At 50.7% G+C, this 70,134-nt stretch overlaps 2 protein-coding genes across 2 annotated transcripts; one reads left to right on the forward strand and one right to left on the reverse strand.

Moving 5' to 3' along the window:
- Nucleotides 1-6,266: 6,266 nt before the first annotated feature.
- On the forward strand, nucleotides 6,267-24,096 carry ORAI1 (ORAI calcium release-activated calcium modulator 1). Its single transcript, XM_030821944.1, has 2 exons — nucleotides 6,267-6,848; nucleotides 23,095-24,096. Exons 1-2 carry the CDS (start codon nucleotides 6,549-6,551, stop codon nucleotides 23,695-23,697), a joined length of 903 nt encoding a protein of 300 aa, XP_030677804.1. The 5' UTR covers nucleotides 6,267-6,548; the 3' UTR covers nucleotides 23,698-24,096.
- Nucleotides 24,097-34,118: 10,022 nt separating this feature from the next.
- MORN3 (MORN repeat containing 3) lies at nucleotides 34,119-55,710 on the reverse strand. The gene is made up of 7 exons (XM_030821945.1): nucleotides 55,651-55,710; nucleotides 52,989-53,162; nucleotides 42,576-42,733; nucleotides 37,329-37,488; nucleotides 35,769-35,953; nucleotides 35,422-35,502; nucleotides 34,119-34,376 (listed from the first exon to the last, which is right to left on the reverse strand). Exons 2-6 carry the CDS (start codon nucleotides 53,131-53,133, stop codon nucleotides 35,428-35,430), a joined length of 723 nt encoding a protein of 240 aa, XP_030677805.1. The 5' UTR covers nucleotides 53,134-53,162; nucleotides 55,651-55,710; the 3' UTR covers nucleotides 34,119-34,376; nucleotides 35,422-35,427.
- Nucleotides 55,711-70,134: the final 14,424 nt, after the last annotated feature.

Raw genomic sequence — 70,134 nt, forward strand, 5'->3', positions numbered from 1 at the left:
CGCCCAGCCTTATTTATTTATTAATTTATTTGGAGACAGAGTCTCACTCTGACCCCCAGGCTGGAGTGCACTGGCAAGATCTCGGCTCACTCAACCTTCGCCTCCCAGGTTCAAGTGATTCTCCTGCCTCAGCCTCCCTAGTAGCTGGGATTTCAGGCACGCATCACCATGCCCAGCTAGTTTTTTTTTGTTTTTCTTTTTTTTGAGACGGAGTCTCGCTGTGTCACCCAGGCACCCAGGCTGGAGTGCAGTGGCGCGATCTCGGCTCACTGCAAGCTCCGCCTCCCGGAGTCACGCCATTCTCCTGCCTCAGCCTCTCGGAGTAGCTGGGACTACAGGCGCCCGCCACTACGCCCAGCTAATTTTTTTTTTATTTTTAGTAGAGACGGGGTTTCACCGTGGTCTCGATCTCCCGACCTCGTGATCCACCCGCCTCGGCCTCCCAAAGTGCTGGGATTACAAGCGTGAGCCACCGCGCCCGGCATAGCTAGTGGTTTTTTTTTGTTTTTTTTTTTGTTTTTGTTTTTTTTTGAGACAGAGTCTGGCTCCGTCGCTCAGGCTGGAGTGCATTGGCACCATCTCGGCTCACTGCAAGCTCTGCCTCCCAGGTTCATGCCCGCCACCACGCCTGGCTAATTTTTTTGTATTTTTAGTAGAGACAGTTTCAGTGTGTATCTCCTGGACTTGGGATCCGCTCATTTCAGCCTCTTAAAGTGCTGGAATTACAGGCATGAGCCACTGCGCCCAGCCTTTTTTTTTTTTTTTTAAGTAGAGATGCGCTACTGCACTCCAGCCTGGGTGACTATTGAGACCCTGTCTCAATAAATAAATAATAAATAAATAAGGCCGGGTGCAGTGGCTCACATCTGAAATCCCAGCACTCTGGGAGGCTGAGGCAGGCAGATCATCTGAGTTCAGGAGTTCGAGACTAGCCTGGCCAACATGGTGAAACCCTGTCTCTACTAAAAATATAAAAAATTAGCTGGGTGTGCTGGCGGGCACCTGCAATCCTAGTTACTCAGGAGGCCGAGGCAGAAGAATCGCATGAACCTAGGAGGTGGAGGTTGCAGTGAGCTGAGATTGAGACGCTGCACTCTAGCCTGGGGGACACAGCAAGACTCCGTCTTTTTTTGTTGGTTTTTTGTTTTTCTTTTTGAGATGGAGTCTTGCTCTGTCGCCCAGGCTGGAATGCAGTGGCACGATCTCGGCTCACTGCAAGCTCTGCCTCCCGGGTTCACGCCATTCTCCTGCCTCAGCCTCCCGAGTGGCTGGGACTACAGGCGCCTGCCACCCCGCCCAGCTAATTTTTTTTGTATTTTTTTAGTAGAGACAGGGTTTCACCGTGTTAGCCACGGTGATATCCTGACCTTGTGATCCGCCCGCCTCGGCCTCCCAAAGTGCTGGGATTACAGGCTTGAGCCACCGCGCCCGGCCCAGAGACTCCGTCTTAAAAATAATAAAAATAAGCCGGGCGCGGTGGCTCACGCTTGTAATCCCAGCACTTTGGGAGGCCGAGGCGGGCAGATCACGAGGTCAGGAGATCGAGACCACGGTGAAACCCCGTCTCTACTAAAAATACAAAAAAAAAATAAGCCGGGTGTGGTGGCGGGCGCCTGTAGTCCCAGCTACTCGAACAGGCTGAGGCAGGAGAATGGCGTGAACCCGGGAGGCGGAGCTTGCAGTGAGCCGAGATTGCACCACTGCACTCCAGCCTGGGCGACAGAGCGAGACTCCGTCTCAAAAAAATAAAAAAAAAAATAATAATAAAAATAATAATAATAAAAATAGGCCGGGCACGGTGGCTCACACCTGTAATTCCAGCACTTTGGGAGGCCAAGGCAGGTGGATCACGAGGTCAGGAGATTGAGACCATCCTGGCTAACACAGTGAAACCCCGTCTCTACTAAAAATACAAAAAATTAGCCAGGTGTGGCGGCGGGTGCCTGTAGTCCCAGCTACTCGGGAGGCTTTGGCAGGAGAATGGTATGAACCCGGGAGGCAGAGCTTGCAGTGAGCCAAGATCCCGCCACTGCACTCCAGCCTGGGTGACAGAGTGAGACTCGGCCGTCTCAAAATAAATAAATAAATAAATAAATAAATATAAAATAAAATATTTAAATAGGCTGGGCACAATGGCTTACACCTGTAATCCCAACACTTTGGGAGGCTGAGATGGGTGGATCACTTGAGGTCAGGAGTTTGAGACCAGCCTGGCCAACATGGTGAAACCCTGACTCTACTAAAAATAAAAAAAAATAGCTGAGTGTGGTGATGGGCACCTGTAATCCCAGTTATTTAGGAGGCTGAGCCAGAAGAATCGATTGAACCCAGGAGGCGGAGGTTGCAGTGAGCCGAGATCGAGCCACTGCACTCCAGCCTGGGGGACAGAGAGAGACTCTGTCCTAAAATAATAATAAAATAAAATGTTTGAATAGGCTGGACACAGTGGCTCATGCCTGTAATTCCAGAACTTTGGGAGGCCCAGATGGGAGGATCCCTTGAGCCCAGGAGTTTGAGACCAGCATGCTCAACATGGGGAGATGCTGTCACTATTTTTTTTTATTGCAGACGGAGTCTCCTTCTGTCACCCAGGCTGGAGTGCAGCAGCGTGATCTCAGCTCACTGCAACCTCCGCCTCCTGCGTTCAAGCAATTATCCTACCTCAGCTTCCCCAGTTGCTGGGATTATAGGCATGCCCCATCATACCTGGCTAATTTTTTTTCGTATTTTTGGTAGAGATGGGGGTTTCACCATGTTAGCCAGGCTGGTCTCGAACTCCTGACCTCAGGTGATCCACCTGCTTGGGCCTCCCAAAGTGTTGGGATAACAGGTGTGAGCCACCGCGCCCGGCCACAGTTTTTTTTTTTTTTTTAATGCTTAAACAGATGAACAGGTCAACTAAATAAGCTAGATGATTTCAGATGCTGTAGTGATCACAGCTATAAAGGGAATAAATCAGGATGAGGTGACAGATTGTGACACTGGGGCTACTTCAATAGAGGGAAGGTCTCTCAGGAGGTGCTATTTGAGCTGAGACACAAATGTTGAATGAAAGGGGTAAGAAGTACAAAGGCGGGCCAGGCGCTGTGGCTCACGCCTGTAATCCCAGCACTTTGGGAGGCTGAGGCGGGTGGATCACGAGGTCAAGAGATTGAGACCATCCTGGTCCATATGGTGAAACCCCGTCTCTACTAAAAATACAAAAAATACAAAACCCTGTCTATACTAAAAATACAAAAAAAAAAACTGGGCGTGGTGGCACGCGACTGTAGTCCCAGCTACTCGGCAGGCTGAAGCAGAATTGCTTGAACCCAGGAGGTGGAGGTTGCAGTGAGCCGAGATCGTGCCACTGCACTCCAGCCTGGTGCCAGAGTGAGACTCCATCTCAAAAAAAAAAAGTACAAAGGCCACCAGGGAAACAAGGCCAGTAGGGTGAGATTTCAAATTCCAAATCCCCAAATTTTTTTTTTTTGAGACGGACTCTCGCTCTGTCGCTCAGGCTGGAGTGCAGTGGCGCGATTTCGGCTCACTGCAACCTCTGCCTCCCGAATTCAAGCGATTCTCCTGCCTCAGCCTCCCTAGTAGCTGGGATTATAGGCATACACCATCACATCTAATTTTTTTAGTAGAGACGGGGTTTCACCATGTTGGCTAGGCTGGTCTGGAACTCCTGACCTTGTGATCTGCCCGCCTCGGCCTCCCAAAGTGTTGGGATTATAGGCGTAAGCCACCGCGCCCGGCCCCCATCTTTATTTTTAAAAAGCCAAGAAAGGGCTCTGCCAGAACCGGAGACTTCTTGGGGGCAGAGGTTTCCATCCGACAACGGTTGGGTGGGGGCGCGCCCTCTAGTGGTGACAAGTGCTACGTTTCACCTCGCCAACCTGCAATGTCACATGCTTGTCACTCATTCCTGTCTCTCCCATAGTTACTCATTCAACAAAAAATTATTGAGGACCGATTGTATGCCGAGGAATATTCTAGATGCCGAGGGTAGAGCTGTGAAGTTGATAGTAAAGGTCCCTGCCCCGAAGTTTACCTCCTAGGAGACATTCCCTAGCACAGTCCTGCATACACCGCCACCTCACCTCTGCTCCCCAAAATTGGCCTTCCAATGCTCCAACAGTCAAATATCCCTGCTTCAGGGTCTTGGCATGAGCAGTTCCCTCGCCGCCCTGGAAAGCTAGATCTTGTCTGTTTGCATGGCGGGCTCTGGTCTCAGCTTAAATGTGACCTAAGTCAGAAAGGTGTGACCTTACTTATTTCCTGCCCCTCTCCACACGCCACTAAAATACAATATTCGGGCCGGGCGTGGAGGCTCATGCCTGTAATCGCAGCACTTTGTGAGGCCGAGGCGGGCGGATCACCTGAGGTCAGGAGTTCGAGGCTAGCCTGGCCAACATGGCAAAACCCCGTCTCTACGAAAAATACAAAAATTAGCCAGGTGTGGTGGCGGGCGCCTGTAATCCCAGCTACGCAGCAGTCTGAGGCAGGAGAATCGCTTGAACCGGGAGGTGGAGGTTGCAGTGAGCCAAGATCGTGCCATTGCACTCCAGCCTGGGCGACAAGAGCAAAACCCTGTCTCAAAAAAAAATATATATATATATATTATATATACATATTATATATATTATATATACATATTATATATTATATATACATATTATATATATTATATATACATATATATTATATATACATATTATATAATATATACATATTATATATAATATATACATATTATATATACATATTATATATAATATATACATATTATATATACATATTATATATAATATATACATATTATATATACATATTATATATAATATATACATATTTATATATAATATATATATAATATTCAATGAAAGTTATCATTTTCCTGGAATCCCTCAGCGTAGCACTTAATAGTTGCTCAGAAGACACTTGCTGAATGGGTTTGAAGATTTACTGGTTTAAAAAATATCAGGTGGCCGGGCACGGTGGCTCACGCTTTGTAATCCCAGCACTTTGGGAGGCCGAGGCGGGCGGATCACAAGGTCAGGAGTTTGAGACCAGCCTGGCCAATATGGTGAAACCCCATCTCTACTAGAAATACCAAAATTAGCAGGGCATGGTGGCGGATGCCTATAATCCTAGCTACTCGGGAGGCTGAGGCAGGAGAATTGCTTGAACCCAGGAGGCGGAGGTTGCAGTGAGCCGAGATCCCGCCACTGCTTTCCAGCCTGGGCGACAGAGCTAGACTCTGTCTCAAAATAATAATAATAATAATAATAAATCAGGAACCGGTCACCTCAATACATATCAGATGCTGGTGAACACAGGTGGACAAAGTGGTCAACAGACCAAAAATCCCTACCCTAAAAAAAAAAATAAAAGAAAAAGCGGCCGGGCGCGGTGGCTCACGCTTGTAATCCCAGCACTTTCGGAGGCCGAGGCGGGTGGATCACAAGGTCAGGAGATCGAGACCATCCTAACACGGTGAAACCCCATCTCTACTAAAAATACAAAAAATTAGCCGGGCGTCGTGGCGGGCGCCTGTAGTCCCAGCTACTCGGGAGGCGGAGGCAGGAGAATGGCGTGAACCCGAGAGGCGGAGCTTGCAGTGAGCTGAGATCGCGCCACTGCACTCCAGCCTGGGCAACGGAGCGAGACTCCGTCTCAAAAAAAAAAAAAAGAAAAACCTCCCTTCCCTGAATCCGAGTATTTTAAAATTAAAATTGCAGCCCCTGCACTACCCACCTCCTTTGGCCCGCTTTACTTTTTCTCCACCTTTTCACCTTCTAAACTATTATAAAATGGGCTCATTGGTGTTTGTGTGTCTTCCCCTACAGAACGCAGGCTCCAAGAGGGCATGGGATTTTGTCCATCTGGTTCATCACCCTACCCAGCCTCAGCACCTAGACCAGCGTTGGCACCCAGTGGGCGCCAAATAAACACTGTTTGAACTCTAGACCTCAGCCGCTCTTTTTCCTACGGACCTTGAGCCACCTTGTTCCAAAGGGGATATGGGCCTCAGGAGGCGCCCAGAGGTGACCTCAGGCGGCCCGACCCACGAGTCCAAGCTCCGGGAGCAGGGCCACGCGAGCAGCTGCGGAGAGGGGCGGCGCCACGAGCCGGAGTGGGCAGCCGGGCGCTTCCAGGAAGAGGTGCGGGCGGCGGCGCGCCAGGGTCCGTGGGCGGTGCCGTCGGACGGGGGCGGTCACGTGACGCCCACAACAAGGCCCATGTCTTGGTGGGCGGGGCACAGGTGGGCGGGGAACATGCAAAACAGCCCAGGGCGTCGGCCAATCGCGGCGCGCGCCGGGGGTCCCGGCCCCGGGGATCCGAGACACCGCCCGCGCGCAGTCTCGGGTCGCTGCCGCCCGGGGTTTTTGCCAGCGGCGCCGTGGGCCTGCGTGCTGGGGCAGCGGGCGCTTCTTCGACCTCGTCCTCCTCGTCCTGTGCGGCCGGGTGAGGCCGGGCCCGCGTAGGGTGCAGGCGGCGGGTGCCTCCGGCGGAGGTGCCTCGCGGCGCCCGGGCCGGCCCGCGCCTCGGCGGCGTGCTCCATGCATCCGGAGCCCGCCCCGCCCCCGAGCCGCAGCAGCCCCGAGCTTCCCCCAAGCGGCGGCAGCACCACCAGCGGCAGCCGCCGGAGCCGCCGCCGCAGCGGAGACGGGGAGCCCCCGGGGGCCCCGCCGCCGCCGCCCGCCGTCACCTACCCGGACTGGATCGGCCAGAGTTACTCCGAGGTGATGAGCCTCAACGAGCACTCCATGCAGGCGCTGTCCTGGCGCAAGCTCTACTTGAGCCGCGCCAAGCTCAAAGCCTCCAGCCGGACCTCGGCTCTGCTCTCCGGCTTCGCCATGGTGAGCTCGGGCCGCCCTGCCCTCCCCCTTCTGCTGTCCCGGCTGCTCCCGCCCGCAGACCCGACGGGGCCCGCTGGGGAGCGGGCTAGGCGGGCCGGACGGGCCAGGGTGAGGGGAAGAGCTGGGAGAAGCCGTGGTGAGCACTGCGCGGGGGGCAGAGGTACTGGACGTGAGCACTGGTGGGCGCCGAGTAGTCCGATCTGGGGTGGTGACAAGCCATATCAGAGTCCGGGCTCGGGGGGCTTGGGTGCCTCCACATGGCCATGCCTGCCCCAGCAAGTGGTAGATGCATCCCGAAGTTAGCTCTGTAAGAAGCCCGCCCCACGTGCGTTCAGGGGGGAAAGGAGGGACTTAGATGCTCTAACCCAGCTGGGGGCGTCAGGAGGTGGGGACGAGGAGAAAGACCTCGAGCTGTCTTGTGCCCCCGCACCCGAGGCCGGAAGGTGTTAGCCGTGTTCTTTTATCAGCTCGTAGAGGGGATTTCCTGACACCCCTTTTCCACCGCATTTTCCGAGAGCCTCAGCCTGGGGGTTTGACAACCAGTCCCCACCCTCAGTTGTTTCTCCAGAAACTTGCCACTGAGTCACTGCGTGTGAGGGAGGAGGGAGGGACGTGTTCCCGTTGAATGGGCTCTTTATTTTTGATTTTTTCCAAGACGGAGTCTGGCTCTGTCGCCCAGGCTGGAGTGCAGTGGTGCAGTCTTGGCTCACTGAAACTTCCACCTCCAGGGTTCAAGCGATTCTCATGCCTCAGCCTCCCAAGTAGTTGGGATTACAGGCACGCGCCACCACGCCGAGCTAATTTTTGTATTCTTAGGAGAGACGGGGTTTCACCCTGTTGGCCGGGCTGGTCTTTAACTCTCGGCCTCCTGATCTGCCCCCAAGCTCGGCCCTCCAAAGTGCTGGGATTACAGGCGTGAGCCACCGCGCCGGGCCCAATGGGCTCTTGATCTAGGGGATAGGCATGCTTTCCTTTACCCACCATCCCAAAGAGCTGGAGTGCAAAGCCTCTGAGGTGTGGGGTGGGTGAGGCTGCGGATGGGCCTGAGAAGTGGCTCTGGGGATACCCTCAGGCTTGGCATAGTAGTTTCTCCGACGCAGGGGACTACATAATAACTACATTATTACCACTTTCGGTGATATCAGCCTGCCGTGAATGGACTCTGGCCCGCCCCCCAGTTCTGTAGACCAGAGCACTCCTGCCCCCGCCACCAGTGAGCTAAGCCCTTGGCCTTGAGGGAGGGAGTGGCTGCACCCTTCGTGTTTTCTTGGGAAGGGAGTGTGTCTGAAACTCTCCCTGTTTTGCCTTGCAGCAGAGCCTGAATTTTTTAAGGCCCAGAGCATGCTAGGCCACAGTGGAAAGGCCGGGAGACGGGGAGTGGGAAGCAGCCCTCCCTGCTCAGCTACTTGCTGCCTGTGTGACCTCAAGCAACTCACTCTCCCTGTCTGGGCCTCAATTCCTGAATCGATCAAAGAAGGCTGCTACTCAAAAGTTTCTCTGAGAATAAAATTGAGGGAGCCCCTGAGAGAAGATCAGGGAGTGTGTTTGTATAAACAGATGGCACTCTCATTTTTAGTTTAGATAGGACGGACTTCTGCTCTGTAAGTTTCAAATCCTAAGAGACCAGGTTCTGCCTCGTGCCTGAAGAATCTCTAAAAGCAGCTGGCATTTATTAAACACTCACTCAGTGCTAGGTGCCTTAACTCCTGGGCTTACTCCTCAACAACCCTCCGTGGTGATTTTGTCAAAGGGCTTTCCCAAGACCACACAGCCAGTCCGGTGGAGCGGGATTTGAACCCTGGTCTGCTGGTGTTCAGAACTTGCTCAGGCACTTGTACCTATTGTGGTGTATAGGAACTCTGATTGATGTCCAGCCAGGGATGTGTTAGGACAGGCCTAGGAAATGAGAAATAGGGCAAAAGAGTTTCTTTTTTTTTTTTGAGACAGAGTCTTGCTCTGTCGCCCAGGCTGCAGTGCAGTGGCGCAATCTTGGCTCACTGCAAGCTCTGACTCCTGGGTTCACGCCATTCTCCTGCCTCAGCCTCCCGAGTAGCTGGACTACAGGCGCCTGCCACCACGCCCGGCTAATTTTTTTTGTATTTTTTTTTTTAGTAGAGACGGGGTTTCACCTTGTTAGCCAGGATAGTCTCTATTTCCTGACCTCATGATCCACCCGGATAGTCTCTGTCTCCTGACCTCATGATCAACCCCCCTCGGCCTCCCAAAGTGCTGGGATTACAGGCATGAGCCACCGTGCGTGGCCGCAAAAAAGTTTCTTTTAAGCCAAAGAAAGTTTTATAATTGGTGGTGGGAGGGAGCTACCAGTTGTCAGCTTTTCCCTGCAGCGCTTAGGGTTTAAGATAATGGTTCCCCCTTTTCTTGTGGTCATGAGTTTATAGCTGCCCCAGGCTCCTTCTCACTCCTGAGGGGTGAGACCCAGATGAATGACACTTTCCTGCCTTCTCAAGTCCCCTCTTCCTTTCAAAGACAGGCCTCATGGTCAAATGTCACCTCCTCCTCTTGCTAAAAACAGTGTGGGGAAGTCAGGAGACTGGGGCAGCCAGTGGCATGGAGTGGGCCTTGGCCCACCCAGTCTGTCTCTTGGGGACTTTTATTTTCCCCTGCCTGAGTGGAGAAGGCTTCCCGGCTCTGTTGATGGAATCCCCAAAGTTCTGCAGGCAGGGAAGGACCGAACCCCATGATACTCTCCATTCTGCAGTTAGAAGAAGGTAACTGCATGTGCCATGAAGTTGGAAATCTATAGGAGGGATGGGATTGGGTGCAGGGTCTGACCATGCCCCACTCCCACTTAGACACCCAGCCTGTAAGTGAGCTTCGGAGAGGAGAGGGTGCCAGCAGCCCCAGCGCCATGGTAACAGAGTGACAAGTTTCCTGGATTACTCTTCCTTGGCTTATGAGTCAGCACAACCAACTTCCTGCCCCCAGAGGGCTTCCTTCCCAGAGACCTGGAAAGTCAGAGGAGCTGACTTGACCTTTGATTGCCAAGGGGTGGGGTCACCAGGTGAGATTGAGGGAGGGTCTCCCACAAACCCTGGAAGGGATTGAGAGGTTCCCCACTTCATGGGTAGAAGAGCCTGGCCAGGTGGCCAGGAAGTGTTGGGGATGGCCGGTGGGTGACCTCCGGCAAGAGGCTTTACTTCTTTGAAGCCAGTTTTCTTTTCTTTTCTTCTCTTCTCTTCTCTTCTCTTCTCTTCTCTTCTCTTCTCTTCTCTTCTCTTCTCTTTTCTTTTCTTTTCTTTTTTTGAGATGGAGTTTCCTCTTTGTTGCCCAGGCTGGAGTGCAGTAGCGTGATCTCAGCTCACTGCAAGCTCCGCCTCCCGGGTTCAAGCGATTCTCCTGCCTCAGCCTCCCGAGTAGCTGGGATTACAGGCACACACCACCTCACCCGGCTAATGTTTGTATTTTTAGTAGAGACAGGGTTTCACCATGTTGGCCAGGATGGTCTCAAACTCCTGACCTCAGATGATCCACCCGCCTCGCCCTCCCGAAGTACTGGGATTACAGGTGTGAGCCACCATGCCCGGCCGAAGCCAGTTTTTTTTATGTGTACGGAGATGGCAGGTATCCTGCTCTCCCATGGACTCGTATGAAGGTTCATTATGAGGCCAGACTGGACACATGAAACACTGAGGAATTTTCAGGGTCTGATGACGCACACCTTGCCTGGACCCTCTCTGATCTGCAGATGACATTCTTGCTCCGCATGGCATTTCTAGGAACAGCAGGCCTCAGGCGCACCATCCTCCAAACTCCACCGAGAGATACAAAGCAAGGGGGCCTGGATATAGCATAGGATCAGCATCCTGTAGAGCTCCTTAAGCCCAGTACTCTTGTGGACTTTGATTCAGACCCTCTGTGCCTCAGTTTACACTTCATTGAGAGGCAGCCAGCCTCAGCCTGACCCCGTCCCCTGCAGGACTGGCGAGCATATGTGGTGATCTCGTCTGCCGGGGAAGGCAGGCTGTAACATTAGCCTAAGCAGAAGATAATTGGGAAGGTCAGTCTGCTGCCGTAAACAAAATGCTTTCCATGACCTGGGATCAATTATTTTTGGATTATCTGCCTCCTCAGTTCTCTGCCTGCCAGCACCCTTTTGTTCCCAAGTTCTAGAGCTGGTTCAGAAGTTGCCTGTAATTTCTATGAAAATGAGTTGGAAGAAAGGACTCAAGTCATAAGACACTGAGCCTCTGTGACATGTTCAGAGTTCAGGGACCATGTAAATGAGCAAGAAATTGCTATTACTGTTCCTAGTACTGATCGCTGATAGTAATTATTATTGCTATTGTTGCTTGGGCTCTTGCAATTGGCTAGACGGTGCCCCACGTAGCATCTTGTGTGATCTTCCTATAACCAGGTGAGTATAGGTGGTGGTCATTGAGAGGAAAGACTTGCGCATGGTCACCTGGCTAGGAAGCTGCAGAGCCCTGTGGCTGTGGTGTAGCGCCATTGCTGTGGGAGAGAGCATCAGAGAGTGTAGGGAAACAGAGCTGAGAAGCTCAAGCAGGGTAAGGTCAGAATAGACACTTGAGCAAGACAACTTGGTTCAAATCCCAGCTCTACCTCTTATAAGAGCAAGACCTTAGGCAAGTCATTTAACCTTTCTGGGCCTCAGTTTCTTCATCTTTAAAATGGAGTACGGCCAGGCGCATTGGCTCACGCTTGTAATCCCAGCACTTTGGGAGGCTGAAGTGGGTGAATCACCTGAGGTCAGGAGTTCAAGACCAGCCTGGCCAACATGGTGAAACCCAATCTCTACTAAAAATACAAAAATTAGCCGGGTGTGGTTGTGCATACCTGTAATTCCAGCTGCTCGGGAGGCTGAGGCAGGAGAATTGTTTGAACCCGGGAGGCGGAGGTTGCAACGAGCAGAGATCGCACCACCGCATTCCAGCCTGGGCAACAGAGTGAGACTCCATCTCAAAAAAAAAAAAATTTGCAAAGCACTTACAGTATCTGACCCGAGTATCCCAGAAACTTGCTTACCCTTTTTTCCATTGTGTTAGGGCTGCTAAGGGTTAACTGAGAAGGCTCTGGTTCTTGCCGAGCCTTGAGTGTGGTGGAGTTAAGACTTGAGAAAGCCTTCAAGTCAAAGGAAATGGCAGGAACAGTTAAAGATAAGAAATTACAGGGCCTAGGGGAAAGGTACAGGGGCTGTGGTTGGGGTTGAGGGTCTTCAGGAAGTAGTAGAGAATGGTGAATTTAGCCAGGCAAGATGATGGAGGGCCTTGATTGGGTGGGAAATTTGAACTCTTGGCTAGGCAACAGGGAGCCATTGAAGGTTTTAGACAGGAGTTACATGATGAATTCTATGATGATGGTGGTGGTGGTTGTGATTACTGTTTACTGAAACCCTGGTGTGCCAGGCACGAGCCTGAACGCTTTTCTTTCATTCTTACTGAATCCTCACCATAGCTCTTAAAAGTATGTACTGTAAACAGGAAAACTAAGGCTCCTAGAGGTTAAGATTCTCCAGCTAGTAGAATTCCAGCTCTGGTCTGTCTGGCTGGGAGCCTTTTCCACTTTACCACCCTCTCGTTTCCACCACCCATGCAAGTTGTTAACTGGGCCTTTGAGATCTTCCAGACATGAGATTCTTCATGCTAGATTTGCACGCTGGGCTAAGGAGAAGTGGAATTATGCTGTGTCCCCTAAGGGAAGGGTACCTCCTGCCCAGCAGAGAAGACATTTGTAAAATTTCACAAGTGCCTGTGGCATATTTTTGGAATTCTGACCAAGAGCAGTGTTGAGCCCCACTGACTGCCGGGTCCCTGGCTAATGAAGGATAACTCTCAGTAGGTTTCTAAGACAGCCCTAAGGTAATCAATGTGGGGTGGGGGTGAAGGGTGGAGTTCCTGTAGAGAAATAAAACTGAATATAAAGTTTAAACATAGACAGCAGGCCAGGTGCAGTGGCTCACGCCTGTAATCCCAATACTTTGAGAGGCCAAGGTAGGAGGATAGCTGGAGCCTAGGAGTTGGAGACTAGCCTGGGCAACATAGGGAGACCCCGTCTCTACAAATACTGAAAAAAAATTAGCCAGTTATGGTGGCAGATGCCTGTGGTCCCAAGTACTTGGGAGGCTGAGGCAGGAGGATCACTTGAGCCCAGAAGGTCAAGGCTGCAGTGAGCTGTAATGGTGCCACTGCACTCCAGTCTGGGTGACAGAGTGAGACTCTATCTCAAAAACAAACAAATAAAATAAACATAGACAGCAGATTTCTCTCTGATGGGGTTTCCAAGGGTTGTTTAATATGATCCCTGGAAGGAACATCTCAGACTGCTAAGACCACAGACTTTTCTTCAGACGATAATCTTGTGGGACTATTATTTGATAGCCCTCTTTGGGGATCACTGATGTCACCCAGGGGTCAGCTGGCTTTTTGTGTAAAGGAGCCACCGGGTCTCAGTGGTAACTGCTCAACTCTGCCGTTGTAACTGGAAAGCAGCACAGATAATAGGTGAGTGAGTAGGCATGGCTGTGTGCCAATAAAACTTTATTTACAGTAGGCCAGGCGCGGTGGCTCACGCTTGTAATCTCAGCACTTTGGGAGGCCGAGGCGGGCGGATCACAAGGTCAGGAGATCGAGACCATGGTGAAACCCCATCTCTACTAAAAATACAAAAAATTAGCCGGGCGTGGTGGCGGGCGCCTGTAGTCCCAGCTACTCGGGAGGCTGAGGCGGGAGAATGGCGTGAACCCGGGAGGCGGAGCTTGCAGTGAGCCGAAATTGCACCACTGCACTCCAGCCTGGGCGACAGAGCGAGACTCTGTCTCAAAAAAAAACAAACAAAAAAACCTTTATTTACAAAAACTACTGTCTGTAGGCTCTAGTTTGCTGACCTCTGATCTAAGCCAATCTTTTTTTTTTTGGGGGGGGGGGTGCGGGGGACACTGAGTTTTGCTCTTGTTGCCCAGGTTGGAGGAGTGGAATGGCGTGATCTCAGCTTACTGCAACCTCTGCCTCCCGGGTTCAAGCGATTCTCCAGCCTCAGCCTCCCGAGTAGCTGGGATTACAGGCATATACCACCACGCCCGGCTAATTTTGTATTTTTAGTAGAGACGGGGTTTCTCCATGTTGGTCAGGCTGGTCTCGAACTCCTGACATCAGGTGACCCTCCTGCCTCTTGCCTCTCGAAGTGCTGGGATTACAGGCGTGAGCCACTGTGCCTGGCCCAAATTTTTTTTTGAGACAGAGTTTTACTCTTTGTTGCCCAGGCTGGAGTGCAATGGTGCAATCTCGGCTCACCACAACCTCCACCTCCCGGGTTCAAGGGATTCTCCTGCCTCAGCCTCCCAAGTAGCTGGAATTACAGGCTTGCACTACCACGTCTAGCTAATTTTGTATTTTTCGTAGAGATTGGTTTCTCCATGTTGGTCAGGCTGGTCTCATCCGACCTCAGGTGATCCACCCAGCTCGGCCTCCGAAAGTGCTGGGATTACAGGCGTGAGCCACCACGCCTGACCCTGTCTCCAAACTTTTGAGCTTATACGCTTATCAGAAAATATTTACAGCTGGGCACGATGGCTCACGCCTGTAATCCCAGCACTTTGGGAGGCCGAGGTGGGCGGATCATAAGGTCAGGAGATCGAGACCATCCTGGCTAACACGGTGAAACCCCGTCTCTACTACAAAACACAAAAAATTAGCCAGGCTGGTGGCGGGCGCCTGTAGTCCCAGCTACTTGGGAAGCTGAGGCAGGAGAATGGCATGAACCCGGGAGGCGGAGCTTGGCAGTGAGCCGAGATTGCGCCACTGCACTCCAGCCTGGGCGACAGAGTGAGACTCCGTTTCAAAAAAAAACCAGGCTTGGTGTTGTGTGCCTGTAGTCCCAGCTGTTTGGGACGCTGAGATGGGAGGATCACTGAACCCGAGAGGTTGAGGCTGCAGTGAGCTGTGATCACCCAACTGCACCCCAGCCTGGGCGACAGAATGAGATCCTGCCTCAAAAAAAGAATTAGCCAGTTGAAGAGAAAGTCTGGGTCTGTGCCCCGCTGACCCTGTATGCAAATTCAGTCTATTCATGGCTTGTAACAAATTTAGTAAGTTGCAACCAACACATTTTGTTGTTTCTTTCTTTTGATAACTTTGGTATCAAACTCCTGGTCCTTTTTAGAATGAGATAAGAGTGAAATGAAACAAAGTTGCAGCACGCATTGCATCTTGCAGGACCTTATTGCCGTACTGTAAGGCTAAATGTTGGTTGGTGAAACTTTTGTTTCTGTTATAAACCCGTGTGTGTCTATTTATAGAAACATTTGGAGTCCTGGACTGTCATGGTCAAGACTTTGTAAACCACTGCACACTAGGCCTCAATACCCTCTTAAGAGATGGTTTGCATTTGAGGTGGGGCCGGCAGGCTCAGACAGCTCCGGGTGACCCTGCATGGTTGCGGCTTAGAGGGCCTCATGTTCCAGGCTGCAGCCACCCACCCTCCTAAAAGGGTGGACAAGAACAGAACTAGGCCAGGGGAAGGAAGGCTGTGGGAGCTGAGGTCAGGCCCAGCATGGGAGGGCTGCCTCAGAGGGCCTGGACTTGCAGGCGCCAGGTGCCCAGGGTCTCCATGGAGCCCAGCAGGAGCCAGGAGAGATAGCTGGCACTCAGGCGAGGTGGGCTGATGGCTGGTACGGTCCTCCAGGGCCAGCCAGGCCTTGCCCTTCGCAGAATTGTGTACTCTTCTTGGCCCTTGCTAAGGTTTGGCATCTCTAGCCAAAACCCTATTGGGGGGATCCATGGACCAGTGTGAGGTAGAGCTGGTGGTCTTTTGCCTTTCCTATCCCTTATAGGGCTCGCCTCGCCAGGTTCAGGCGGCCAGTGGCTGGCTGGGGGCTGTTTATTTTGGGCTGACGGGCTATATTTACCTTGTGAAGCTGCGTGCGATCTGATCTGATCCAATCTCGCTGGGGCTCAGCTGGGGCTCCGGCAGTCAGCTGCCAGATCTGTAGGGCCCGTGGCCCTCCCCCTCCCCACCCAAGGGGAGATTTCCAGAGCAGGAAGTATCCTGGAAAAAGTGGTGGCATTTATTCCTGTGAATTTTTCATCAAGCTCCGTGACACGTGCCAACCGTTCCTTTCTTCTCACTTTGAGTCATTCTTTTACACGGCCCCCTGAACCCTGTGGCATTGAACTTGGTTCCAAGTGTGGGCACATACAGCCTGCCTATGTGGACGGAGTTCCAGGAAATCGTAGGGTCTGGTGAGGGTAATGGGCTTTCTTCCGGAGCAGGGCAGCAGGCCCTTTCCTCTTCCTCAGAGAGCCCAGCCTCTCCCCTCTCCCCAGCCCAAGACCTCAGGGAGGGCTGGCGAGTGTGGGTGTCCCTGGGCTGTATGCGTCCCAACAGCTGCACTGCTTTCTGGCCCTGGAGCCTGTGGGTGTGACAAATGGTGTGGAATGTGGTGGTCTCTGTCCTTTGGAGGTGGCCATCAGGCCAGGTGTGGCGTGGGGTACACATCCTTGTGGCTGGGGTTTGGAGCCGGGGCTGCCTCCAAATATAGCAAGCAAGGCCCAGAGTCGGGGTTGGAAGGTGGGTTATGTGGGGTCCCTGTCTCCAGTCTGAGCTGAGGGTATCCAGACACTATTTATCTTCCATCCACTTCAAGCTCTGTTTTTCTCCTTTTTTCTTTTCTTTTCTTTTTTTTTTAGAGATAGAATCTTGCTCTGTCGCCCAGGTTGTAGTGCAGTGATGCGATCATAGCTCACTGCAGCCTCGAACTCCTGGGCTCAAGGGATCCTCCTGCCTTAGCCTCTCAAGTAGCTGGGACTGGCCGGGTGTGGTGGCTCACACCTGTAATCCCAGCACTTTGTGAGGCTGAGGCGGGGAGATCATCTGAGGTTGGGAGTTCAAGACCAGCCTGACCAACAAGGTGAAACCCCATCTCTACTAAAAATGCAAGAGTTAGCTGAGCATAGTGGTGGGCACCTGTAATCCCAGCTACTCAGGAGGCTGAGGCAGGAGAATCGCTTGAACCCGGGAGGGGGAAGTTGCAGTGAGCCGAATTGTGCCAGTGCACTCCAGCCTGGGCAACACGGTGAGACTCCATCTCAAAAAACAAAAAGTATCTGGGGCTACAGGCATGCTTACTATATCCAGCTAATTTTTTTTTCTTTGTGTGTGTGTGCAATAGGGTCTCACTTTGTTGCCCATGCTGGAGTGCGGTAGCGCAGTCACGGCTCATTGTAGCCTCAACCTCCTGGGCTCAAGGGATTCTCTCGCCTCAGCCTCCTGAGTAGCTAGGACTACAGGTATACTCACTACACCTAGCTAATTTTTTGATTTTGTAGAGATGAGGTATTACTGTGTTGCCCAGGGAGATCTCGAATTCCTGGCCTCAAGTGATCCTCCTACCTCAGCTCCCTAAAGTGCTGGATTACAGGTGTGTGCCTGCTTTATGTGTTTTTCTTTCTTTTTTTTTTTTTTTTTTTTTTTTTTGAGACGGAGTCTCGCTCTGTCCCCCAGGCTGGAGTGCAGTGGCGCGATCTCAGATCACTGCAAGCTCCGCGTCCCGGGTTCACGCCATTCTCCCGCCTCAGCCTCTCCGAGTAGCTGGGACTACAGGTGCCCACCACCACGCCCGGCTAATTTTTTTGTATTTTTAGTAGAGACAGGGTTTCACCGTGGTCTCGATCTCCTGACCTCGTGGTCCGCCCGCCTCGGCCTCCCAAAGTGCTGGGATTACAAGCATGAGCCACCGCGCCCGGCCTTCTTTCTTTTTTTTTTTTTTTTTTTTTTTGAGAGAGAGTTTCGCTTTTGTTGCCCAGGCTGCAGTGCAATGGTGCAATCTTGGTTCACTGCAACCTCTGCCTCCTGGGTTCAAGCAATTCTCCTGCCTCAGCCTCCCGAGTAGCTGGGATTACAGGAGTGCGCCGCCACGCCCAGCTAATTTTGTATTTTTAGTAGAGACAGGGTTTCTCCATGTTGGTCAGGCTGGTCTCGAACTCCCAACCTCAGGTGATCCACCTGCCTCGGCCTCCCAAAGTGCGGGGATTGCAGACGTGAGCCACCGCGCCCGGCCCTGTGTTTTTCTTTTTAACCAAGATTTATTGAGCTGCTGTAGCTGGCCCTATGCTAAACATCTACGTATGAAAACTACATTTCATCTCAGCCATCATGTGAGGGAGGTGCTCCTTTGCCCCCTCCATACCCGGGCTGTGGAGCCAAGTGGACTTGGTTTTGAATCCAGCAGCAGAATAACCCTTTGGACAGCTGACATCACCCTTCTGAGCCTCAGTTTCCTCGTTTGTAAAAGAAGAATAATGGTATTAGTAACTCGTGGGATTCTTTTTTTTTTTTTTTTTTTTTTTTTTTTTTTTTTTTTTTTTTTTTTTTGAGACAGACCATGCTCTGTCACCAAGACTGGAGTGCAGTGGTGCTATCTTGGCTCACTGCAACCTCTGCCTCCCGGGTTCAAGCGATTCTCCTGCCTCAGCCTCCCAATTAGCTGGGATTACAGGTGCCACCACCACACCCCAGCTAATTTTTTTTTTTTTTTTTTTTTTGAGATGGAGTCTCACTCTGTTGCCCACACCAGAGTGCAGTGGCACGATTTCGGCTCACTGCAACCTCCATCTCCAGGTTCAAGCGATTCTCGTGCCTCAGCCTCCCAATTTTCTGGGATTACAGGTGTGTGCCACCACACTCAGCTAATTTTTTTGTATTTTTAGTAGAGGCGGGGTTTCACCATGTTGGCCAGGCTGATCTTGAACTCCTAACCTCAAGTTATCCACCTGCTTCGGCCTCCCAAAGTGCTGGGATGACAGGCATGAGCCACCACACCTGGCCCACGCCTGACTAATTTTTGTATTTTTAGTAGAGACAGGGTTTCACCATGTTGGCCAGGCTGGTCTCGAACTCCTGGCCTCAAGTGATCTGCCCTCCTCAGCTTCCCAGTGTGCTGGGATTACAGGCATGAGCCACCGCCCCTGTCAGCCTCTATTTTATAGATGTGGAAGCTGTGGCACAGAGAGGTTGAGATCCTTATCCAAGGTCAACAGCTTTGTAAGTGGAGGAGCCAGTTTGCAGCCAGTCGTGTGGTTTGTTCTGTGGTCCTGACTGCATAGAGGGGGAGAGACACTACCTCGGGGGTGGCTGGGACACAGGTGAGGCACCAAGTAGGGAGCAGAATGGAACTGTAGACCTGTGTACAGGCCCTCCATACACACCCCAGCGGCCAGCTCAGGGCCTGAGCCACCTAAAGGCTCCAGACTTTTCCAGTGAGTGGATCAGTAGCAGTGGACCTGGGGCAGCTCAGCAAAGGCCGCTGCTGCTTGTCCTGTCTCGGGTTTCAGGTTCCGGGGTGGCAGGCCAGAGCAGGAAGAGGAAGTGCTGGGGGTGGGGAGGTGGCAGGAGACACTGGCTGCTGGAGGGGGCTCCCCTATTCCAGGTGTGGGCAGGCCTGGGGGCAGAGACAAGGGAGCTGCAGGATGTGGCCCTCCATCTGCCATGCCCCGGTCACCTACCCCACATCTTGTGTCCAGCACCCACATGTGCTGAGACACCCTCACCCTCATGGACTCAGAATTCTCAGGGCTGGCTTTCAGCCACCAAAGATCTTAAACACGGTAGAAATCCTGATGGCATTGCCCCAAATTTATATGAGCTTGAAATGTTTTGTAAACGCCTGGACTGAAAAGTACATACCGCCATCCACTGTGGGCATTCTTAGACAAAAGCCTGCGAATCCCGTTGAAATTGTCAGAAAAGTCCTTGAATAAATGATACTTGGCTGTTTTAAGGAGAGTGTCCACCATCTTCACATTCTCAGAGATGTCCGATCCCAAGTCAGATCCAGATTGTGACCTTCATCTCGCTGCATCCCCTCTTTTTATGGGTGTTGAGGAAGGTCTTGTCCAAGGTTACCGGTAAACAGGCAGTTATGGAGCTGGAACATGGGTTTGCCAGTTTGGCCTGGCGTTCTTTCTGCCTGAGCGTGCCCCTCTGCAGGAGGCTAGAAGCCCCAGGAGGAGGTTGTAAAGAGACTGTGGGGTGGGGATGAGGTTCCTAAACCAGGTAATAACAAAGCTCACTTTCATTGAGGGTTTGTTGTGTGCCGGACACTACCTGTTTTACATAGATTGACTCTCTTTTTTTTTTTTTTGAGACGGAGTCTCGCTCTGTCGCCCAGGCTGGAGTGCAGTGGCGCGATCTCGGCTCACTGCAAGCTCCGCCTCCCGGGTTCACACCATTCTCCTGCCTCAGCCTCTCCGAGTAGCTGGGACTACAGGCGCCCGCCACCACGCCCGGCTAATTTTTTTGTATTTTTAGTAGAGACGGGGTTTCACCGTGGTCTCAATCTCCTGACCTCGTGATCCGCCCGCCTCGGCCTCCCAAAGTGCTGGGATTACAAGCGTGAGCCACCGCGCCCGGCCAGATTGACTCTTAATCCTCACAGGAAGCCTTCGAGGCTTGTCCCATTATTCTCATTTTACAGATGTGGAAACAGAGGCACAGAAAGTTGAAAGCTTGCCAGAGTCGTACAGCCTAATCAAGGGCAGGGGAGTCAGGGTTCAAGCCAGGCAGACTGTAAAAGGAGAGCGGTGGGGAAGGAAGGAGCCCACACCCCTACCTAGGGCAGGAGGGGTGAGGACAGGAATTCCCTGTCTGCTGGGGGCCAGGCTGGTGTGCGGCTAATGGAGAAACTTCAACATTAGGCTTCCCGCTCTGAGCCTGCCGCATACATAGCAAACACCTTATAAAGAGTCACAGTCCGGCCGGGCGCGGTGGCTCACGCCACTTTGGGAGGCCGAGGCGGGCGGATGACGAGGTCAGGAGATGGAGACCATCCTGGCTAACACGGTGAAACCCCGTCTCTACTAAAAATACAAAAAATTAGCCGGGCGAGGTGGCAGGCGCCTGTAGTCCCAGCTACGCGGGAGGCTGAGGCAGGAGAATGGCGTGAACCCCGGGGGGCGGAGCCTGCAATGAGCCGAGATCGCGCCACTGCACTCCAGCCTGGGTGAAAGAGCGAGACTCCGTCTCAAAAAAAAAAAAAAGAGTCACAGTCCTTGATGGAATAACTGCCATAGGTGTCCGCCGTCTCCCTACCCCCGTCCTTCCGGCCCTCGTGGGTTGACCGTGGTTGTGTGCCCACTGCCTGCTGCTCCCAGCCCAGATCTGATGAGCTGGCTCCTTTGCATGGGGGTGACTTGCAAGGTCCAGGTGAGGAGCAGCAGGTGTCTGGCCTGGAGCATGCCCCTGGTGACCTCGGATCCACAGGTCTCCAGGAACTGGGGGCAGCTGGTGCGTCAGCCCTGGGGCTGGGGAGGAGACAGCCCCAGGGTGTACTGGCCACCCAGCCTGCACCAGGGCTGGGCCCGTCGCTTCTGGGAAGCCTGCTCTGTACTTGTCAGGTCGTGTACTGTGTTCTCAGAAGGGCCTGGATGTGCCCTGGGAGGGCAGCCACCACCCCTGTGCATGTCCCCAGAGCAGGGCATGAAGGAGAAGCCTCTGCTTGGGTGTGAGGATGTGGGGCCAACAGGAATGGTGGCTGGTGATTGCTTTTTTTAATGCTTTTATTTTAACCATAGTAAAATACGCATAACAAAATTTACCATTTTGACCACTGATGGTGGTTGGTATTAATTTTAATTTTTAAATTATTATTATCATTATTTTTGAGTTAGAGTCTCACTCTGTTGCCCAGGCTGGAGTGCAGTGGCATGATCTCAGCTCACTGCAACCTCCGCCGCCTGGGTTCAAGTGATTCTCCTGCCTCAGCCTCCCAAGTAGCTGGGATTACAGGCACGTGCCACCACGCCCAGCTAATTTTTGTATTTTTAGTAGAGATGGGGTTTCACCATGTTGGCCAGGCTGGTCTCCAACTCCTGACCTCAGGTGATCCACCCGCCTCAACCTCCCAAAGTGCTGGGATTACAGGCATGAGCCACTGGGCCTGGCCCGATTTTATTTTTTTTAGAGACAAGGTCTTGCTCTGGTGCCCAGACTGGAGGGCCGTGGGGCAGTCATAGCTTACCACCACCTCAAACTCCTGGGCTCCAGCGATCCTTCCCCGCCAGACTCCCAAGTAGCTAGAACTACAGGTGTGCACCACCACCCCTAGCTAATTAAACAAAATTTTTTGATAGAGGTGGGGTTTCTCTGTGTTGCCTGGCTGCTCTCGAACTCCTGGCCTCCAGCAGTCCTCCCGCCGCGGCCTCCAGGCGTGAGCCACTGTGCCTGTCCTGTGGCTGGTTTCTAATACCTGGCCAGGTGGTAATAGCAGTGATTTGGGAGGTGGTTACCATGTGCCAGCTCTCATTTAATTGTGAAAATAATTCTATGAATTGGCTGGATGTGGTGGATCACACCTGTAATCAATCCCAGCACTTTGGGAGGCTGAGGCAGGCAGGTGGGTCACCTGAGATTGGGAATTCGAGACCAGCCTGGCCAACATGGTGAAACCCCATCTTTACCAAAAGTACAAAAAATTAGCAAGGTGTGGTGGCACATGCCTGTAGTCCCAGGTACTTGGGAGGCTGAGGCAGGAGGATCACTTGAACCCGGGAGTGGAGGTTGCAGTCAGTCGAGATCACACCACTGGGCTCCAGCCTGGGCAAAAGAGCACGACTCTGTCTGGAAAAAAAAAAAAAAATCCTATGAACTACTGTTACATCCCTATTTTACAGATAAGAAAGTCGAGGCTCAGGCCGGGCCTGATGGCTCACACCTGTAATCCCAGCACTTTGGGAGGCCGAGGCAGGCGGATCACGAGGTCAGAAGATTGAGACCATCCTGGCTAACATGGTGAAACCCCGTCTCTACTAAAAATACAAAAAAATTAGCCAGGCATGATGGCAGGCGCCTGTAGTCCCGGCTACTCGGGAGGCTGAAGCAAGAGAATGGCGTGAACCCGGGAGGTGGAGCTCGCAGTGAGCCGAGATCGCGACACTGCACTCCAGCCTGGGCAACAGAGTGAGACTCCATCTCAAAAAAAAGAAAAGTCGAGGCTCAGAGAGGTTAAGTGACTTTCTCAGGGTTGCACAGTTAGTGAGTGCCAGGGCTGGGATTCAGATCCAGGCAGCCTTGGCTCTTGCTTTCTGTAGGACTTTCTGCCACTCTCATCCACAAGTGGACAGGCCTTACTATCCCCATTGTAGACTTATGAAAACTGAGGCTCGGAGAGGCCAAGTGACTGGCCGGTGTCCCAGAGCCTGACAGGAGGAGAGCTAGGACTGAAGAGTAGCAGTGTGGACTGGGACCGCTGGCACTCATCCCACCTGTCCCCCCACAGGTGGCGATGGTGGAGGTGCAGCTGGATGCTGACCACGACTACCCGCCGGGGCTGCTCATCGCCTTCAGCGCCTGCACCACAGTGCTGGTGGCTGTGCACCTGTTTGCGCTCATGATCAGCACCTGCATCCTGCCCAACATTGAGGCGGTGAGCAACGTGCACAATCTCAACTCGGTCAAGGAGTCCCCCCACGAGCGCATGCACCGGCACATCGAGCTGGCCTGGGCCTTCTCCACCGTCATCGGCACGCTGCTCTTCCTGGCCGAGGTCGTGCTGCTCTGCTGGGTCAAGTTCTTGCCCCTCAAGAAGCAGCCAGGCCAGCCAAGGCCCACCAGCAAGCCCCCCGCCGGTGGCGCAGCAGCCAACGTCAGTACCAGCGGCATCACCCCGGGCCAGGCAGCCGCTATCGCCTCGACCACGATCATGGTGCCTTTCGGCCTGATCTTTATCGTCTTCGCCGTCCACTTCTACCGCTCGCTGGTCAGCCATAAGACGGACCGACAGTTCCAGGAGCTCAACGAGCTGGCGGAGTTTGCCCGCTTACAGGACCAGCTGGACCACAGAGGGGACCACCCCCTGACGCCCGGCAGCCACTATGCCTAGGCCCATGAGATCTGGGCCCTTCCAGTGCTTTGGCCTTACGCCCTTCCCCGTGACCTTGTCCTGCCTCAGCCTCACGGACAGCCTGTGCAGGGGGCTGGGCTTCAGCAAAGGGCAGAGCGTGGAGGGAAGAGGCTTTTTATAAGAGAAATTCTGCACTTTGAAACTGTCCTCTAAGAGAATAAGCATTTCCTGTTCTTCCAGCTCCAGGTCCACCTCCTGTTAGGAGGCGGTGGGGGGGCCAAAGTGGGGCCACACACTTGCTGTGTCCCCTCTCCTCCCCTGTGCCAGTGCCACCTGGGTGCCTCCTCCTGTCCTGTCTGCCTCAACCTCCCTCCCGTCCAGCGTTCAGTGTGTACATGTGTGTGTGTGACACAGAAATACACTCATAAGGACACCTCCTTCCCGTGTCTTGTATTTGTTGGGCCTGGGCTACTGCTCATCCTGGTTAGGTGAGCCTATAGGAAAACTTAAAACAAATTTTAAGCCAGGTATGGTGGCACATACCTGTGGTCTCAGCTATTCAGGAGGCCAAGGCAGGAGGATCTCTTGAGCCCAGGATTTTGAGACCCCATCTCAAACAAAAAATACAAAAATTAGCCAGGCACGGTGCCTGCAGTTCCAGCTCCTTTGAGAGACTGAGGCAGGAAGACTGCCTAAGCCCAAGAGGCCAAGTCTGCAGCGAGCTATGGTAACACCACTGCACTCCAACCTGGGCAACAGAGGGAGACGCTGTCTCTAAAAAAAATAGAAAAATTTGCCCGGCACGGTGGCTCACGCCTGTAATCCTAGCACTTTGGAAGGCTGAGGCAGGCAGATCACCTGGAGTTCGAAACCAGCCTGACCAACATGGTGAAACCCCGTCTCTACTAAAAATACAAAATTAGCTGGGCGTGGTGGCGCATGCTTGTAATCCCAGCTACTCGGGAGGCTGAGGCAGAAGAATCGCTTGAACCCAGGAGGCAGAGGTCGCGGTGAGCTGAGATCGCGCCATTGCACTCCAGCCTGGGCAACAAGAGTGAAACTCCGTCTTTTTTTTTTTTTTTTTTTTTTTTGAGACGGAGTCTCGCTCTGTCGCCCAGGCTGGAGTGCAGTGGCACAATCTCGGCTCACTGCAAGCTCTGCCTCCCGGGTTCACGCCATTCTCCTGCCTCAGCCTCTCCGAGTAGCTGGGACTACAGGCGCCCGCCACCACGCCCGGCTAATTTTTTATATTTTTAGTAGAGACGGGGTTTCACCGTGGTCTCGATCTGACCTCGTGATTCACCTGCCTCGGCCTCCCAAAGTGCTGGGATTATAAGCGTGAGCCACTGCGCCCGGCGAAACTCCGTCTTAAAAAAAAAAAAAAATTCAACGTTTTATTTTGAGAAATTTCAAACCTACAAAAAGTTGCATGAATAGTGTCTATCTGAAATTCAGTCTTTTCTTTAGAAGTCTTTTTTTTTTTTTTTTTTTTTTTTTGGAGATAGAGCCTCATTCTGTCGCCCAGGCCGGAGTGCAGTGGTGTGATCTGTAAAGTCACCGTGAGCACTGACTTAGCACATACTGGACCGTTGCTCCTAGGAGAAATACAGGGTTGCGTTCCTGTGAGCTTTGTTTGTGATATTTTCATCAACTGATCAATATGTAATCTTGTTTTATGTGTATTTCTGTTTAAAGATTCATATATATATATATATATATATATGGTTGAGTTGTTACCATTGAACTCACAGCCCACAGGACTAGAACACATGCCTAAATAAAGTTTATCTAACATACTTGTTTTCTCCGTATGTGTATCCATCATAACCTTCTTGCACTGAGGAATATTAGACTAATATATATATATTATATATATATTATATATATTATATATTATATATATTATATATATTATATATATATTATATATTATATATATTATATATTATATAATATATTATATATATTATATATATTTTTTTTTTTTTTTTTTTTTTTTTTTTTTTTTTTTTTTTTTTTTTTTTTTTTTATATATATATTATATATATATTATATATAAAATATATGTATTATATATTATATATATTTATAATATATATTATATATATAAATAACATATATATATATATATTTTTTTTGAGACAGAGTTTCACTCTTGTTGCCCAGGCTGGAGTGCAGTGGCACAATCTCTGCTCACTGCAACCTCCACCTTCTGGTTTCTTTCTTTTTTCTTTTTTTTTTTTTGAAACAAAGTCTTACTTTGTTGCCCAGGCTCCAGTGCAGTGGCACAATCTCGGCTCACTACAGCCTTTGCCTCCCAGGTTCAAGTGATTCTCCTGCCTCAGCCTGTTGAGTAGCTGGGATTATAGTCATGCACCACCATGCCCAGCTGATTTTTGTGTTTTTAATAGAGACGGGATTTTACCATGTTGGCCAGGCTGGTCTCGAACTCCTGACTTCAAGCAATCCACCTGCCTTGGCCTCCCAAAGTGCTAGGATTATAGGCGTGAGCCACGCGCCCAGCCCACCTTCTGGTTTCCAGCAATTCTCCTGCCTCAGCCTCCTGAATACTTGGGATTACAGGCACCGGCTACCACAGCCGGCTAATTTTTTGTATTTTTAGTAGATACAGGGTTTCGCTATGTCAGCCAGGCTGGTCTGGAACTCCTGACCCCGTGATCCACCCGCCTTGGCCTACCAAAGTGCTGGGATTACAGGCGTGAGCCACTGTGCCCGGCCTATTATTATATATATATTTTTTGAAACAGTCTCACTCCGTCCCCCAGGCTGGAGTGCAGTGGCACAATCTCTGTTCACATGCAACTTCCGCTTCCTAGGGTCAAGTGATTCTTCTGCCTCAGCCTCCCAAATAGCTAGAATCACAGGAGCGTGCCACCACACCCAGCCAATTTTTGTATTTTTAGTAGACAGGGTATTTCACCATGTTGGCCAGGCTGGTCTCGAACTCCTGACCTCACGTTATCTGCCCGCCTCAGCCTCCCAAAGTGCTGGGATTACAGACATGAACCACTGCTCCCTGTCTATTTTATTTTAGAGACAGGGTTTCCCTCTGTCACTGAGGCTGGAGTACAGTGGCATAACCATAGCTCATTGTAACCACCAACTCCTGAGCTGGAGTGATCCTCCCTGCAGTGAGCTCTGGTCACTCCACCTCCCGAGTAGCTAGGACCACAGGCACATATCACCATGCCCAGCTTTTTTTTTTTTTTTTTTTTTTTTGAGATGGAGTTTCACTCTTATTGCCCAGGCTGGAGTGCAATGGTGCGATCTTGGCTCACAGCAATCTCCACCTCCCAGGTTCAAGCCATTCTCCTGCCTCAGTCTCCTGAGTAGCTGGGATTACAGGCATGCGCCACCACGCCCAGCTAATTTTGTATTTTTAGTAGAGACGGGGTTTCTCCATGTTGGTCAGGCTGGTCTCGAACTCTGGACCTCAGGTGATCCGCCCACCTCGGCCTCCCAAAGTGCTGGGATTACAGGTGTGAGCCACCCCGCCCGGCTTTTTTTTTTTTTTTTTTTGGAGAAAGAGTTTTACTCTTGTTGCCCAGGCTAGAGTGCAATGGTTCAATCTCTGCTTACTGCAACTTCTGCTTCTTGGCTTCAAATGATTCTCCTTAGCCTCCTGGGTAGCTGGCATTACAGGTGCCCACCACAACACCCGGCTAATTTTTTTGTAGTTTTAGTAGAGATGGGGTTTCAACATGTTGGGCAGGCTTGTCTCAAACTCCTGACCTCAGGTGATCCACCTGCCTCGGCCTCCCAAAGTACTGGTATTACAGGCGTGAGGCACTGTGCCGCAGCCACACCCAGCTAATTTTTCTAAAAAATTTTGTCGAGATGGGGTCTCGCTATGTTTCCAAAGCTGGTCTTGAACTCCTGAGCTCAAGTGATCCTCTCAGCCACCAAAAGCAGTGGGTTTGTAGGCATGAGCCACTGCACCCAGCTGGGAACCATTATAAATGGGAAAATCACCAACAAAAAGCATAAAAATGTAGAAAATGTGACACTAAGTAGACCGTGAAAAGGACACTTGTTTGCAGTATGAGAGCTGAGACAAGAAAGCAGAGTGTCCTCGTGCTCGACCTTAGCAAGCTGGCAAAGTCACAGACACTGACTGAAGTCTGAGGAGGAACTGTGTCTATCTTCCCCCTGAGGCATGTGCTGTAGTTACACATATGGTCCTTCATGCCTAAATACTTCCTCCTAAAACTAAGGACATTTCCCTACATGATGACAATCCAGTGATCAAATCCAGGCAATTATCAGAACATTCCTGTTCAGTTTCCCAAATGTCCCAGTAATGTCCCTTCTAGTGACGTTTTTTCCACTTGAGGATTGTGTGTCACAATGAGATATCACTTCCTAGTCTCCTTTATTATTTTTATTTTATTATTTTTTTGAAATGGAGTCTCACTCTGTCGCCCAGGCTGGGGTGCAGTGGCGTGATCTTGGCTCACTGCAAACTCCACCTCCTAGGTTCAAGCAATTCTTCTGCCTCAGCCGCCCGAGTAGCTGGGCCCATCCGCCACCACGCCCGGCTAATTTTTGTATTTTTAGTAGAGAAGGTGTTTCACCATGTTGGCCAGGCTGGTCTCAAACTCCCAGTCTCCAGTGATCCCCTCGCCTTGGCCTTTCAAAGTGTTAGGATTACAGGCGTGAGCCACCGCGCCCAGCCTTAGTCTCCTTTAATTTGGAACAATTCCTCAGCCTTTTTGTTTGTTTATTTGTTTGTGTTTGAGACAGGGACTTGCTATGTCACCCAGGCTAGAGGGCAGCCTCAACCTCCTAGGCTCAAGCAGTCCTTCCACCTCAGCCTCCTGAGTAGCTGGGAAGGCATATGCCACTACGCCTGGATAATGTTTGTATTTTTTATAGAAACGGCCTCTCTCTTGCCCAGGCTGGTCTTGAACTCCTGGCTTCAAGGGATCCTCCCATCTTGGCCTCTCAAAGTGCCGAGATTGCAGTTGTGAGCCACAGCACCCAGGCTAGCCTTTGTCTTTAAAAAATTTTTTGTCTGGGCTCAGTGGCTCACGCCTGTAATCTCAGAACTTTGAGAGGCCGAGGCGGGCAGATCACAAGGTCAGGAGATCGAAACCATCCTGGCTAACACGGTGAAACCCCGTCTCTACTAAAAAATACAAAAAGTTAGCTGGGCGTGGTGGCAGGTGCCTGTAGTCCCAGCTGCTCGGGAGGCTGAAGCAGGAGAATGGCGTGAACCCGGGAGGCGGAGCTTGCAGAAAACAAAACAAAACAAAACAAAAGGAATACAAAAATTAGCTGGTTGTGGTGGCGCGTGCGTGTAATCCCAGCTACTCGGGAGACTGAGGCAGGAGAATCGCTTGAACCTGGGAGGTGGAGGTTGCAGTGAGCCAAGAGTGTGCCACTGCACTCCAGCCTGCTCAACAGAGCAAGACTCTGTCCCGAAAAAGAAAAAAAATCATTATGTGCAGTTGGTATTCTATGCACTATGCATCAACTCATTTAACTCTCAGCACCCTTGTATGGTGGGTACTATTATTATCTCCATTTTGCAGAAGGTAAAATTCATGCCTTTGGAAGTTAAGTAAATTGCCAGGATTTGAACCTGGATAGTCTGGCTCAGAGCCTAGGCCCTCACAAAGATCTTACCTGGGCTGATTCTGACTTTGCTTGAAATGGGGGGCTGGGCGTGGTGGCTCACACCTGTAATTCCAGCACTATGGGAGGCTAAGGCAGGTGTATCACCTGAAGTCAGCAGTGTTTGAGACCAGCTTGACCAATATGGCGAAACCCCATCTCTACTAAAAACACAAAAATTAGCCAGGCGTGGTGGTGCGCACCTGTAATCCCAGCTACTCGGGAGGCTGAGGCAGGAGAATCATTTGAACCTGGGAGGTGGAGGTTGCAGTGAGCCGAGATCACAGCATTGCACTCCAGCCTGGGTGACAAGAGCAAAACTTGGGTCTCAAATAAATATATAAATACATACATACATACATACATACATACATACATACATACATACATTAAAGAACTGTTGGAAGCCCTAGCTGCATGGGGCCACCTTCTTACAGAGCAACAATGAGCAGCAGCTGCACTGCAGCCACACTCTCCCCAGGGCCTATTTTTTTCCACAGTCCACGGCACTCCCTCTTGTCTCACACCAGGCCACCTTCACTCATGTGACTTTCTTGGCCTCATTAGGCCTTTGAGATTTCTGTCTGTCCCAAACATCTAATACATAAAGTGGTTATGCTCACACCTGTAATCCCAGCACTTTAGGAGGATGAGGCAGGTAGACGACTTGAACCCGAGTTTGAGACCAGCCTGGGCAACATGGCAGAACCCTGTCTCTACACAAAATACAAAAATTAGTTGGGCATGGTGGCACGCGCCTGTAATCCTAGCTACTTGGGAGACTGAGGCTGGAAGGTCGCTTGAGTCTGGGAAGTAGAGGGTGCAGTGAGCCTTGATTGTGCTGCTGGACTCCAGCCTGAGCGAGAGACCCTGTCTCAAAAAAGAAAAATTTAAACCAAGTTTTTAATTATTTTATAAAAGAATGTAGTCTGGCTGAAGTGAAATGTGAGTGGAGCATCGGCAGGCCTGATATTTCTCTTTCTCGTATCATTGTTGTCCCAGGTGCTTCACAGAACCCCAACACTCTGGACAAACAGTTTGGAAAGCGTGGGCTGAAGTTCTTGTCCTGTGCGGACTGGGACACAGTGAACGGCAGCTTCGTAGTCTGGGTGGGGAAGGGGACCCTCCTTTTCCCTCCAGCAGCATCTGCAGTCCTGTGTCACATGCTCCAGGATCCACACTTCTTTTTTGTTTGTGTTTGTTTTGTTTTGTTTTGAGACGGAGTCTCATTCTGTTGCCTAGACTGGAGTACAGTGGTGAAATCTTGGTTCACGGCAACCTCCGCCTCCCGGGTTCAAAGGATCCTCCTGCCTCAGCCTCCCAAGTAGCTGGGATTATAGGTGCACACTACCACGCCTGGCTAATGTATTTTTTGGTACAGATGGAGGTTTCACCATGTTGGCCAGGTTAGTCTTGAACTCCTGGCCTCATGTGAGCCACCCGCTTCGGCCTCCCAAAGTGTTGGGACTACAGGCATGAGCCACCACGCCTGGCCTAATCCACACTTCTGAAGGGTATCAAGGTAGGATGGGGGAGGGACCTCTGTGAACCCCCACTGCTTCCCAGAGAAGTCCTGGACTTTTTTTTTTTTTTTTGAGACCAAGTCTCTGTTGCCCAAGTTGGAGTGCAGTGGCGTGATTTCGGCTCACTGCAACCTCTGCCTCCCAGGTTCAAGGGATTCTCCTGCCTCGGCCTCCCGAGTAGCTGGGACTACAGGCATAAGCCACCACGCCCGGCTAATTTTTGTATTTTTAGCAGAGATGGGCTTTCACCACACTGGCCAGGCTGGTTTCCAACTCCTGACCTCAGGTGATCCACCTGCCTCAGCCTCCCAAAGTGCCGTGATTACAGGCGTGAGCTACCGCACCCGGCTGTGCTGGACATCTTTACGTATTCCCCTAAGACAGCTACCTCCCTACTTCTGCAGGGATGCAAAACCCAGCTGGAATCATTTCTGGGCTAGGATCCTGTTGTCTTGGGTTCTCGTTCCTAAACTGGCTGGGACTCAAGACTCATCAGCCTAGCTTGTCAAATGCAGGTTTCGAGGCCCTTGGAGGATTCTGATTTAAGTAGGTCTGGGTGTGTCTTTGGAATCTATTTCTAACAAGCACCCCAGGTGCTCTCACACCCAGGCAACTTAGACAAACACTCCTAGTTAGGAGCACAGTCTCTTTAACTTCATTTTTATTTACATTTTGAATACATAATACATTCACATGGTTCCAAACACAACAGAGAAAAGTTGTTCTTCAGCTCCTGTTCCCAAGTCCCCAATTCTCCCCGGAGACAACCATCTTTGCCAGTTTATTGTGTTCAAATCTAGCGACATTTTATACATAAACAAGCACACCCTCTTCCCATTTTTTTTTTTTTTGCGATGGAGTCTCTGTTGCCCAGGCTGGAGAGCGGCGGCACAATCTCGGCTCAGCGTGATCTTGGCTCACCACTACCTCCGCCTCCTGGGTTCAAGTGATTCTCCTGCCTCAGCCTCCTGAGTAGCTGGGATTACAGGGGCACTCCATCACACCCAGCTAATTTTTGTATTTGTAGTACAGACAGGGTTTCACCATGTTGGTCAGGCCGGTCTCGAACTCCTGACCTCTTGATCCACCTGCCTTGGCCTCCCAAAGTGCTAGGATTACAGGCATGAGCCACCATGCCCAGCCCCCACTTTTTCTTTAAAAATGGTAACCCTTTATATACACTCTTCTGCACATTAAGAGCAGCTAGACCTAAGTTTAAGCACAGTACTAGCTTGATGACTTGTGATCCTCCCTGAACCTCAGCTTCCTCCTCTAAAATGGCAGTAATAGCAAGACACCTCACTGTTGTCGGGGAGTCCCAGGAGAGAATGCTTGCTGTGAAGCTGTCAGCACAGGGCCTGGAATAGAGTGAGTGCTCCATATCTGGAAGTTATGATTAATTCTGCATCCTAGGGTGGCCAGGCGGGGCTTCCCAGTACCAGAGGTACAGACTGAGAACCACACCCTTGGTGAGGCCACCCTACTTATGACTTAGGGGGCAGAGACAACCTCAGTAAGGTCAGTGGTCTTTATTGAGGCTTTACAATGTGCTATGTGCCTCTTGCTGAGAGGTCTTAACTAGAATCGTGGTATTTCAGGGTTTCTCAATATTTTTTTTTTTTTTTGAGATGGTGTCTCGCTGTGTCGCCCAGGCTGGAGTGCAATGGTGCAATCTCGGCTCACTGCAACCTTTGCCACCCAGGTTCAAGCGATTCTCCTGCCTCAGCCTCCCGAGTAGTTGGGATTACAGGTGCTGAATTTTTTTTTTGTAGCATGGTGATATTGCACCATGCTTAACCGCATCCCTGGTCTTTACTCACTCAATGCCAGTAGCCTTCTTCCTGCCTGTTGTGACATCAACAATGTCATACATTGCCAAATGTCCCCAAGAAAGAGTGGGGCTGAGGGAGGACAAAATCCTACCCACAGTTTAAAACCACCGCCTTATCTCATCCTCACAGTAACTAACCACAGTAACCCCAGGTGGTAAGTACTGTTAATGCCCCATATTGCAAGTGAGGAGACCAACAGAACAGAGTTTGGGTGACATTCCCAAGAACACACAGCTCCGAGATTCACGCCCAGGCAGTGTGACTCCAGAGCTCACCTGCCCATTACGCAAGAGAACATCTGATCTCTCAAGAATGTTGCCCTGCTTGGCTGGGAGCAGTGGCTCACACCTGTAATCCCAGCACTTTGGGAGGCTGAGGTGTGCAGATCACGAGGTCAGGAGATTGAGACCATCCTGGCCAACATGGTGATACCCTGTCTCTACTAAAAATACAAAAGATTAGCCAGCCTTGGTGGCAGGTGCCTGTAATCCCAGCTACTCGGGAGGCTGAGGCAGGATAATCGCTTGAACCAGGGAGGCGGAGGTTGCAGTGAGCCGAGATTGTGCCACTGCACTCCAGCCTGGGTGACAGAGCGAGACTCTGTCTCAAAAAAAAAAAAAAAGGCCAGGCTCGGTGGCTCACGCCTGTAATCCCAGCACTTTAGGAGGCTGAGCGGGGCAGATCACGAGGTCAGGAGTTCAAGACCAGCCTGACCAACATGGTGATATCCCATCGCTACTAAAAATACAAAAATTAGCTGGGCACGGTTGCATGCGCCTGTAATCCCAGCTACTCAGGAGGCTGAGGTAGGAGAATCGCTTGAACATGGGAGGCAGAGGTTGCAGTGAGCTGAGATCACGCCACTGCATTCCAGCCTGGGCGATAGAGGGAGACTACGTCTCAAAAAAAAAAAAAAAAAAAAAAAAAAAAATCACCTGGGGAATTTTCTGAAAGCTCAGGCCTCACCCCAGATGAATTAGATGTGAACCTGTGAATCTCTGGGTGTGGGACCTGGGCTTCCACAGCTTTGTAAAGTTTCCACGGGATTTCAAGATTGAGAGCCCTGTGTTAGGCTGAGAAGTGATCAGGAAATTTTATAATCTCAAATCTTGGCAGCCAGTGTGGCAGGATGCAGGCCTTCTCTCTGGGTCATTTGGGTTATCTCACAGGGGACCTGCCATTTCTTTCTCTTTTCCTTTCTTTTATATTTTTAAATTTTTTTTGTAGGGTCAGGGTCTTGCTATGTTGCCTAGGCTGGTCTCGAACTCCTGGCCTCAAGCAGTCCTCTTACCTTGGCCTCCCAAGTTCTGGGATTACAGGAATGAGCCACTGCAACTGGCCTAAGACCTGCCCTTACTCCCCCAAGCTAAGCCCAGGCAGCCCAGCCAAGGCAGGTCTTCCCTCTTCTAAACCTGAAAGCCCTGCTGAGCCCCCTCGAGTGCCCCATCCTTATCCCATAGGCCCAGGCTTATACCACTTGGTTATTCTTTATTCTCATGCACTCCAGGATGAGATCAGAAAATGAAGAGGGTCCCGAGGACAGCCTGGGAGAGAAGCACCGGCCTTCCTATTGGCAAGGAACGACCCAGTGCTGGGGGGAGTGAGGGGCCCTCTGAGGGTGCCAGGGGCATGCCTGGAGCCGCTGCTGACTCCTCCAGCCAGAGCCGCACTGGTCTGAGCGATCGGGTGACACAGGCTTGAATTTCTCCTGAAGCGTTTGTGTTCTCTGCAGGGGAAAGGGGGATGGTGGAGCTGGCATTTGAAAGACGCTGTACCAATGTCCTCTCCTCAAATCCGCAAATCGCGCCCAGGAGGGCTTGGACTGGACAAGACCCCACTGGACAGATGTGTAAATGGAGGCTGAAGGCCAACTGCCTTACTCAAGGGTGTTCAGAAGCCAGGAGACCACCTCCTTTCAACCCCGTGCCAGCCCAGTTGTGTGGCCCAGGGTGCAAATAGAAGGTTTGGAATGCACTGGTCTTCAGTGAAATGGTTTGTTTGTTTGTTTTTTGAGACAGAGTCTCACCCAGACTGGAGTGCAGTGGCACAGTTTCAGCTCACTGCAACCTCCGCCTCTCGGGTTCAAGCAATTCTCTGCCTTAGCCTCCTGAGTAGCTAGAATTACAGGTGCCCGCCCCCACGCCCAGCTAATTTTTGTGTTTTTAGTACAGATGGGGTTTCACCATCTTGGCCAAGCTAGTCTTGAACTCCTGACCTCGTGATCCACCCACCTCGGCCTCCCAAAGTGCTGGGATTACAGGCGTGAGCCACCGTGCCTGGTGAGTTTTGTTTTTTTGAGACAGAGTCCCATTCTGTCACCCAGGCTGGAGTGCAGTGGTGTGATCTCAGCTCACTGCAACCTTCACCTCCAGGGTTCAAGTGATTCCCCTGCCTCAGCCTCTCGAGTAGCTGGGACTACAGGTGCCTGCCACCACGCCTGGCTAATTTTTGTATTTTTAGTAGAGACGGAGTTTCACCATGTTGGCCAGGCTGGTCTCGAATTCCTGACCTCAAGTGATCCGCCTGCCTTGGCCTCCCAAAGTGCTGGGATTAAAGGCAAGAGCCACCACGGCCGGTCAAAAAGGGTTTTGAAGAGGAAGAGTCAAAAAGGACACCTGGACTGTAGGAGGCAAGAAGCCTGCCCTCTCTGGTCTTGCTCCCCCACTCCCCCACCCCAAGCCCTTTGCAGACCCCAGGAGATCTGTGCATTGTTCCGGGCCCTGGAGCAGCCTCAGCCACGTCAGAACTTGGCAGGCGTGCCCACCCCTCACCTGGCATCAATCTCCTTCCTCTGTCTTCCTGAACATGCCCAAGGCTTCCGCCAGCACACCATCAGGGTCTAGGATTTTGACCTGGAGGGAAATACCAAGAAGTTGGTTTGGAGAGCATGGAGGACCCAGGCTGCCAGCCTTGGCTGGCGCTGCCTGCCCTGTGGGGTGCTGCCAGCCTCATCAGGAGCCACCTCCCTTGCTAGGGATGACCTGACTGAAAACAAATCCTTGTCTGTTCCCTGTCTGGGCTGGGCTGGGCCTGGCAGGTCTGGGCTGGGCATGGCTGGGGATGCTGGCTTCTGTCTCAGGCTGGGGGTGGCCACAGGGCCCTGGTGAGGGCTGCCCACCTCAGGAATGGGGAACTGAGTGGGCTCAGGGGCCTCGTCACGGCCAAAGTCGATCATCGTCCCGCATTTGGCCATATTGTCCACCCAGAAGCCTTCAAACAGCTGGCCATGGTCCAGATGGAAGAAACGCCCGGCCCCGTTCTTCATGCCTCTCTCCCAGCAGCCCTCATAGCGGTTCCCGTTCTCTGGGGGAAAGGACAGGGAGAGGTGGTGCAGGGTACACCAAACTAAGCTAGATCCCCAGGGGTCGCTCTTCCAGAGCTCAGTGCAAATCCCAACACATTGGGAGGCCAAGATGGGATGCTCATAAGCCCAGGAGATCAAGACCAGCCTGAGCAACATAGTGAGACCCCCATCTCTGCAAAAACAATTTTTTAAAAATTAGCTGGGCATAGTGGTGTGCACCTATAGTCCCAGCTACTTGGGAGGCTGAAGGGGGAGGATGGCTTGAGCTCAAGAAGTTGAGGCTGCAGTGAGCTGAGATTGCCCCACAGCACTCCAGCCTGGGTGACAACCTCCGCCTCCCAAGTTCAAGCGATTCTCCTGCCTCAGCCTCCTGAGTAGCTGGGATTACAGGTGTGTGCCACCACACGCAGCTACTTTTTGTATTTTTAGTAGAGACGGGGTTTCTCCATGTTGGTCAGGCTGATCTCAGACTCCTGACCTCATGATCCGCCCGCCTCTGCCTCCCAAAGTGCTGGGATTACAGGCATGAGCCACCGCGCCTGGTCTTTTTTAAAAAATTGAGATGTAAGTTCATATAACATAAGTTGACCATTTTGAAGTGCATAGTTCAGTGGCATTTAGTACATTCACAATGCTGTGCAACCATTACCTCTATCTAGTTTCAAAACGTTTTAATCACCCCCAAAGGAAACCCTGTGCCCATTAAGCAGCCATTCCCCACACCCGCTAGTGTCACCACCCCCATAGTCCTAGGCAACCGTTAGTCTACTTTCTGTCTCTGTGGAGTTGCGTGTTCTAAAAATTTCATATAAATAGCATCATATTTATATATTTATATGAAATTTATATATTTATATGAATTTTTTTTTTTTTTTTTTTTTTTTTTTTTTTTTTTTGAGACGGAGTCTCGCTCTGTCACCCAGGCTGGAGTGCAGTGGCGCAATCTCGGCTCACTGCAGGTTCCGCCCCCCGGGTTCCCGCCATTCTCCTGCCTCAGCCTCTGCGAGTAGCTGGGACTACAGGCGCCCGCCACCATGCCCGGCTAATTTTTTGTATTTTTAGTAGAGACGGGGTTTCACCGTGGTCTCGATCTCCTGACCTCGTGATCCGCCCGCCTCGGCCTCCCAAAGTGCTGGGATTACAAGCGTGAGCCACCACGCCCGGCCTATTTATATGAAATTTATATGACCTTTTGTGACTGAGGGGAGGGATAGGGTCCTCTTCCTCTCTTGTCCCACACTGACACAAGGGCCAGTGTGAGACAAGAGTGTGGGGTGTGGCCTGTCTCTGTGGGACCAGATGGGCGTGACGAGCTCGCTACCGGGGGCGGGGGCGGGGGCGGGTGGGCGGGGCCGGCGGGGGCGGGGCACTCACTCAGGCGCAGCATGCCTTCCCCGTTGGGCTTGTCGTTCTCCCACTGTCCCTCGTAGATGTCGCCGTTGCTGTAGTACATACGGCCCCACCCGCTGCGCTGGCTGCCACACCACTCACCTTCATAATACTCCTTGGGTCCGAAAAACTGGATCCCATAACCCTGAAAGTACCAAGATGCTACTACTCAGGGCACCCCCCAACACTAGGAAAGCCCACCGTCTTCCCAGGCACCCCTAGAGCCACATACCCCAGCTTCTTCCTTCTTCCTCAGCCCTACGTCCAAGCGGAGGGGAGGGTCGTGTCTTAGCGGAGGATCCTTTTTTTTTTTTTTTTTTTTTTAGACAGAGCTCCACTCTGTCACCCAGGCTGGAGTGCAGTGGTGTGATCTCGGCTCATTGTAACCTCCGTCCCCCAGGTTCAAGTGATTCTCCTGCCTCAGCCTCCTGAACAGCTGGGATTACAGACACACACCACCATGCCCTGCTAATTTTTGTATTTTTAGGAGAGACAGGGTTTCACCATGTTGGCCAGGCTGGTCTTGAACTCCTGATGTCAAGTGATCCGCCAGCCTCAGCCTCCCAAAGTGCTGGGATTATAGCTGTGAGCCACAGTGCCCACCAATAATGTCTTGAAGGATCTCCCCATGCTCCGTTTCTCTCTGTCCCTCTGCTGCCTCCTCCATGCAGCCGGTCATTAAACTCCCTCCTTACTGACCCACCCTCTCCTCTCTCATCCCCACCCCACCATGCACCATGCAGCCCCTACAGCGCCAGAGGATTCTTTAAATTGCCCATCTAGGCTGGGCGCTGTGGCTCACTGGCTCACTTTAGAAGGCTGAGGTGGGTGGATCACTTGAGGTCAGGAGTTTGAGACCAGCCTGGCCAACATGGTGAAACCCTATCTCTACTAAAAATACAAAAAATTAGCTGGGCGTGATGGCGGCGCCTGTGATCCCAGTTACTCGGGAGGCTGAGGCAAGAGAATCACTTGAACCTGGGAGATGGAGGTTGCAGTGAGCTGAGAACGCACGGTAGCCTAGGTGACGGGGTGAGACGCTGTCTCAAAAAAAAAAAAAAAAAAAATCGCCCATCTGATCATGCTCGCCCCCCTCCCACTCTTATTTTGACCCAGAAAAATGAACGTAAACACCATACTTAGCCTGGCGTGGTGGCTTATGCCTGTAATCCCAGCACTTTGGGAGGCCGAGGCAGGTGGATCACCTGAGGTCAAGAGTTTTAGACCAGCCTGACCAACATGGCAAAACCCTGTCTCTATTAAAAATACAAAAAATTAGCTGAGTGTGGTGGTGGGCACCTGTAATACTAGCTACTTGGGAGGCTGAGGCAGAAGAATTGCTTGAACCCAGTAGTCGGAGGTTGCAGTGAGCCCAGATCGTGCCATTGCACTCCCGCCTGGGCAACAGAGCAAGACTGTCTCAAAAAACAAACAAACAAACAAAAAACACCACACTTAGGCTGGGCGCTGTGGCTCACGCCTGTAATCCCAGCACTTTGGGAGGCCGAGGCAGGCAGATCACGAGGTCAGGAGATCGAGACCATCCTGGCTAACATGGTGAAAACCCATCTCTACTAAAAATATGAAAAATTAGCTGGGTGTGGTGTCGGGTGCCCGTAGTCCCAGCTGCTGGGGAGGCTGAGGCAGGAGAAGGGCGTGAACCAGGAGGTGGAGTTTGCAGTGAGCCAAGATCGCACCAATGCACTCCAGCCTGGGCAACAGAGAGAGACTCCATCTCAACAACAACAAAAAAAAACAAAAACAAAAAACACCACACTTAGTGTCCAACCACAGGGAAACAAGGTCTGTTTGCAGATCACACCCGAGGAGGTTGGGTTGAGAAGCCAAGTCTACTCCTCAAAATCCTGATTTCCCACGTATCCCTGAGGGCCCCTGCAACTCTTCTCCTCACTCCTGCCCCAGGGCAGACACGCCCTGATGTTTTACATCTCCTTCCCTTTGCTGTTTTTTTGCCTCCCATCTTTCTCCCTTTTTTGTCTTCCTGGCTAACTCGTAACATCTTTTAGTGTCACCTCCTACAGGAAGCCTGCCCTGAATTCCCTCTTTTTGAGACAAGTCTTGCTCTGTTGTCCAGGCTGAAGTGCAGTGGCACCACCATAGCTCAGTATAGCCTCAGCCTCCCGAGATCAAGCAATCCTCCTGCCTCAGCCTTTTGAAAAGGTGGGACTACAGATGTGCACCACGACATCCAGCTAATTATTATTATTATATGGTTTTATTTATTTATTTATTTTATTTTTTTGAGACGGAGTCTCGCTCTGTTGCCCAGGCTGGAGTGCAGTGGCGCAATCTCGGTTCACTGCAAGCTCCGCCTCCCAGGTTCACGCCATTCTCCTGCCTCAGCCTCTCTGAGTAGCTGGGACTACAGGCGCCCGCCACCACGCCCGGCTAATTTTTTTGCATTTTTAGTAGAGACGGGGTTTCACCGTGGTCTCGATCTCCTGACCTCGTGATCCGCCCGCCTCGGCCTCCCAAAGTGCTGGGATTACACGTGTGAGCCACCGTGCCCGGCCTATTTATTTATTTATTTATTTTGAGATGGAGTCTCACTCTGTTGTCCAGGCTGAAGTGCAGTGGCACAATCTCGGTTCACTGCCACCTCTGCCTCCCGGCTTCAAGCGATTCTAATGTCTCCATCTCCCTAGCTGGGACTACAGGTACACACCACTATGCCCGGCTAATTTTTTTGTATTTTTATTTAGTAGAGACAGGGGTTTCACCATGTTGGCCAGGCTAGTCTCGAACTCCTGACCTCAAGTGATACACCCCCGTCGGCCTCCCAAATTGCTGGGATTACAGGCGTGAGCCATTGTGCCTAGCCTTCTGCCCTGAATTCTCTAGGCTGGACTTAATGACCTTTCTCTGGGCACCCTGTGAAAACATCCCTCCTGACACCATATTCTATGTAAATTGGTTATTCAGGGCTTTCTCTTCCTACTTGCCAATAAACAGTTTGGGAGCAGAGAACATGAAACCCTGGGCTCTACCACTCGCTAGCTGTGTGACTCCAGGCAAGACTGAAACTGCCTTTGCAAAATTATGACTGAGACAGTGAAAGAGATTTAACTCAACCGACTCCATCTTGCTTCTAACCTCTAAGCTGTCCATGTCCATTCCTGGGCTTAAGCTGAACTAACTTTGGGAGAAACTTAGTTTATAGTTTATAGTTTAAACAAAGACAGTAACAGCCCTTTCCCGAAGACCTCCTTCTTGCCTGGGGACTACATTGCCTTTGTAGGATTAACATTAGCTACAAGATTATAAATTATGGTTTAGGAGTCATGCAGCTGGAAGCTACAAGATTCTGACCCTCCCTAAACTGCTCCTAAGATCAGTGCTTAAGATATTTTGCAGACCTTGCACTTGATGGATCAGCTGGCACTACCCAAATCAATAAACTGATTTATGTGATCTTGTGGCCCCCCCCACCCAGGAACTGACTCAGGGCAAGAAGACAGCTTTGACTCCCTATGATTTCATCTATGACCAATCACATCGCCTGGCTCACTGTCTTTCCCCCACCCACCAAGTTATCCTTAAAAACTCTGCAGCCAGAATGTTCGGGGAGACTGATTTGAGTAATAATACAACTCAGGGCCAGACGCGGTGGCTCATGCCTGTAATCTTAGCACTTTGGGAGGCCCAGGCTGGTGGATCACCTGTGGTCAGGAGTTCGAGACCAGCCTGGCCAATATGGAGAAACTCTGTCTCTACTAAAAATACAAAATTAGCAGTGTGTGATGCCACATGCCTGTAATCCCAGCTACTCGGGAGATTGAGGCAGGAGAACCGCTTGAACCCAGGAGGCAGAGGTTGCGGTGAGCCGAGATCATGCCATTGCACTCCAGCCTGGCAACAAGAGCGAAACTCCATCTCAAATAATAAATAAATAAATAAATAAATAATAATAATAATACAACTCAGGTCTCCCACACAGCCAGTTCTGTGTTAATTACATTTTCTCTATTGCAATTCCCCTGTCTTGATGAATCGGCTCTGTCTAGGGAGCAAGAGGACAGCTTTGACTCCCTATGATTTTATCTCTGACCAATCATTACTCCTGGTTCACTGTCTTTCCCCCACCCACCAAGTTATCCTTAAAAACTCTGCTGCTGGAATGTTCGGGGAGACTGATTTGAGTAATAATACAACTCGGGGCCAGGCACGGGCAAGGTGAACCCCTTGGGCAGTTACAAGACACCTCATCTCTTCGAGCTTGTTTGCTTATCAATAAAATGGGCATGAAGATGATAACGATGATGAGCTGTTGCTGTGAGAGTTAACTGAATATTAAATGTGTTTCAGGCCGGGCACGGTGGCTCACGCCTGTAATCCCAGCACTTTGGGAGGCCAAGGCGGGCGGATCATGAGGTCAGGAGATCGAGACCATCCTGGCTAACACGGTGAAACCCCGTCTTTACTAAAAATACAAAAAATTAGCCGGGCGTGGTGGCGGGTGCCTGTAGTCCCAGCTACTTGGGAGGCTGAGGCAGGAGAATGGCGTGAATCCGGGAGGCGGAGCTTGCAGTGAGCCAAGATGGCGCCACTACACTCCAGCCTGGGCGGCAGAGCGAGACTCTGTCTCCAAAAAAAAAAAAAAAAAAAAAGAAAAAAGAAAGTTTTAAATATGTGTTTCAGGCTCACAGTAGCAGTTGCTCAGTTGCAATACTGTTTATTATTAGTGTCTCTGGGACTGATGGTGTGGATTCCTCCACACTTGTGGGAGTAGATGGAGGGAACCTGTGCCCAGCTTGGGTGTTTCCGGGCTGAGCATGCGCCTCTGGCTGGCTTCTGCCCCCCGGGACCCTCCTCTCTTGTCCTCTGCCCTCTTGCTCCCACTTTTCCTACCTCCCTTTTATTCAGGCCCAGCAGAAAGGGGATTCTCAGAAAGAGATACCTGGGGAAAAGAAAGCCAGGAAACGAGGGGGAAGAGGGTGGAGGCAAATTCGTCCCCACAAGCCTGGCTGGCTCGTTGCAACCAAAGGGTTTCGTGGGCTCCTCCCTGGCCTTCTGTTGCTTCCTGTTTCCTGGGTTTTGTTCTGAGAAACTTTGCAATTCCCCCACCCCTTCCTTCTCCCACGCGCACCACAACCTTGTCCTCCTCCCTGTAGACGTCCCCTCTCTTTTCTCCCAGGCCTCTCTCGGCTCCCCCTACACACACACACACACACACACACACTCACACTCAGCCTGGCTGGCAGCCCTGCTCACCGATTTCTTATCACCTTTCCACCAGCCTGAGTAGACTCTCCTGCACTTTCCTATCTGTTGGTCAGGAAGGCTGAGGGTGCCGTAGCCATCTCGCTTCCCAAACTTCCAGTCCCCTTCATAGATGGCTCCGTTCTTCTTCCAGACCTGTGTTCCTTTCCCTGGTGACACACAGATGGGCAATGCTGCAGACATGGCCGCCTGGGGGTGGGGGTGGTGTGCCTGCCTGAACCTCAGGGGCCCCCAACTAGAGGAATCTTGAGAGCTGGGACAGGCTCTGTGCATCATCCTAGACACCCAGTACCCAGGAGAAGGCCAGGAAAGTTCCATTTCTTTTTTTTTTGAGACAGTGTCTCACTCTGTCGCCCAGTCTGGAGTGCAGTGGTGCGATCTCAGCTCACTGCAACCTCTGCCTCCGGGGTTCAAGAGATACTCCTGCCTCAGCCGCCATAGTAGCTAGGACTACAGGTGTGTGCCAACACACTTAGCTAATTTTGTGTTTTAGTAAAGATGGGGTTCCATGTTGGCCAGGCAGGTCTGAAACTCCTGACCGCAAGTGATATGCCCACCTCGGTCTCCCAAAGTGCTGGGATTACAGGCGTGAGCCACTGCGTCCGGCCAGAGGTAATTCTCTTATTTGTTGATTAGTGTCGCATGTCTATCTTTTCCAGGAGAATGTGAGCTGCAGGAGGGCACAGACTTTGGTCTGTTTTGTTCACTGCACTGAAAAACTGTGCCTGGAGGCTGGGTGCAGTGGCTCGAGCCTGTAATCCCAGCACTTTGGGAGGCTGAGGTGGGTGGATCACCTGAGGTCAGGAGTTCGAGACCAGCTTGGCCAACATGGTGAAACCCTGTGTCTACTAAAAATACAAAAATTAGGCAGTCGTGTTGGCAGCCGCCTGTAATCCCAGCTACTCAGGAAGCTGAGGCATGATAATCTCTTGAACCTGGGAGGCGCAGGTTGCAGTGAGCCGGGATGGCGTCATTGCATTCCAGCCTGGGAAACGAGCGAAACTCCATCTCAAAATAAAACAAACAAACAAACAAACAAACAAACAGTTCCTGGCATGTTATAGGTGACTAATACCTGTTAATTTACTTTTTTCTCTTTTTTTTTTTTTTTTCTTTTTTTTTTTGAGACAGTCTTGCTCTGTCACCCAGGCTGAAGTGCAGTGTTGGAATCTCGGCTCACTGCCACCTCTGCTTTCTGGTTCAAGAGATTCTCCTGCCTTAGCCTCCCCAGTAGCTAGAATTACAGGCACCCGCCACCATGCCCAGCTAATTTTTGTATTTTTAGTAAAGACGGGGTTTTACCATATTGGCCAGGCTGGTCTGTAACTCCTGACATCATGATCCGCCTGCCTTGGCCTCCCATAATGCTGGGATTACAGGCATGAGCCACCACACCCAGCCTTTTTTTTTTTTTTTTTCTTTTTTCTTTTTTTTTTTTGAGACCGAGTTAGGCCGGGCGTGGTGGCTCACGCCTGTAATCCCAGCACTTTGGAAGGCCGAGGCGGGTGGATCATGAGGTCAGGAGATCGAGACCATCCTGGCTAACATGGTGAAACCCCGTCTCTACTAAAAATACAAAAAATTCTCTGGGAGTGGTGGCGGGCGCCTGTAGTCCCAGCTACTTGGGAGGCTGAGGCAGGAGAATGGCGTGAGCCCGGGAGGCGGAGCTTGCAGCGAGCTGAGCTCGCAACACTGCACTCCAGCCTGGGTGACAGAGCGAGACTCCATCTCAAAAAAATAAAAAAATAAAATAAAAAAATAAAAAAATATTTCTGGAGTACCTATATTGGCCAATTCATGTCTGGGTCCTTGGTAACCCAGGAACAAATTCAACATTATCCCTCTGAGCTTTGTGACCTTGACCAAGTAAGTTAATTCTTTGGGTCTCTCTGAGCCTCAGATACCTCAGCTGTAAAATGGGTATAAGAATATCTTATGGGGGGTCTGGGCGCGGTCGCTTATGCCTGTAATCCCAACACTTTGGGAGGCCAAGGCTGGTGGATCGCCTGAGGTCAGGAGTTTGAGACCAGCCTGGCCAACATAGTGAAATCCCGTCTCTACTAAAAATACAAAAAATTAGCTGGGCGTGGTGGTGGGTGCCTGTAATCCAAGCTACTTGGGAGGCTGAGGCGGGAGAATTCCTTGAACCAGGGAGGCGGAGGTTGCAGTGAGCTGAGCCGAGATTGCGCCATTGCACTCCAGCCTGGGCAATAAGAGCTAAATTCTCTCCCTCTCAAAAAAAAAAAAAAAAAAAAAAAAAAAAAGTATCTTATGGGGGCTGGGAGCAGTGGCTCACGCCTGTAATCTCAGCACTTTGGGAGGCTGATGGGGGCTGATCACTTGAGGTCAGGAGTTCGAGACCAGCCTGGCTAACATGGTGAAACCTGGTCTCTACGAAAAATACAAAAATTAGCTGGGCGTGGTGGTACTTGCCTGTAATCCCAGCTACTCTGGAGGCTGAGGCAGGAGAATCACTTGAATCTGGGAGGCGGAGGTTGCAGTGAGCTGAGATGGCACCACTGCACTCCAGCTCGGGTGACAGAGTGAGACTGTGAAAGAAAGAGAGAAAGGGAGAGAGGGAGAGAGGGAGTGAGGGAGAGAGGGAGGAAGGGAGGAAATGGAAGGAAGGAAGGAAGGAAGGAAGGAAGGAAGGAAGGAAGGAAGGAAAAGAAAACGTGCCATTTGTGACAACATGGATGAATCTGGAGGACATTATGCCAAGTGAAATAAGCCAAGCAGAGAAAGACAAATACTGCATGATTTTACTTATATGTGGAATCTAAAAAAGTCAAACTCATAGAAACGGTAAAATAGCAGTTAGCAGGGGCTGGTGGGGTAGGGAAAACGTGGAGATGTTCTGTCAAAGGGTGCATACTTTTTGTTATAAGATGTACAAGATTTGGAGACCCAAGGCTGGGCACGGTTGCTCACTCCTATAATCCCAGCAATTTGGGAGGCTGAGGCAGGTGAATCACTTGAGGCTAGAAGTTCAAGACTAGCCTGGGCAACATGGTTAAGCCCTGTCTGTAATAAATATACACAAATTAGCCTGGTGTGGAGGCGCATGCCTGTAATCCCAGCTACTCAGGAGGTTGATGTAGGAGAATTGCTTGAACTTCAGAGGCAGAGGTTGCAGTGAGTGAGACTGTGCCACTGCACTCCAGCCTGGACGACAGAGCAAGACTGTTTCAAAACAAACAGGTCGGGTGCAGTGGCTCGTGTCTGTAATCCCAGCACTTCGGGAGGCCGAGGCAGGCAGATCATGAGGTCAGGAGATCAAGACCATCCTGGCCAACATGGTGAAACCCCGTCTCTACTAAAAATACAAAAATTAGCTGGGCATGGTGGTGCGCACCTGTAGTCCCTGCTGCTTGGGAGGCTGGAGGCAAGAGAATCGTTTGAACCCGGGAGGCGGAGGTTGCAGTGATCCAAGATCGCACCACTGCCCTCCAGCCTGGCAACAGAGCGGGACTCCGTCTCAAAAAGACAAAACAAAACAAAAAAAAACAAAGATCTGGAGACCTGGTGTACAGCATCGTTCTATATTAATACTGTATTGGTGTCTTGGATACTGTACTTGAAATTTGCTAAGATAATAGATCTTAATTGTTCTCACCACACACAAACAAAATGGTAATAATGTGAGGAGATGGATATGCTAATTACTTTGATTGTACTAATCATTTCGAAATGTAGATTTTTTTTTTTTTGAGACAGAGTTTCATTCTTGTTGCTCAGGCTGGAGTGCAACGGCGCAATCTCGGCTCACTGCAACCTCCACCTCCTGGGTTCAAGCGATTCTCCTGCCTCAGCCTCCTGAGTAGCTGGGATTACAGGCATGCGCCACCACGTCTGGCTAATTTTGTCTTTTTAGTAGAGACGGTGTTTCTCCACGTTGGCCAGGCTGGTCTCCAACTCACGACCTCAGGAGATCCACCCACCTCAGCCTCCGAAAGTGCTGGGATTACAGGCGTGAGCCACTGTGCCTGCCCTTCGAAATGTGGACTTTTAAGAAAACATCTTACTACACATCTTAAATATATACAATTTTTCTTTGTCAATCATACCGCAATAAAGCTGAGGGAGAAAAGATTCAATTTGTGAGTAATTACGGGACCATTCTAATTTTCTGAAAAGAAAAATAGTATCTCATGGGGTTGTTTCTTATCATTAGATTCCAGGATACGTGTACAGCACTTAGAGCGTACAAATAGGAAATGCGATGTCAATGTTAGCCTTTGTTGTTGTTTTCATTTTTTATTTTTTTCTCTCTCTCAAATCATGGGAGCCTTTGTTATTATTTTTGCCCTTGGGGAGCCCATGGTCTGGTAGGGCCCATTAACACTGTAGGGGCTGTTGGGTTGTTTGCACTTGTCCTGCCCCTCACTTCCTCCTGGTTTTATTTCCTTTGGGGACACCGCTCTCCCACTCTAAACCCCCAAGGTTTGGGTGGGCTGACTCCGCCCCCTGGCAGGCCTAGCCAATCAGTGTATTCTACCCACCAGGCTGCTGTGATTGGGTCAGTGCAGGCCACCTGACCCAAGTTGGTACAATGAGACTCCGTGTAAGTCCATTTGGGCCACCACACCCACCCGGGCCTGCAAGGGGAGGAAGCTGACTTAAGAAGGAACCCAACGCAGAGGAAAGCAAAATGGAGACCTGGAGGGAGACGCCAAGTTCCAGTGACATTAAGCTGCTGAATCCCACCATGGCTGAATTGCATTGCTGAAGCCCTCCTGAGTTGAATTTCTGCCTCTTGCAAATGAAACAGGCCTGATGAATACCGACATAGTTCAATTTCAATATACGAAGGTAGGCACTGAGATTTCAATATCAGAAGAAGGGCACTTGGTCAAATCTGGGGACTCAGAGACTTCCTGGAGGGGGTGACGTTGGGGCCAGGAAGGGCAGTCCAGGCACAGGGAACTGCATGAGTAAAGGCAGAGGTTTGAAAATGATGGTTGCAGCCGGGCGAGGTGGCTCACGCCTGTAATCGCAGCACTTTGGGAGGCCAAGGCAGGCGGATCACTTGAGTTCGGGAGTTCGAGACCAGCCTGGCCGACATGGCGAAATCCCGTCTCTACTGAAGATACAAAAATTAGCTGGGCATAGTGGCGGGTGCCTGTAATCACAGCTACTTGGGAGGCAGGAGAATCGCTTGAACCCAGGAGCAACAGAGTGATTGGCTAGGCCTGCCAGGGGGCGGAGTCAGCCCACCCAAACCTTGGGGATTTAGAGTGGGAGAGGGTTGTCCCCAAAGGAAATAAAACCGGGAGGAAGTGAGGGGCAGGACAGGCGAAAACAACCCAACAGCCCCTACAAAAAAAAAAAAAAAAAAAAAGACACTGATGGGTGCTCATGACTATGCTTTCAGTCTCTTCTACTGCAGGCAAATGCAGGAGACACATGGGAATCAATAGGTTGGGAATTAGAGGGGAAAGGTGCTTTTTCTCTGCTAGTCCATTTTGAAAAATCTCATCTCAGTTTTTTGATTTGCCCAGTTGGATTACCTGCTCATCTCTGTGACCAAGGTAGCAGGGGCCTGTTATTAGAAGGTGAAGGGTGAGAGCAAGAGGCATCCAATACTCGAGTTAGGGGTTGATGCACACAGTATATGGCCTATGCTGGGGAAAATCCCTCGCCTGACAGTATTGGAGTACCTGGTATAGGAGTCCTGAGACCTGGTTTTAAGACCTTGCGTTTTCTTTTTCTTTCCTTTTTTTTTTTTTTTTTTTTTTTGAGACGGAGTCTCGCTCTGTAGCCCAGGCTGGAGTGCAATGGCGCGATCTTGGCTCACTGCAAGCTCCACCTCCCAGGTTCACGCCATTGTTTTGCCTCAGCCTCCTCAGTAACTGGGACTGCAGGCGCCCGCCACCACGCCCCGCTAATTTTTTGGATTAGAAAACGCGAGGTCTTGGCCGGGCGCGGTGGCTCACGCCTGTAATCCCAGCACTTTGGGAGGCTGAGGCGGGCGGATCACGAGGTCAGGAGTTCGAGGCCAGCCTAACGAACATGGTGAGACCTCGTCTCTATTAAAAATACAAAAATTAGCCGGGTGAGGTGGCGTGCACCTGTAATCCCAGCTACTTAGGAGGCTGAGGCAGGAGAATCGCTTGAACCTGGGAGGCAGAGGTTGCAGTGAGCCGAGATCACACCATTGCACTCCAGCCTGGGCAACAGAATGAGACTCTGTCTCAAAAAAATAAAAAAAGACCTGGCATTTTCTCTTACTGTTTGGGTGACTGAATCAGTTGAGGGTTGAGGGTCCAGAAGACCCAACAGAAACCATACTGCACTGTCTTCTGCAGTGCAGTGACTCCGGTTGTCGGAACACTGAAGACCCTAGGACAGTTTGAAATGCTAGTTATTTCTTTTTTTTTTTTTTTTTTTGAGACGGAGTCTCGCTCTTTCACCCAGGCTGGAGTGCAGTGGCGCGATCTCGGCTCACTGCAGGCTCTGCCCCCCGGGGTTCACGCCATTCTCCTGCCTCAGCCTCCCGCGTAGCTGGGACTACAGGCGCCTGCCACCTCGCCCGGCTAATTTTTTGTATTTTTAGTAGAGACGGGGTTTCACCGTGCTAGCCAGAATGGTCTCGATCTCCTAACCTCGTGATCCGCCCGCCTCGGCCTCCCAAAGTGCTGGGATTACAGGCGTGAGCCACTGCGCCCGGCCAATGCTAGTTATTTCAAATAGAGAAAATTTAATACAGGGGATGCAAGAGCTGAGAGTCTGCACAGGACACAGTGAGGCAAACCAAAGCTTATCAAGTAGGAAAATAAGGGGAAAAGGCTGGGCATGATGGCTCACACTTGTAATCCCAGAACTTTGGGAGGCTGAGGTGGGCAGATCACTTGAGGTCAGGAATTCGAAATCAGCCTGGCCAACATGGTGAATCCCTTCTCACTTATTTATTTATTTTTGTCTTTTTTTTTCTTCCTTTTTGTGGAGAACGGGGTCTCGCTATATTGCCCAAGGAAGTCTCGAACTCCTGGGCTCAAGCTATCCTCCCGCCTCTGCCTCCCTGAGAGCTGGGATTACAAGCGTGAGCTACCGCGCCTGGCAAGTGAATCCCCGTTTCTATCAGAAAATACAAAAATTAGCTGGGTGTGGTGGTGTGTGCCTTTAGTCCCAGCTGCTTGGGAGGCTGAGGCACAAGAATCACTTGAACCTGGGAAGTGGAGGTTTCAGTGAGCCGAGATTGCAGCACTGCACTCCATCCTGGGCGACAAAGCACAACTCTGTCTCAAACAAAACAAAACCATATTAGGAAGTGAAGAGGATTCCTCCATCCCGTCACTAAGATGCTGGCAGCCATGTGTATCATGCAGAGGTATACTTGCAGGAGGAGAGAAAAAAGGCCAGCCAGGGAGAAGCAGATAGATGGAGAAGTTGTCCTAAGCCTTCCCTGAGGATGGCTCCATTCCTGCCTTTTCAATAATTTGCTTTTATGGGGTGCTTCGTTCTCCCGCTTTGCTGAAGCTGGCTTCTCTCACCTGGATGTCTGCAAGGGCCTCTGAGGGGTCTTCCTGCTCCCACCTCATTCACAATGAAATAGCCAGCATGGGTGTTATAGGACATGAATCAGATCATGTCATTCCTCTGCTCTAAACCCTCCCTGTGTCACAGAGTCAAATCCAAAGTTCTCACCATGGCTGACACGGTCCTGTATGATCTGACTACCCTTCTTTAGCCCACAGCCTCTTTTTTTTTTTTTTTTTTTTGAGATGGAGATTCATTCTTGGAAACTTCCTGGCTGGAGTGCAATGGCACGATCTCAGCTCACTGTAACCTCCTCCTTCCAGGTTCAAGCAATTCTCTTGTCTTAGCCTCCCAAGTAGCTGAGATTACAGGTGCCTGCCATCATGTCTGGTCTAATTTTTGTATTTTTAGTAGAGATGGGGTTTCACCATGTTGGCTAGGCTGGTCTCGAACTCCTGACCTCAGGCGATCTGCCTGTCTCGGCCTCCCAAAGTGCTGGGATTTCAGGCATAAGCGACCACGCCAGGACTATTTTTCTTGAGGCAGAGTCTTGCTCTGGCACCCAGGCTGCAGTGCAGTGGCATGATACTGGCTCACTGGAACCTCCACCTCCTGGGTTCAAGCAATTCTCCTGCCTCAGCCTCCCTAGTGGCTGGGATTACAGGCGTTCGCCACTCGACCCAGCTAATTTTTTGTATTTTTCGTAGAGATGGGGTTTTGCCATGTTGGCCAGGCTGGTGTTGAACTCCTGATCTCAAGTGATCCGCCCACCTCGGCCTCTCAAAGTGCTGGGATTACAGGCGTGAGCCACCATCCCCGGCCTGCAGCCTCTCTGACCTCCTTCTCTTCCTTACTCTGTTTCACCCACACCGTTCTCCTGGCTGTTCCTTGATCACCCCAGGTATGTTCTCTGCTCCAGCTGGTCCTGCCACCTTCTATGCTAGTCCCTGCAAATATCCACTCAGTTACTCCCTCTCCTCCAAGTCTTTTTTTTTTTTTGGAGACGGAGTCTTGATCGGTTGCCCAGGCTGGAGTGCAGTGGCGCGATCTCGGCTCACTGCAAGCTCTGCCTCCCGGGTTCACGCCACTCTCCTGCCTCAGCCTCCAGAGTAGCTGGGACTACAGGTGCCCGCTACCACGGCCAGCTAATTTTTTGTATTTTTAGTAGAGACAGGGTTTCACCATGTTAGCCAGGATGGTCTCAATCTCCTGACCTCGTGATCCGCCCGCCTCGGCTTCCCAAAGTGCTGGGATTACAGGCATGATCCTCCATGCCCGGCCCCACCTGGCCCATTTTTGTATTTTTTTAGTAGAGATGAGATTTCGCCATATTGGCCAAGGTGGTCTTGAACTCCTGACCTCAGGTGATCTGCCTGCCTCGGCCTCCCAAAGTGCTGGGATTACAGATGTGAGCCACCGCACCCAGCCTGGAACTGGGATCCTAACCCAGGTTTATTTGACTTCAAAGTACTTAACCCAGCAAGGCAGGAGAGCAGGGTGGTTAAGAGCACAGAACCGGGCTGGGCGCAGTAGCTCACGCCTGTAACCCCAGAACTTTTTTTTTTTTTTTTTTTTTGAGACAGAGTCTCGCTGTCGCCCAGGCTGGAGTGCAGTGGCGCGATCTCGGCTCACTGCAGGCTCCGCCCCCCCGGGGTTCACGCCATTCTCCTGCCTCAGCCTCCCGAGTAGCTGGGACTACAGGCGCCCGCCACCTCGCCCGGCTAATTTTTTGTATTTTTAGTAGAGACGGGGTTTCACTGTGTTAGCCAGGATGGTCTCGATCTCCTGACCTCGTGATCCGCCCGCCTCTGCCTCCCAAAGTGCTGGGATTACAGGCGTGAGCCACTGCGCCTGGCAATCCCAGAACTTTGGGAGGCCGAGGCGGGCGGATCACTTGAGGTTGGGAGTTCAAGACCAGCCTGACCAACACAGAGAAACCCCATCTTACTAAAAATACAAAATTAGCTGGGCGTGGTGGCACATGCCTGTAATCCCAGCTACTCTGGAGGCTGAGGCAGGAGAATCGCTTGAACTCAGGAGGTAGAGGTTGTGGTGAGCCAAGATCGCGCCATTGCACTCCAGCCCGGGCAACAAGAGTGAAACTCCGTCTAGAAAAAAAAAAAAAACAAAATCTAGCCAGGCACAGTGACTCCCACTTGTAATCCCAGCAATTCAGGAGGCTGGGACAGGAGGATTGCTTGAGCCCAGGATCTCGAGGCTGCAGTGAGCAATGAAGGCACCACTACACTCCAGCCTGTTTTTTTGAGACAGAGCAAGACCTTGTCCCCTCAAAAAAAAAAAGAGTACAGAGTCTGGAATTGCAAGACTGGAGTGAGCAGCAGTGCCACGTTTTAAAATAAAAGCTCTTTTTTCTTTATTTTTTCCCCCAGTCAGGATTTAGTTTGTATCAATAAGATCCCTTTGCCCCCTGCTAGTCAGAACTGGAGCCCCGGCTCCTGCTGAGGGGATGGAGTAGGGGGTCCTCCCTTGTGCCTGGCGCTCAGCCCTCTGCAGAGCATCACAGCTGAATGCGAAGCCCAGCTGAATGCGAAGCCCAGAACCCCGCTGCAAGCTGGTTTCAGTGGGGGTGGCTTTTCTTGTTGCCAGCCAGCCCAGTGCTTAACCCAAGTCTCAGAAGGCAGGAACTGAGCCACCTAGGTCCCAGAGCCCCGGGGGCAGGCCAGTTTCTCAAGACCGTCTGTCCACTGCTGGTCCTGAGACCCTCACTCAGTTGAAGTCAGGGCTGAGTTTGTTCAAAAGCCCCAGCATGTGGAGGCCCCCAGGTGGCCTGGGCCAGCACTCACCCTGGGGAGCCTTGGGGACACATCTCATGTCCCCAGTGAGCTCTGCACGCTGCCTTCCTGGCCCTGCTGCCCACTGTGGCTCCGACCCCACTCCGGCCGCTCGTCCCGGAGTCCCACTCACCATGTTTCACATTGTCCTTCCACTCGCCCACATAGTAGTCGCCATTCACAGCGTATACCTGGCGCCGCAGGCCGTTCTTCTGGGCCTTCCGGTCCCACCCCTTCCACAGGGACTCCGACTTTTTCGGGCACTTAGAGACTGGCATGGTGGCTGCTTCTGCAAGGCTGGAGGGTGCTGGAGAGGGGTTAGGGACATCTGGGGCTCAGCGCGCCCCGTGTAATGCCGGGATCCTGAGCTCAAGTGGGGAGAGTCATGTGTGTTCTGAGTCCCCGGGGCAGGTGAACAGCCCTTGGTGGGGATCCTTTAGTGCTGGACTGACCTTTGGCTGGCCCCTCCCTTGCCTCTCCTGGGGCCCCCTCCCAGGGGGTCTGATGGCACAATCACTGGGAATCTAGGGAAACCAGTAGAGCAGGAGGGTTTGTGATGGCATCAGGGAGAAGCTGCCCCCAGGGAGGGGGTGGCGGTCATATATACATATATATATATATTTTTGATGTCTTCTAAATATATATATTTATTTATTTAGAGATGGAATCTTGCTTTGTTGCCCAGGCTGCAGTGCAGTGGCACCATCTCGGCTCACTACAACCTCTGCCTCTTGGGTTCAAGTGATTCTCGTGCCTTAGCCTCCTAAGTAGCTGGTATTACAGGCACCCACCACCACGCCTGGCGAACTTTTGTATTTTAGTAGAGACGGGGTTTCACCATGTTGGCCAGGTTGGTCTCGATTTCCTGATCTCAAATGATCCACCCACCTCAGCCTCTCCAAGTGCTGGGATTACAGGCATGAGCCACTGAGCCAAATATGAATCCAAAATATGAACCCAAAATATGGGTTACATATTTTGACAATCACACCTAGGAGTAGGGAAAAATAATTCCAGGCAAAGAAAATAGGCAGAGCAAAAGCTGGGAGTGGGGAAACAATCTCAGGTCCTAAATTCTATGCCGTTGCGATTTTTTCCCCTCCCATTTCCAAATATCACATGTACTATTATTAATCTTTATATGTAAATTAATCTTTATACGTAAATGTGTAATCTTTATATGTAAATCTGTATATGTAAATTGGCAGAGGTTGCAGTAAGCTGAGATCATGCCACTGCACAGCAGCTTGGATGACAGAGTGAGAACTTTTCTCAAGAAGAAAATAAGTTAACTCACTTTAAAAAAATCAATACATATATTGAAAAAAGGAGGGCCAGGCACAGTGGCTCATGCCTGTAATCCCAGCACTTCGGGTGGCCGAAGCGGGTGGATCACGAGGTCAGGAAATTGAGACCATCCTGGCTAACATGGTGAAACCCCGTCTCTACTAAAAATACAACAGATTAGCCGGGCGTGGTGGTGGGCACCGTAGTCCCAGCTACTCGGGAGGCTGAGGCAGGAGAATGGCGTGAACCCGGGAGGCGGAGCTTGCAGTAAGTCGAGATCGTGCCACTGCACTCCAGCCTGGGCGACAGAGCAAGACTCCATCTCAAAAAAAAAGAATGGAGACTTTACGTATCATTATTATAAATAGAAAACCAGTAGCAGGTACCCTAAGGCAACAATAAATGTAAAAATAAAAACATTGAAAGAACCAATTTAAGTCTTAGCTAGATGCTATGGCTTAGAGTTGGCTGAGCTCCAAGGTCTCTGTTAAAAATAGGAATTAGCAAGGCCGGGCACGGTGGCACACGCCTGTAATCCCAGCACTTTGGGAGGCCGAGGTGGGCAGATCACGAGGTCGGGAGTTTGAGACCAGCCTGGCCAACATGGTGAAACCCCGTCTCTGCTAAAAATACAAAAATTAGCCGGGCATGGTTGCTGACGCCTGTAATCCCAGCTATTCGGGAGGCTGAGGCAGGAGAATCGTTTGAAACCGGAAGGCGGATGTTGCAGTGAGAGCTGAGATCCGCCACTGCACTCAACCTGAGCGAAAAGAGCGAAACTCGGTCTCAAAAAAAAAAAAAAAAAAAGATTAGCAAATGTTAAAAGAGGTGTTAATGCCATGTAATCACCAAACTGACTCCCCTTGGCTTACTCACAGTTGTAAGAGAACCCAGACTCTAATAACTTTCTTATGATGTCATTGGGTGTTACTTCACACCTCATCAGTGTAACCTAAAATCACCCTCCATCCCACAGTTTAGGGAACATAGGTTATACTCCGGAGGAGGCTGTAGTCTTAACACCTGAGCTGTTGACAGGAAATGAAAGTTGGCCCAGGTTGTTTTGGTGCTGAGTAACAAAGACCAGCCTGGCGGCATGGGGGCTGCCGCCTGCAATTCCAGCACGTTGGGAAGCTGATGCGGGAGGATCACATGAGTCCAAGAGTTGGAGACCAGCCTGGACAACCATAGTGAGAACTTATCTCTACAAAAAATAAATAATAAAAAAAAATTAGCTGGGCATGGTGGCGCAGGCCTGTAGTCCCAGCTGCGCAGGAGGCTGAGGTGGGAAGATGCCGTCATCCTAGGAGGTCGGGACTGCAGTGAGCTATCATCCGGCGCCACTGCATTCCAGCCTAGGCGACAGAGGGAGACCCTGTCTCAAGGGAAAAAAACAAAACAAAACAAAAAACCCACAGTGGAAGAGGGAGGAGCCGGGAACCAGACGGCTTGGGGTCAGTCAGGAGTCCTGGGCCTGCCCCACCTGCGCCCGGCTCACCTGCGCTCACCTGCGGGATCGCAGCATCCAGCCTCAATGTCCGTCAGCTGCGCGCGCAGCGGGCCTGGCCGGGGTCGCTATGGCAACGCGCCGCCCCAGCCTACCAACCAGGCAGTGCCCGCCCCTTCCTGCCGAGACCTGGTAGCGGCAAAATTTGATCGGCAAACTTACGTCACACTGTTGTTTTGTTTGTTTTGTTTTTGTTTTGTTTTTTGAGATGGAGTCTCACTCTGTCGCCCAGGCTGGAGTGCAGTGGCGCGATCTCGGCTCACTGCAACCTCCGCCTCCCGGGTTCAAGCCATTCTCCCTGTTTCTCCCAAGTAACTGTGGTTATAGGCGCCCGCCACCACGCCTAGCTAATTTTTTGTATTTTTAGTAGAGACGGGGTTTGGCCAGGCTGGTCTTGAACTCCTAACCTCAAGTGATCCGCCCACCTCGCCTCCCAAAGTGCTGAGATTAGAGGCGTGAGCCACTGTGCCCGGCCGTCACACTGGTCCTTAGCCTTGTAGGGGTCTGGACTGCTCTGAGCGTCTAATGGGAGCCCTAGAGACACCCCGGCCCCTGAAGGGTGCCTACTCATTACCCTACACAAGTCGGCTTCAGTCACTCTCGGCTCACACCCTCCAGGGGCTCCCCTGGTCACTCAGGGTAAAAGCCACAGCCCTTCCAGTGGCCTTTGAGGCCCTGGTGATCTGCCCGCCCCTCCCCTTTCCACTCACACCTTGCCCCCCAACTCCTGGCAACCCGTCTCTGCTCCAGCTACACACTTGCTTCATTGCTGTTCTTGGAAAATACTGGGCATGTTCTGGCCTCGGGGCCTTTGCCTCTTTTGTGCCTGCTGCCAGGACATCTGTTCCTCCGGAAGGCAGCCTGGATCATTCCCTTCTCTCCTTCAGGGCTTTATTCAAAAATCACCTTCTCAGTGAGGAGTTCCTGGAATCACCCTATTTAAAGTTGGAATTTCCATATACACTTGCCAACCCCCTCATTTCTGTTTTATGCCCTCTTTAGCACTTAGCACCACCACACATACACCCCTTATTTATTGTCTGTCTCTTGGAAGACATTTTTTTTCTTCCAACTTCTATTTTCAATAAAAATTTCAAACACAGAAAAAAAAATAACTACAATGAACACCTGTTACCGCCTCTGCCTGTATTTAACAATTACTGGCATTTTGCCCTGTTTGAAAGCAGAAAAGTTTTTGTGCTTTTTCACTGCCATCTCTGTAGGACCTAGAAGTGTGCCAGACACACAAAGTTGTTCAATAAATATTTGTTGGATAAATGAATGAATGAATGAATGAATGATGTGCTTTGGGGGACTCCTGCTGCTTGAGTTGGTGGTCCTCAGGTTAAGGATTCCTTCTAGAAAGGAGTCAGAGTCTCAGCCGGGTGTGGTGGCTCACGCCTGTAATCCCAGCACTTTGGGAGGCCAAGGCGGGTGGATCACTTGAGATCAGGAGTTCAAGACCAGCCTGGCTAACATGGTGAAACCCCATCTCTACTAAAAATACAAAAGTTAGCTGGGCATGGTGGCCCACACCTGTAATACCAGCTATTCAGGAGGCTGAGGCAGGAGAATTGCTTGAACCCTGGAGGGGGAGGCTGCAGTGAGCCAAGATCACTCTGGGCAAAAGAGTGAGACCCTTGTCAAAAAAAAAAAAGAAGTAAGAGAGAGATAGAGGAAAGAGAGGAAGAAAGAGAAAGAGGCCAGGTGCAGTGGCTCATGCCTGTAATCCCAGCACTTTGGGAGGCCGAGGCGGGCGGATCACGAAGTCAGGAGATTGAGACCATCCTGGCTAACACGGTGAAACCCCGTCTCTACTAAAAATACAAAAAATTAGCCTGGCGTGGTGGTGGGCGCCTGTAGTCCCAGCTACTCGGGAGGCTGAGGCAGGAGAATGGCGTGAACCTGGGAGGCGGAGCTTGCAGTGAGCCGAGATCATGCCACTGCACTCCAGCCTGGGCGACAGAGTGAAGACTCCGTCTCAAAAAAAAAAAGAGAAAGAAAGAAGGAAAGAAGCAAAGAAGAAAGAAGGAAAGAAAGAGAAAGAATGGAGAAAAAGCGCCGGGCGTGGTGGCTCACGCTTGTAATCCCAGCACTTTGGGAGGCCGAGGCGGGCGGATCGCGAGGTCAGGAGATCGAGACCACGGTGAAACCCCGTCTCTACTAAAAATACAAAAAATTAGCCGGGCGTGGTGGCGGGCGCCTGTAGTCTCAGCTACTCGGAGAGGCTGAGGCAGGAGAATGGCGTGAACCCGGGAGGCGGAGCCGAGGCTGCGCCACTGCACTCCAGCCTGGGCGACAGAGCAAGACTCCATCTCAAAAAAAAAAAAAAAGAATGGAGAAAGAAAGAAAAAGAAAGCGAGAGAGAGAAAGAAAGAAAAAAGAAAGAGAAAGAAAAAGAGAAAGAGAGAGAGAAAGGGAAAAAGGGAAAGGGAAACCAGAGTCTCCAGGCGTGGTTGTGGAAATGATACTTTGTGTGGAGTGCCCAGCTTGCCTCATCTGCTTCCCAAGCTGTGTGCCCACAGGGCTGTGTCCTCCTGGAAGGACCACTTTTTCTACTTGGCACAAAGGTACCGTCCACGCTGGTGACGACCCTGAGAGGACCTGCTCTTCTGGGGTGGGGATCCCTCTGCTGTACAGAAGCAGCTCTGTCTGCTGCAGACCATTCTGTCCATGCTATCCCAGGCTGCAGCCCCAACACTGAGCACAGGCCCAGTGCACAGGTGCACAGCACACACTTGGCAAATCTCTGTGGAATAGAGAAATGGGTAGATATCCTGTCATCTGCCCCTTTGTCCTCAGATCCATTCTTTTTATTTTTTTATTATTATTTTTTCAGACAGAGTCTTGCTCTGTTACCCAGGCTGGAGTGCAGTTGCACGATCTCCGCTCACTGCAGCCTCCGCCTCATGGGTTCAAGCACTTCTCCCACCTCAGCCTCCAGAGTAGCTGGGATTACAGATGCCGGCCATCATGTCTGGTCTAATTTTTGTATTTTTAGTAGAGGTGGGGTTTCACCATCTTGGCCAGGCTGGTCTCCAACTCCTGACCTTAGGTGATCATCCCACCTCGGCCTCCCAAAGTGCTGGGATTATAGGCGGGAGCCACTGCACCCGGCCTCATTATTTTTATTTTTTATATTTTATTTTATTTATTTATTTTGACACGGAGTCTCACTCTGTCTCCCAGGCTGGAGTGCAGTGGCGCAATCTCAGCTCACTGCAAACTCCACCTCCCAGGTTCACACGATTCTTCTGCCTCAGCCTCCCGAGTAGCTGGGACTACAGGCGCCCGCCACCACGCCTGGCTCATTTTTTGTATTTTTAGTAGAGATGGGGTTTCACCATGTTATCCAGGATGATCTCGATCTCCTGACCTCGTGATCCTCCCGCCTCGGCCTCCCAAAGTGCTGGGATTACAGGCGTGAGCCACCGCGCCCAGCCTTATTTTTTATTTTTTTGTTTTATTTATTTATTTTTATTCTTTGAGACAGAGTCTCACTTTGTCCTCCAGGCTGGAGTGTAGTGGCACGATCTCCACTCACTGCAACCTCTGCCTCCCGGGTTCAAGTGATTCTCCTGCCTCAGCCTCCCGAGTAGCTGGGATTACAGGTATGCACCACCATGCCTGGCTAATTTTTGTATTTTTTGTAGAGACGGGGTTTCACCATGTTGGCCAGGCTGGTCTTGAACTTCTGACCTCAGGTGATCCACCCACCTTGGCCTCCCAAAGTGCTGGGATTACAGGCATGAGCCACTGTGCCCGGCCTTTTTATTTTTATTCTATTTTTTTCGTAGAGACAATATCTTGCTCTGTACCCAGGCTAGAGTACAGCAGAGCAATTAGAGCTCACTGCAGCCTTGAACTCCTGGGCTCAAGAGATTCTCTTGCCTCAGTCTCCTCAGTAGCTGGGACCGCAGGACACACCACCACACTTCGCCACTTTTTTTTTTTTTTTTTTGGAGGCAGAGGTTTCACTATGTTGCCTAGGCCAGTCTCTAACTTCTGGCCTCAAGTCTCCTCCCTGCCTTAGCCTCTCAAAGTGCTAGGATTACAAGTGCCAGCCACCACACCAGGCAGATCCATTATTTGCCTTCTCCTGCTGTGCTTTGTTTGGCAGGGATGCTGCCTCCTGCCTCTGGGTAGTGACTTCCCCGCAGTGATTTCTGGCTGCATTCAGCCAATGGCAAATGCTGGGGTCTTTCCCTCTTTCTCTGCTTCAGGGAGTGTCTCTGGCAGAAAGTGCACCTGGTTTCATCTCTTGCTGCCCAGGTTTGGCCTGTGGGCTCTGCGAGCACTTCTTCCCTTCGCCTCTCTAGCCCTAGGTATCATCTTTCCTCCTGCTGCTCTTTCTATCCATCCAACACTGTTATCACTATGAAGAAATTCCTTTTGCGGAACTACCTGGCATGTGATTTGGGTTTTCTTTTTTTTTTTTTTTTTGAGACGGAGTCTCGCTCTGTCACCCAGGCTGGAGTGCAGTGGCGCGATCTCGGCTCACTGCAAGCTCCGCCTCCTGGGTTCATGCCATTCTCCTGCCTCAGCCGCCCGCGTAGCTGGGACTACAGGCGCCTGCCACCACGCCCGGCTAATTTTTGTATTTTTAGTAGAAACGGGGTTTCACCGTGTTAGCCAGGATGGTCTCCATCTCCTGACCTCATGAGCCGCCCGTCTTGGCCTCCCAAAGTGCTGGGATTACAGGCGTGAGCCACCGCACCCGGCCCGTGATTTGGGTTTTCTACTAAGACTGACTGCTAGAGTAGTGTGGTCAGGTGTCCCATAACACCAAAAATTTATGTCCCTGGTGAGATTGTTGCCCAGTTGGTGCAGGTGACCTGAGACTGCAGCCAACACTGCTGGTGCCCACCTTGGTCCCTTTAGGTCCTTCCTACCAGTTCTGTGTGCTGACCCCAGGTTTCTTTCTCTTTCTTTCTTTCTTTCTTTTTTTTTTTTTTTTTTGAGAGGGAGTCTCATTCTGTCACCCTGGCTGGAGTACAATGGCGCCATCTCAGCTCACTGCAACCTCTGCCTCCTGGGTTCAAGCGATTCTTGTGCCTCAGCCTCCTGAGTACTGGGATTACAGGCGCTCACCACCACGCCCGGGTAATTTTTGTATTTTTAGTAGAGACAGGGTTTCACCATGTTGGCCAGCCTGGTCTCAAACTCCTGACCTCAGGTGATCCACCCGCCTCGGCCTCCCACAGTGCTGGGATTACAGGTGTGAGCCACTGTGCCTGGCCTGACCCCCTGGTTTCTAAGTACTTTGGTTCTTTCACCTCCAGTTCTTCAGAGGACGGTCCCTGAGTTACTGAAGCCACTTTACCTGTTTGGGCAGAGAGCTGGGAGTGCCCAGAGCTGACACCCTCCAGGTGACCCACAGGTAACGGCTGACCCACGCTGGAGTGTAGGAACCTTGCTTCGAGACCACACGGACTTTGAGGTGATGTTTTTCCTTTTTTTCTTTTTGGTGATTTCTTATTTTGGTAATATATACATAACATTAAAGTTACCATTTTATTTTTGTCCCAACTACAAACTTATATTTTAAATATTTTTAAGTGCACACTTTAGGGGCATTAAGTACACTGACGTTGTTCTACAACCATCACCTCCATCCATCTCCAGAACTTTTTCATCTTGCCAAACAAACGTTCAGTCCCCATTCAACACTAACTTCTGTTCCCTTTCCCTTTCCTCAGCCCCTGGCACTCACCATTCTGGTTTTTTTTTTTTTTTTTTCTGAGACAGAGTTTCACTCTTGTCGCCCACGCTGGAGTACAATGGCGCCGTCTCTGCTCACTGTAACGTCTGCCTCCCAGGTTGAAGCCTTTCTCCTGCCTCAGCCACCGGGGTAGCTGGGATTACAGGTGACCGCCACCACGCCCAGCCAATTTTTGTATTTTTAGTAGAGAATGGGGTTTCACCACGTTGGCCAGGCTGGTCTTGAACTTCTGACCTCGGGTGATCTACCCGCCCCGGCCTCCCAAAATGCTGTGATAAGAGGCATAAGTCACCGCTCCTGGCCAGTGCTTTTTTTAAAAAATAACAATCAGATCTCATGAGAACTCACTCTCCCCATGACAGCACCAAAAGGGATGGTATTAAACCATGAGAAACCTCTCCCACGATCCACTCACCTCCCAGCAGGACCCACCTCCAGCACTGGGGTTTACATTTCAATATAAGATTTGGGCAGGGACGCAGATCCAAACCATATCATAGAAGTAGGGTCTCATTCTGTCGCCCAGGCTGGAATGTAGTGGCACAAACATGACTCACTGCAGCCTCAAACTCCTGGGCTCAAGTAATCTTCCTGCCTTGGCCTCCCAATAGCAGGGATTACAGGCACACACCACCACACCCAGCTACTTATTTTTTGTAGAGATAGGGGGTCTCACTATGTTGCCCAGGATGGTCTCAAACTCCTGGGCTCAAACGACCCTCCCACCTGGGACTCTCAAAGTGCTGGGATTACAGGCATGAGCCCCTGCACCCGGCCTTATTGCATCATTTATATTTAATCCATTGGGTGCACCTTTCTCTCTCCTAGTAGACTGTAACTGATGGATAGAAAACTTCCTCAGTGTATCTTCCTGCCTTATACAAGGTTCTTTGGTTGCCAGTAGAGAAAGCATTTCATATTACCCCAAAAGGGAAATTTATTACTAGGATATAAAAGTGTTTCGTGGAGTCTAATAACAGGAAATTCAGCTGGAGTTTACAAGGAACTAGACTCCAGCGTTGGACACCTGTCTATAGCAAACCCCCCCCCGCCCCCCCCTCAGTCTTTCTTGTTCTGTGAATCAGCTTTCTCATGCTCACGGTGGGAAGCAGCTGCCCCTTTTATCACCTCAGTTCCAATCACTCACAGAAACTAACTGGCTGTTTCTGAATTCCAATCCCCAAACCCTGATTGGCCCAGCTGAGTCTGGAGTCGGCCCCTGGCCAGTCATGCTGCTGCTACTGTGGTTCTTCTTATGAAATTTTCCTCTCATCCTTAGGTACCTAGCCAGCAGCCCTGGCCCGTCTTCAACCTGGTACAAACTGTCTCTTGGCTGGTGGCCTGTCCAGAGCCACCCTGCCACTCATTGAGGGATGCCTCATGACCTGGAACCTTCTCTTCCTTGACCAGGCTAAGACAAAGCCCCAAGCCTCAGTCCCAGCATGGCAAAGAGGTCGTTTGCAGCCCCTAATCAGACCCTGGCTCAGAGGAAGCCAGAACTGCCCATCGAGAAGAATCTGGGGCAAATTAGGGCTTATCTGCAACTGCAGACCAGCTGGAAAGGCACGTTACACAAATTTATGAGATTATTCTCCCTATAGGGTCAGAGTTGGGTAACATTATTCACAACACCTGAGTAGGTGGTTCAGGCTGGCCCCTCCCAGATACTGACATGCCAAGAGCCTTAGGCCTGGGGGGCTCCTGTCCCAAATACCCTTCGGATAATCACTTCCAGATCTGAGTGGCAAGGATATGGCTGAGCACCATATTCAAGGACCTTGTTTACAGCTTGGGGTTAGAGGAGTTGCCCTGTATAGTCTGGGGCAAGAGGGACTCCCCTCAATGCCCACAGATAAATGTCCCCTCAATCAGCAAGGCATGGCCTTGCTGACCTTCTCCTGGGCACAGACCTTTAGCTTCCTTCCTGGATGTTCAGCCTTGGCAGGGAGTCCTGAGATTTCTTTTTTTTTTCTTTTACAGAGTCTCGCTCTGTCACCCAGGCTGGAGTGCAGTGATGCGATCTTGGCTCACTGCAACCTCCACCTCCTGGGTTAAAGTGATTCTTGTGCCTCAGCCTCTCAAGTAGCTGGGACTACAGGCACTGCCACCACGCCCGGCTAATTTTGTATTTTTAGTAGAGACAGGGTTTCACCACGTTGGCCAGCCCAGTCTCCAACTCCTGACCTCAAGTGATCCACCCGCCTCAGTCTCCCAAAGTGCTGGGATTACAGGCGTGAGCCACAGCACATAATAGACAAAAGGTGGAGACAATCCAGAGATCCATCAATAGATGAGCGGATAAACAGAACGCGCTCTGTCCATGCCATGGAATCCTATTTGGCTATAAAAAGGAATGAAGTTCTTTTTTTTTTTTTGGGGGATGGAGTCTCACTTTGTCACCCAGGCTGGAATGCAGTGGGGCCATCTCGGCTAACTGCAAGCTCCGCCTCCCAGGTTCCCGCCATTCTCCTGCCTCAGCCTCCAGAGTAGCTGGGACTACAGGTGCCCGCCACCATGCCTGGCTAATTTTTTGTATTTTTTTTAGTAGAGATGGGGTTTCACCGTGTTAGCCAGGATGGTCTCCATCTCCTGACCTCGTGATCCGCCCACCTCAGCCTCCCAAAGTGCTGGGATTACAGGCGTGAGCCACCGCACCCAGCTTTTTTTTCTAAGACAGAATCTCTCTCTCCCTTGCTGAAGTGCAGTGGTGCAGTCTCGGCTCACTGCAACCTTACCAGGTTCAAGAGATTCTCCCACTTCAGCCTCCAGAGTAGCTGGGATTACAGGCGTGTGCCACAACACCCAGCTAATTTTGTATTTTTAGTAGAGACGAGGTTTCACTATGTTGGCCAGGCTGTTCTCGAACTCCTAACCTTAAGTGATCTGCCCACCTTGGCTTACCAAAGTGCCGAGATTACAGGCATGAGCCACTGCACCCGGCCTAGGAATGAAGTTCTGATAGGTGCTACAACATGGTGAACCGTAAAAATGTAATGCTGGCGGCCGGGCGCGGTGGCTCATGCCTGTGATCCCAGCACTTTGGGAGGCCGAGGCAGGTGGATCACCTGAGGTCAGGAGTTTGAGACCAGCCTGGCCAACATGGTGAAACCCCACGTCTACTAAAAATACAAAAAATTAGCCGGGTGTGGTGGCGGACACCTGTAATCCCAGGTACTCGGGAGGCTGAGGCGGGAGAATCTCTTGAACCCAGGAGGCAGAGGTTGCAGTGAGCTGAGATCGCATCACTGCACTCCAGCCTGGGCAACAAGAGCAAAACTCCGACCCAAAAAAAGAAAAAACAAAAAAAAGCCCATAATGCTAAGTGGAAGTGCATAAATGCTAAAAGCCCACACAGTATGTGATTCCATTCATTTGAAATGTCTGGGATAGGCAAAGGCACAGAGACAGACGGTAGATTAGTGCTTGCCAGGGACTGGAGAGGGAAGTGATAGCTAAGCAGTACAGGGTTTCTTTTGAAAATGTTCTCAATTTCACCATGCTTATAGTTGCATAAGTCTGTGGACACACTAAAAACCACTGAATTGTACATTTTATTTATTTATGTATTTATTTATTTGAGATGGAGTCTCACTCTGTCGCCCAGGCTGGAGTGCAGTGGCACGATCTCGGCTCATTACAACATCTGCCTCCCGGGTTCAAGCGATTCTCCTGCCTCAGCCTCCCGAGTAGCTGGGATTACAGGTGCCTGCCACCATGCCCTGCTAATTTTTGTATTTTCAGTAGAGATGGGGTTTCACCACATTGGCCAGGCTGGTCTCAAACTCCTGACCTTGTGATCAGCCCGCCTCCAGCCTGCCCCAAATCTTTTTTTTTTTTTTTTTTTTTTTTTACAGCTGCCCCCCCCCCCCCCCCCCCCCCCCCCCCCCCCCCCCCCCCCCCCCCCCCCCCCCCCCCCCCCCCTGACCCACCCCGCCTCGGCCTCCCAAAGTGCTGGGATTACAAGTGTGAGCCACCGCGCCCGGCCTCAGAATTCACTCATTTAAAGTGTACAGCCGGGCACGGTGGCTCAGGCCTGTAATCCAACACTTTGGGAAGCTGAGGTGGGCGGATCACCTGAGGTTGGTAGTTCGAGCCCAGCCTGACCAACATGGAGACACCCCATCTCTATTAAAAATACAAAATTAGCCGGGTGTGGTGGTGCATACCTGTAATCCCAGCTACTCGGGAGGCTGAGGCGGGAGAATCGCTTGAACCTGGGAGGCGGAGGTTGCAGTGAGCCGAGATCATGCCATTGCACTCCAGCCTGGACAACAAGAGCGAAACTCCGTCTCAAAAAAGAAAAAGAAAGAAAAAAGAAAAAAAAAGAAAAAGTATCTCATGCAGAATGAGCGCCCTCTAGGGGCTGTCAGGTGTCCAGAGCGAGTCACAGACCACTTTTTTTTTTTTTTTTTGAGACGTCTGCTAAATTGAAAACCAGGTAAATGTCAAAAGAAGGTAACATAGAATGGGCTAAATTTTGTTTAACTTTTTATGGAAGTGTAAAATGCATATAGAAAAGTGGGGCCAGGCATGGTGGCTCACTCCTGTAATCCTGGCTCTTTGGGAGGCCCAAGTAGGAGGATTGCTTGAGGTCAGGAGATCAGACCAGCCTGGGCAACATAGTGAGACCCCCCCATCTCAAAAAAAATTTAAAAATAGCTGGATGTGATAGTGCATGCCTGTAGTCTCAGCTACTCAGGAGGTTGAGGCGAGATCACTTGAGCCCAGCAGGTCGAGAGGTCGAGGCTGCAGTGAGTGGTGATCACACCACTGCACTTCAGCCTCGGTGACAGAGCAAGACCCTGTCTCAAAAAAAAAAAAAAAAAAGGCCAGGAGCAGTGGCTCACACCTGTAATCCCAACACTTTCAGAGGCCAGTGCAGGTAGATTGCTTGAGACCAGGCATTTGAGACCAGCCTGGGCAACATGGCTAAATCTCGTCTCTACAAAAAAATTTTTTTAATTAGCTGGGCATTGTGGTGCATGCCTATGGTCCCACCTACTCCAGAGGCTGAGGTGGGAGGATCACCCAAGGCCCAGGAAGTGAAGGCTGCAGTGACCAGTAATCATGCTTCTGCACACCAGCCTGGGTGACAAAGTGAGACCCTGTCTCAAAAAAAAAAAAAAGTGGAAATATCATCAGTGTATAGCTTGATAAATTTTCACAAACTGAACACAGCATTTTGTCAAAACCAATAGTCTCTGGGACCATCTCTCTCCAGAACAATGCCAAAAGTCTAAATTTGAGTCCTTTTATATGTGTGAAGACACTCCTGAGTCGACTTTGTAGGCCCCCTTTTTTTTGTCTCCTTTTCCCCCTTATTTTTCCAAAGGAAAATGAGGTGCCATCAATGAGGTGGCTATTTTTGTTTATTTATTTATTATTTATTTATTTATATTATTATTTTTAGAGACAGGGGCTCACTCTATTGCCCAAGGTGGAGTAAAGTGGCCTGATCATACCTCACTGCAGCTTTGAACTCCTGCCTCAGCCTCCCTTGTATTTATTTATGTATTTATTTGTGAGACAGAGTCTCACTTGGTCGCCCAGGCTGGAGTGCAGTGGTGTACTCATGGCTCACTGCAGCCTCAACCTCCTGGGCTCAAGTGATCCTCCCATCTCAGCCTCCCAAGGAACTGGGACCACAGGTGTGCACCACCACACTCAGTTAACGTTTGTATTTTTTGTAGAGACTAGGTTTCATTGTGTTGCCCAGGCGGGTCTCGATCTCGTAGGCTAGAGTGATCCTCCTGCCTCAGCCTCCCAAAGTGCTGAGATTACAGGTGTGAGCCACCGTGCCTGTCCCCTTCCTTGTATTTGAATTTAAATTTAAGTTATAAAATTAAAAATTCCTCAGTCACAGTAGCCACATTCCAAGTGCTTTGTGGGCACATGCTGGACTATATGGGACAGACATATGCAGACATTGTGGCACCCTCACCGGTTCTACTGGACAGAGCTGCTCTAGGGACGAGTTTTCACTGTAGCTTCAATCCCTTCTTTGGAGAGTTTCCTTTTGCTTCTCTCTCTCCCCCAACCCTCTTTCTCCAGAAAAAAAAAAAGGTCAGGCCAGGTGCGGTGGTGCACGCCTATAATCCCAGCACTCTGGCCTGCCTGGTCTCGGCCTCTCAAAGTGTGACTTGAGGTGAGGAGTTCGAGACCAGCCTAGCCAAAATGGTGAAACCTCGTCTCTACTAAAAATACAAAAATTAGCTGGGCATGGTGGCAGGCACCTGTAATCCCAGCTACTCCAGAGGCTGAGGCAGGAGAATTGCTTGAACCCAGGAGGCAGAGGTTGTAGTGGGCCAAGATCACGCCATTGCACTTCAGCCTGGGCAACAGAGCAAGGCTCCGTTTCAAAAAAAAAAAATGGTCAGCAACATGCTCTGTCAGAACCTAACATCATGTCTGCGGGGATAAGCCAGTGAAAATTACAGTGTTTGAAAATAGTTGTTAGGCAAAGAAATAAAGCTAATAAATCATCCCAAGGAAAAATGCATGGCCTCACTGGAATTAAATAAATGAAAATTAAAATAACCCTGCCATACCATTACATACTGTCTAGACTAGGAAAAATGTGTAAAAATGATGGCCTGCAATATTGGAAAAAGAGACACCATTACACGTGGCTAGCCATCCTCGCAATTAGGTAAATCTTCCTGAAGAACCATCTGGAACTGTTACAGGAACTATAAAACCATTTTCTGACTGAATAATTCCACTTAATGACTATTTGTTCAACATATATACCTGGCATGAGGCACAGTACTTGGCACTTCACATACTTTTTTTTGTTTTTTTGGTTTTTTTTGAGACGGAGTCTCGCTCTGTCACCCAGGCTGGAGTGCAGTGGCGCGATCTCAGCTCACTGCAAATGCCACCTCCCGGGTTCAAGAGATTCTTCTGCCTCAGCTTCCTGACTTCACACATACTTTTTAAAGAATTTACTTTTCGCAACAATCCTGTGAGATTGGTAGGTATCCTGATCCTTGTTTTAAAAAGCAGCAAACTGTCCAGGCGCGGTGGCACACCGCTGTAATCCCAGCACTTTGGGAGGCTGAGGTAGGAGGATCACTTGGGTCAGGAGTTCAAGACCAGCCTGGCCAACACAGCAAACCCTGTCTCTACTAAAAATACAAAAATTAGCTGGGCGTGGTGGCCAAGACAGGTGGATCACTTGAGGTCAGGAGTTCGAGACCAGTCTGGCCAACATAGTGGAACCTCGTCTCTACTAAAAATACAAAAATTAGCTTGGTGTGGTGGTGCACGCCTGTAATCCCAGCTACTCAGGAGGCTGAGGCAGGAAAATCGCTTGAGGCCAGGAGTTCCAGTCTAGCTTGGGCAACAAGACTATGTCTCTATATAGTCCTCACTACTTGGGAGGCTGAGGTAGGATGATTGCTCGAGCCCATGAATTAGAGGCTGCAGTGAGCTACGCACTGCAGCCTGGGAGACACAGTGAAACACGATCTTAAAAGAAAAAAAGAGGCCAGGCATGGTGGCTCATGCCTGTAATCCCAGCACTTTGGGAGGCCGAGGCGGGCGGATCACGAGGTCAGGAGTTCGAGACCAGCCTGACCAACATGGTGAAACCCCGTCTCTACTAAAAATACAAAAATTAGCCGGGCGTGGTGGTGTGTGCCTGTAATCTCAGCTACTTGGGAGGCTGAGGTGGGAGCATTGCTTGAACCCGGGAGGCGGAGGTTGTGGTGAGCTGAGATCGTGCCATTGCACTCCAGCCTGGGCAATAAGAGCGAAACTCTGTCTCAAAAAAAAAAAAAAAAAAAAAAAAAAAGAAAAAAGCCAGATGTGGTGATGCGCACCTGTAGTACAGCTACTTGGGAGGGTGAGGTAGGATCGCTTGAGCCCAGGAAATGGAGGCTGCAATGAGTTATGATCTCGCCACTGTATTCCAGCCTGGATGGCAGAGTGAGACTCCGTCTCTTAAAAAATAATAATAAATAAAAATAATTTTAAAGAGAGGCTGGGGCCAGGCATGGTGGCTCACGCCTGTAATCCCAGCACTTTGGGAGGCCGAGGCGGGCAGATCATGAGGTCAGGAGTTTGACACCAGCCTGGCCAACACGGTGAAAACCCGTCTCTACTTAAAAATACAAAAAAATTAGCCAGGTGTGGTGCCGGGTGTCTGTAATGCCAGCTGAGGCAGGAGAGAATCGCTTGAACCCGGGAGGCGGAGGTTGCAGGGAGCCCAGATCGCGTCATTGCATGCCAGCCTGGGCAACAAGAATGAAACTTTGTCTCAAAAAAAAAAAAAAATTGCCACCAAAGAAAGGAATAGTACGCTGGGATGGAGGAACAAATTTATGCAAAAATATACATATGAACGTAATTATTACATATTATTACAGGAGAAAAATTATAAAATGCACACAGCAATGTAAGTTTGCTTTACACACAGTAGGTGCTCAATACATGCTTAATATAAAAAAGCAATTTGGTTGTATCTACAGCTAACAATATACTATATGGTACACTTTAAAAATTGTTGAGGGTAGATTTCATGTCAAGTATTTTTACCACAATAAAATAAAATTATTTTAAAAACCCCAAACCAAAAAATCCACAATTCGGAGAAACAGGGCTCTGGCCCTTTAAAAGCCAGAGGCTGGTTAAGAGAGAAAGGCGGGTCCTGGAGCTGGTGTAATAAGCTCCTTGACTCATTTAAATGAGCATGCGTGAAGGTCGCCCCGGTGCCGGAGTCACGTTCCTGCACTCAATGCGCCTGCGCTTCCTGAAGCCAGA

Source organism: Nomascus leucogenys, chromosome 10 (genome assembly GCF_006542625.1).
Source record: "Nomascus leucogenys isolate Asia chromosome 10, Asia_NLE_v1, whole genome shotgun sequence".
In the NCBI taxonomy this organism is placed as follows: Eukaryota; Metazoa; Chordata; class Mammalia; order Primates; family Hylobatidae; genus Nomascus; species Nomascus leucogenys.

Excerpts from the sequence above, each read along its gene's own strand:
- ORAI1 (XM_030821944.1), top strand. The coding sequence starts at position 6,549 with ATGCATCCGGAGCCCGCCCCGCCCCCGAGCCGCAGCAGCCCCGAGCTT. Across the intron at positions 6,849-23,094 it reads TGCTCTCCGGCTTCGCCATG|GTGGCGATGGTGGAGGTGCA; the intron begins GTGAGCTCGGGC and ends GTCCCCCCACAG.
- MORN3 (XM_030821945.1), bottom strand. The coding sequence starts at position 53,133 with ATGCCAGTCTCTAAGTGCCCGAAAAAGTCGGAGTCCCTGTGGAAGGGG. Across the intron at positions 42,734-52,988 it reads GAAGGACAATGTGAAACATG|GGAAAGGAACACAGGTCTGG; the intron begins GTGAGTGGGACT and ends GTGTGTCACCAG. Across the intron at positions 35,954-37,328 it reads GGAAGGCATGCTGCGCCTGA|AGAACGGGAACCGCTATGAG; the intron begins GTGAGTGCCCCG and ends CCTTTCCCCCAG.